Below are 72089 nucleotides of genomic sequence, written 5' to 3'. Positions count from 1 at the left end.
AGAAAGGTGAAACTCTGTGAGTTGAACGCACACATCACAAAGTAGTTTCTGAGAATGATTCTGTCTAGTTTTTAAACGAGGATATTTCCTTTACTACAATTGGCCTCAAATCGCTTGAAATCTCCACTTGTAAAATCCACAAAAAGAGTGTTTCAAATCTGCTCTGTCTAAAGAAAGTTTCAACTCTGTGAGTTGAATACACACAACACAAAGAAGTTACTGAGAATTCATGTGTCTAGCTGTAAACGAAGAAATCCCGTTTCCAACGAAGGCGTCAAAGAGGTCTAAATATCCCCTTGCAGACTTAACAAACAGAGTGTTTCCAAACTGCTCTATGAAAAGAAAGGTTGAACTCTTTGAGTGGAACGCACACAACACAAAGTAGTTTCTGAGAATGATTCTGTCTAATTTTTATACAAAGATATTTCCCTTTCTAAGATTGGCCTGAAATCGCTTGAAATCTCCACTTGCAAATTCCACAAAAAGAGTGTTTGCAAACTGCTCTGTCTAAAGGAAGGTTCAACTCTGTGAGTTGAATAGACACAACACAAAGAAGTTACTGGGAATTCATGTGTCTATCCTTATCCTTAGAAATCCCGTTTCCAACGAAGGCCTCAAAGTGGTCCAAATATCCTCTTGCAAACTTAAGAAACAGAGTGTTTCCAAACTGCTCTATGAAAAGAAAGGTGAAACTCTGTGAGTTGAACGCACACATCACAAAGTAGTTTCTTAGAATGATTCTGTCTAGTTTTTAAACGAGGATATTTCCTTTACTACAATTGGCCTCAAATCGCTTGAAATCTCCACTTGTAAAATCCACAAAAAGAGTGTTTCAAATCTGCTCTGTCTAAAGAAAGGTTCAATTCTGTGAGTTGAACACACACAACACAAAGAAGTTACTGAGAATTCATGTGTCTAGCTGTAGATGAAGAAATCCCGTTTCCAATGAAGGCGTCAAAGAGGTCTAAATATCCCCTTACAGACTTAACAAACAGAGTGTTTCCAAACTGCTCTATGAAAAGAAAGGTTAAACTCTGTGAGTGGAACGCACACAACACAAAGTAGTTTCTGAGAATGATTCTGTCTACTTTTTATACAAAGATATTTCCCTTTCTAAGATTGGCCTGAAATCGCTTGAAATCTCCACTTGCAAATTCCACAAAAAGAGTGTATGCAAACTGCTCTGTCTAAAGGAAGGTTCAACTCTTTGAGTTGAATAAACACAACACAAAAAGTTACTGGGAATTCATCTGTCTAGCATTGTCCTGAGGAATCCCTTTTCCAACGAAGGCCTCAAAGTGGTCCAAATATCCTCTTGCAAACTTAACAAACAGAGTGTTTCCAAACTGCTCTATGAAAAGAAAGGTGAAACTCTGTAAGTTCAACGCACACATCACAAAGTAGTTTCTGAGAATGATTCTGTCTAGTTTTTAAACGAGGATATTTCCTTTACTACGATTGGCCTCAAATCGCTTGAAATCTCCACTTGTAAAATCCACAAAAAGAGTGTTTCAACTCTGCTCTGTCTGAAGAAAGGTTCAAATCTGTGAGTTGAATACACACAACACAAAGAAGTTACTGAGAATTCATGTGTCTAGCTGTAGATGAAGAAATCCCGTTTCCAACGAAGGCGTCAAAGAAGTCTAAATATCCCCTTGCAGACTTAACAAACAGAGTGTTTCCAAACTGCTCTATGAAAAGAAAGGTTGAACTCTGTGAGTGGAACGCACACAACACAAGGTAGTTTCTGAGAGTGATTCTGTCTAATTTTTATACAAAGATATTTCCCTTTCTAAGATTGGCCTGAAATCGCTTGAAATCTCCACTTGCAAATTCCACAAAAAGAGTGATTGCAAACTGCTCTGTCTAAAGGAAGGTTCAACTCTGTCAGTTGAATAGACACAACACAAAGAAGTTACTGGGAATTCATCTGTCTAGCCTTATCCTGAGAAATCCCGTTTCCAACGAAGGCCTCAAAGTGGTCCAAATATCCTCTTGCAAACTTAACAAACAGAGTGTTTCCAAACTGCTCTATGAAAAGAAAGGTGAAACTCTGTGAGTTGAACGCACACATCACAAATTAGTTTCTGAGAATGATTTTGTCTACTTTTTAAACGAGGATATATCCTTTACTACAATTGGCCTCAAATCGCTTGAAATCTCTACTTGTAAAATCCACAAAAAGAGTGTTTCAAATCTGCTCTGTCTGAAGAAAGGTTCAACTCTGTGAGTTGAATACACACAACACAAAGAAGTTACTGAGAATTCATGTGTCTAGCTGTAGATGAAGAAATCCCGTTTCCAACGAAGGCGTCAAAGAGGTCTAAATATCCCCTTGCAGACTTAACAAACAGAGTGTTTCCAAACTGCTCTATGAAAAGAAAGGTTGAACTCTGTGAGTGGAACGCACACAACACAAGGTAGTTTCTGAGAGTGATTCTGTCTAATTTTTATACAAAGATATTTCCCTTTCTAAGATTGGCCTGAAATCGCTTGAAATCTCCACTTGCAAATTCCACAAAAAGAGTGTTTGCAAACTGCTCTGTCTAAAGGAAGGTTCAACTCTGTCAGTTGAATAGACACAACACAAAGAAGTTACTGGGAATTCATCTGTCTAGCCTTATCCTGAGAAATCCCGTTTCCAACGAAGGCCTCAAAGTGGTCCAAATATCCTCTTGCAAACTTAACAAACAGAGTGTTTCCAAACTGCTCTATGAAAAGAAAGGTGAAACTCTGTGAGTTGAACGCACACATCACAAATTAGTTTCTGAGAATGATTTTGTCTACTTTTTAAACGAGGATATATCCTTTACTACAATTGGCCTCAAATCGCTTGAAATCTCTACTTGTAAAATCCACAAAAAGAGTGTTTCAAATCTGCTCTGTCTGAAGAAAGATTCAACTCTGTGAGTTGAATACACACAACACAAAGAAGTTACTGAGAATTCATGTGTCTAGCTGTAGATGAAGAAATCCCGTTTCCAACGAAGGCGTCAAAGAGGTCTAAATATCCCCTTGCAGACTTAACAAACAGAGTGTTTCCAAACTGCTCTATGAAAAGAAAGGTTAAACTCTGTGAGTGGAACGCACACAACACAAAGTAGTTTCTGAGAATGATTCTGTCTAGTTTTTATACAAAGATATTTCCCTTTCTAAGATTGGCCTGAAATCGCTTGAAATCTCCACTTGCAAATTCCACAAAAAGAGTGTTTCCAAACTGCTCTGTCTAAAGTAAGGCTCAACTCTGTGAGTTGAATAGACACAACACAAAGAAGTTACTGGGAATTCATCTGTCTAGAATTATACTGAGAAATCCCGTTTCCAACGAAGGCCTCAAAGTGGTCCAAATATCCTCTTGCAAACTTAACAAACAGAGAGTTTCCAAACTGCTCTATGAAAAGAAAGGTGAAACTCTGTGAGTTGAACGCACACATCACAAAGTAGTTTCTGAGAATGATTCTGTCTAGTTTTTAAACGAGGATATTTCCTTTACTACAATTGGCCTCAAATCGCTTGAAATCTCCACTTGTAAAATCCACAAAAAGAGTGTTTCAAATCTGCTCTGTCTAAAGAAAGTTTCAACTCTGTGAGTTGAATACACACAACACAAAGAAGTTACTGAGAATTCATGTGTCTAGCTGTAAACGAAGAAATCCCGTTTCCAACGAAGGCGTCAAAGAGGTCTAAATATCCCCTTGCAGACTTAACAAACAGAGTGTTTCCAAACTGCTCTATGAAAAGAAAGGTTGAACTCTTTGAGTGGAACGCACACAACACAAAGTAGTTTCTGAGAATGATTCTGTCTAATTTTTATACAAAGATATTTCCCTTTCTAAGATTGGCCTGAAATCGCTTGAAATCTCCACTTGCAAATTCCACAAAAAGAGTGTTTGCAAACTGCTCTGTCTAAAGGAAGGTTCAACTCTGTGAGTTGAATAGACACAACACAAAGAAGTTACTGGGAATTCATGTGTCTAGCCTTATCCTTAGAAATCCCGTTTCCAACGAAGGCCTCAAAGTGGTCCAAATATCCTCTTGCAAACTTAAGAAACAGAGTGTTTCCAAACTGCTCTATGAAAAGAAAGGTGAAACTCTGTGAGTTGAACGCACACATCACAAAGTAGTTTCTTAGAATGATTCTGTCTAGTTTTTAAACGAGGATATTTCCTTTACTACAATTGGCCTCAAATCGCTTGAAGTCTCCACTTGTAAAATCCACAAAAAGAGTGTTTCAAATCTGCTCTGTCTAAAGAAAGGTTCAATTCTGTGAGTTGAACACACACAACACAAAGAAGTTACTGAGAATTCATGTGTCTAGCTGTAGATGAAGAAATCCCGTTTCCAATGAAGGCGTCAAAGAGGTCTAAATATCCCCTTACAGACTTAACAAACAGAGTGTTTCCAAACTGCTCTATGAAAAGAAAGGTTAAACTCTGTGAGTGGAACGCACACAACACAAAGTAGTTTCTGAGAATGATTCTGTCTACTTTTTATACAAAGATATTTCCCTTTCTAAGATTGGCCTGAAATCGCTTGAAATCTCCACTTGCAAATTCCACAAAAAGAGTGTATGCAAACTGCTCTGTCTAAAGGAAGGTTCAACTCTTTGAGTTGAATAAACACAACACAAAAAGTTACTGGGAATTCATCTGTCTAGCATTGTCCTGAGGAATCCCTTTTCCAACGAAGGCCTCAAAGTTGTCCAAATATCCTCTTGCAAACTTAACAAACAGAGTGTTTCCAAACTGCTCTATGAAAAGAAAGGTGAAACTCTGTAAGTTCAACGCACACATCACAAAGTAGTTTCTGAGAATGATTCTGTCTAGTTTTTAAACGAGGATATTTCCTTTACTACGATTGGCCTCAAATCGCTTGAAATCTCCACTTGTAAAATCCACAAAAAGAGTGTTTCAACTCTGCTCTGTCTGAAGAAAGGTTCAAATCTGTGAGTTGAATACACACAACACAAAGAAGTTACTGAGAATTCATGTGTCTAGCTGTAGATGAAGAAATCCCGTTTCCAACGAAGGCGTCAAAGAAGTCTAAATATCCCCTTGCAGACTTAACAAACAGAGTGTTTCCAAACTGCTCTATGAAAAGAAAGGTTGAACTCTTTGAGTGGAACGCACACAACACAAGGTAGTTTCTGAGAGTGATTCTGTCTAATTTTTATACAAAGATATTTCCCTTTCTAAGATTGGCCTGAAATCGCTTGAAATCTCCACTTGCAAATTCCACAAAAAGAGTGTTTGCAAACTGCTCTGTCTAAAGAAAGGTTCAACTCTGTCAGTTGAATAGACACAACACAAAGAAGTTACTGGGAATTCATCTGTCTAGCCTTATCCTGAGAAATCCCGTTTCCAACGAAGGCCTCAAAGTGGTCCAAATATCCTCTTGCAAACTTAACAAACAGAGTGTTTCCAAACTGCTCTATGAAAAGAAAGGTGAAACTCTGTGAGTTGAACGCACACATCACAAATTAGTTTCTGAGAATGATTTTGTCTACTTTTTAAACGAGGATATATCCTTTACTACAATTGGCCTCAAATCGCTTGAAATCTCTACTTGTAAAATCCACAAAAAGAGTGTTTCAAATCTGCTCTGTCTGAAGAAAGGTTCAACTCTGTGAGTTGAATACACACAACACAAAGAAGTTACTGAGAATTCATGTGTCTAGCTGTAGATGAAGAAATCCCGTTTCCAACGAAGGCGTCAAAGAGGTCTAAATATCCCCTTGCAGACTTAACAAACAGAGTGTTTCCAAACTGCTCTATGAAAAGAAAGGTTGAACTCTGTGAGTGGAACGCACACAACACAAGGTAGTTTCTGAGAGTGATTCTGTCTAATTTTTATACAAAGATATTTCCCTTTCTAAGATTGGCCTGAAATCGCTTGAAATCTCCACTTGCAAATTCCACAAAAAGAGTGTTTGCAAACTGCTCTGTCTAAAGGAAGGTTCAACTCTGTCAGTTGAATAGACACAACACAAAGAAGTTACTGGGAATTCATCTGTCTAGCCTTATCCTGAGAAATCCCGTTTCCAACGAAGGCCTCAAAGTGGTCCAAATATCCTCTTGCAAACTTAACAAACAGAGTGTTTCCAAACTGCTCTATGAAAAGAAAGGTGAAACTCTGTGAGTTGAACGCACACATCACAAATTAGTTTCTGAGAATGATTTTGTCTACTTTTTAAACGAGGATATATCCTTTACTACAATTGGCCTCAAATCGCTTGAAATCTCTACTTGTAAAATCCACAAAAAGAGTGTTTCAAATCTGCTCTGTCTGAAGAAAGGTTCAACTCTGTGAGTTGAATACACACAACACAAAGAAGTTACTGAGAATTCATGTGTCTAGCTGTAGATGAAGAAATCCCGTTTCCAACGAAGGCGTCAAAGAGGTCTAAATATCCCCTTGCAGACTTAACAAACAGAGTGTTTCCAAACTGCTCTATGAAAAGAAAGGTTAAACTCTGTGAGTGGAACGCACACAACACAAAGTAGTTTCTGAGAATGATTCTGTCTAGTTTTTATACAAAGATATTTCCCTTTCTAAGATTGGCCTGAAATCGCTTGAAATCTCCACTTGCAAATTCCACAAAAAGAGTGTTTCCAAACTGCTCTGTCTAAAGTAAGGCTCAACTCTGTGAGTTGAATAGACACAACACAAAGAAGTTACTGGGAATTCATCTGTCTAGAATTATACTGAGAAATCCCGTTTCCAACGAAGGCCTCAAAGTGGTCCAAATATCCTCTTGCAAACTTAACAAACAGAGAGTTTCCAAACTGCTCTATGAAAAGAAAGGTGAAACTCTGTGAGTTGAACGCACACATCACAAAGTAGTTTCTGAGAATGATTCTGTCTAGTTTTTAAACGAGGATATTTCCTTTACTACAATTGGCCTCAAATCGCTTGAAATCTCCACTTGTAAAATCCACAAAAAGAGTGTTTCAAATCTGCTCTGTCTAAAGAAAGTTTCAACTCTGTGAGTTGAATACACACAATACAAAGAAGTTACTGAGAATTCATGTGTCTAGCTGTAAACGAAGAAATCCCGTTTCCAACGAAGGCGTCAAAGAGGTCTAAATATCCCCTTGCAGACTTAACAAACAGAGTGTTTCCAAACTGCTCTATGAAAAGAAAGGTTGAACTCTTTGAGTGGAACGCACACAACACAAAGTAGTTTCTGAGAATGATTCTGTCTAATTTTTATACAAAGATATTTCCCTTTCTAAGATTGGCCTGAAATCGCTTGAAATCTCCACTTGCAAATTCCACAAAAAGAGTGTTTGCAAACTGCTCTGTCTAAAGGAAGGTTCAACTCTGTGAGTTGAATAGACACAACACAAAGAAGTTACTGGGAATTCATGTGTCTAGCCTTATCCTTAGAAATCCCGTTTCCAACGAAGGCCTCAAAGTGGTCCAAATATCCTCTTGCAAACTTAAGAAACAGAGTGTTTCCAAACTGCTCTATGAAAAGAAAGGTGAAACTCTGTGAGTTGAACGCACACATCACAAAGTAGTTTCTTAGAATGATTCTGTCTAGTTTTTAAACGAGGATATTTCCTTTACTACAATTGGCCTCAAATCGCTTGAAATCTCCACTTGTAAAATCCACAAAAAGAGTGTTTCAAATCTGCTCTGTCTAAAGAAAGGTTCAATTCTGTGAGTTGAACACACACAACACAAAGAAGTTACTGAGAATTCATGTGTCTAGCTGTAGATGAAGAAATCCCATTTCCAATGAAGGCGTCAAAGAGGTCTAAATATCCCCTTACAGACTTAACAAACAGAGTGTTTCCAAACTGCTCTATGAAAAGAAAGGTTAAACTCTGTGAGTGGAACGCACACAACACAAAGTAGTTTCTGAGAATGATTCTGTCTACTTTTTATACAAAGATATTTCCCTTTCTAAGATTGGCCTGAAATCGCTTGAAATCTCCACTTGCAAATTCCACAAAAAGAGTGTATGCAAACTGCTCTGTCTAAAGGAAGGTTCAACTCTTTGAGTTGAATAAACACAACACAAAAAGTTACTGGGAATTCATCTGTCTAGCATTGTCCTGAGGAATCCCTTTTCCAACGAAGGCCCCAAAGTGGTCCAAATATCCTCTTGCAAACTTAACAAACAGAGTGTTTCCAAACTGCTCTATGAAAAGAAAGGTGAAACTCTGTAAGTTCAACGCACACATCACAAAGTAGTTTCTGAGAATGATTCTGTCTAGTTTTTAAACGAGGATATTTCCTTTACTACGATTGGCCTCAAATCGCTTGAAATCTCCACTTGTAAAATCCACAAAAAGAGTGTTTCAAATCTGCTCTGTCTAAAGAAAGGTTCAACTCTGTGAGTTGAATACACACAACACAAAGAAGTTACTGAGAATTCATGTGTCTAGCTGTATATGAAGAAATCCCGTTTCCAACGAAGGCGTAAAAAAGTCCAAATATCCTCTTGCAAACTTAAGAAACAGAGTGTTCCCAAACTGCTCTATGAAAAGAAAGGTGAAACTCTGTGAGTTGAACGCACACATCACAAAGTAGTTTCTGAGAATGATTCTGTCTAGTTTTGAAACGAGGATATTTCCTTTACTACAATTGGCCTCAAATCGCTTGAAATCTCCACTTGTAAAATCCTCAAAAAGAGTGTTTCAAATCTGCTCTGTCTAAAGAAAGGTTCAACTCTGTGAGTTGAATACACACAACACAATGAAGTTACTGAGAATTCATGTGTCTAGCTGTAGATGAAGAAATCCCGTTTCCAACGAAGCCGTCAAAGAGGTCTAAATATCCCATTGCAGACTTAACAAACAGAGTGTTTCCAAACTGCTCTATGAAAAGAAAGGTTAAACTCTGTGAGTGGAACGCACACAACACAAAGTAGTTTCTGAGAATGATTCTGTCTAGTTTTCATACAAAGATATTTCCCTTTCTAAGATTGGCCTGAAATCGCTTGAAATCTCCACTTGCAAATTCCACAAAAAGAGTGTTTGTAAACTGCTCTGTCTAAAGGAAGGTTCAACTCTGTGAGTTGAATAGACACAACACAAAGAAGGTACTGGGAATTCATCTGTCTAGCATTATACTGAGAAATCCCGTTTCCGACGAAGGCCTCAAAGTGGTCCAAATATCCTCTTGCAAACTTAAGAAACAGAGTGTTCCCAAACTGCTCTATGAAAAGAAAGGTGAAACTCTGTGAGTTGAACGCACACATCACAAAGTAGTTTCTGAGAATGATTCTGTCTAGTTTTTAAACGAGGATATTTCCTTTACTACAATTGGCCTCAAATCGCTTGAAATCTCCACTTGTAAAATCCTCAAAAAGAGTGTTTCAAATCTGCTCTGACTAAAGAAAGTTTCAACTCTGTGAGTTGAATACACACAACACAATGAAGTTACTGAGAATTCATGTGTCTAGCTGTAGATGAAGAAATCCCGTTTCCAACGAAGGCGTCAAAGAGGTCTAAATATCCCCTTGCAGACTTAACAAACAGAGTGTTTCCAAACTGCTCTATGAAAAGAAAGGTTAAAATCTGTAAGTGGAACGCACACAACACAAAGTAGTTTCTGAGAATGATTCTGTCTAGTTGTTATAAAAAGATATTTCCCTTTCTAAGATTGGCCTGAAATCGCTTGAAATCTCCACTTGCAAATTGCACAAAAAGAGTGTTTGCAAACTGCTCTGTCTAAAGGAAGGTTCAACTCTGTGAGTTGAATAGACACAACACAAAGAAGGTACTGGGAATTCATCTGTCTAGCATTATAGTGAGAAATCCCGTTTCCAACGAATGCCTCAAAGTGGTCCAAATATCCTCTTGCAAACTTAACAAACACAGTGTTTCCCAACTGCTCTATGAAAAGAAAGGTGAAACTCTGTGAGTTGAACGCACACATCACAAAGTAGTTTCTGAGAATGATTCTGTCTAGTTTTGAAAGGAGGATATTTCCTTTACTACAATTGGCCTCAAATCGCTTGAAATCTCCACTTGTAAAATCCTCAAAAAGAGTGTTTCAAATCTGCTCTGTCTAAAGAAAGGTTCAACTCTGTGAGTGGAATACACACAACACAATGAAGTTACTGAGAATTCATGTGTCTAGCTGTATATGAAGAAATCCCGTTTCCAACGAAGGCGTCAAAAAGGTCCAAATATCCTCTTGCAAACTTAAGAAACAGAGTGTTCCCAAACTGCTCTATGAAAAGAAAGGTGAAACTCTGTGAGTTGAACGCACACATCACAAAGTAGTTTCTGAGAATGATTCTGTCTAGTTTTGAAACGAGGATATTTCCGTTACTACAATTGGCCTCAAATCGCTTGAAATCTCCACTTGTAAAATCCTCAAAAAGAGTGTTTCAAATCTGCTCTGTCTAAAGAAAGGTTCAACTCTGTGAGTGGAATACACACAACACAATGAAGTTACTGAGAATTCATGTGTCTAGTTGTAGATGAAGAAATCCCGTTTCCAACGAAGGCGTCAAAGAGGTCTAAATATCCCCTTGCAGACTTAACAAACAGAGTGTTTCCAAACTGCTCTATGAAAAGAACGGTTAAACTCTGTGAGTGGAACGCACACAACACAAAGTAGTTTCTGAGAATGATTCTGTCTAGTTTTTATACAAAGATATTTCCCTTTCTAAGATTGGCTTGTAATCGCTTGAAATCTCCACTTGCAAATTCCACAAAAAGTGTGTTTGCAAACTGCTCTGTCTTAAGGAAGGTTCAACTCTGTGAGTTGAATAGACACAACACAAAGAAGTTACTGGGAATTCATCTGTCTATCCTTATACTGAGAAATCCCGTTTCCAACGAAGGCCTCAAAGTGGTCCAAATATCCTCTTGCAAACTTAACAAACACAGTGTTTCCCAACTGCTCTATGAAAAGAAAGGTGAAACTCTGTGAGTTGAACGCACACATCACAAAGTAGTTTCTGAGAATGATTCTGTCTAGTTTTTAAACGAGGATATTTCCTTTACTACAATTGGCCTCAAATCGCTTGAAATCTCCACTTGTAAAATCCACAAAAAGAGTGTTTCAAATCTGCTCTGTCTAAAGAAAGGTTCAATTCTGTGAGTTGAACACACACAACACAAAGAAGTTACTGAGAATTCATGTGTCTAGCTGTAGATGAAGAAATCCCGTTTCCAATGAAGGCGTCAAAAAGGTCCAAATATCCTCTTGCAAACTTAAGAAACAGAGTGTTCCCAAACTGCTCTATGAAAAGAAAGGTGAAACTCTGTGAGTTGAACGCACACATCACAAAGTAGTTTCTGAGAATGATTCTGTCTAGTTTTGAAACGAGGATATTTCCTTTACTACAATTGGCCTCAAATCGCTTGAAATCTCCACTTGTAAAATCCTCAAAAAGAGTGTTTCAAATCTGCTCTGTCTAAAGAAAGGTTCAACTCTGTGATTGGAATACACACAACACAATGAAGTTACTGAGAATTCATGTGTCTAGCTGTATATGAAGAAATCCCGCTTCCAACGAAGGCGTCAAAAAGGTCCAAATATCCTCTTGCAAACTTAAGAAACAGAGTGTTCCCAAACTGCTCTATGAAAAGAAAGGTGAAACTCTGTGAGTTGAACGCACACATCACAAAGTAGTTTCTGAGAATGATTCTGTCTAGTTTTGAAACGAGGATATTTCCGTTACTACAATTGGCCTCAAATCGCTTGAAATCTCCACTTGTAAAATCCTCAAAAAGAGTGTTTCAAATCTGCTCTGTCTAAAGAAAGGTTCAACTCTGTGAGTGGAATACACACAACACAATGAAGTTACTGAGAATTCATGTGTCTAGTTGTAGATGAAGAAATCCCGTTTCCAACGAAAGCGTCAAAGAGGTCTAAATATCCCCTTGCAGACTTAACAAACAGAGTGTTTCCAAACTGCTCTATGAAAAGAACGGTTAAACTCTGTGAGTGGAACGCACACAACACAAAGTAGTTTCTGAGAATGATTCTGTCTAGTTTTTATACAAAGATATTTCCCTTTCTAAGATTGGCTTGTAATCGCTTGAAATCTCCACTTGCAAATTCCACAAAAAGTGTGTTTGCAAACTGCTCTGTCTTAAGGAAGGTTCAACTCTGTGAGTTGAATAGACACAACACAAAGAAGTTACTGGGAATTCATCTGTCTATCCTTATACTGAGAAATCCCGTTTCCAAAGAAGGCCTCAAAGTGGTCCAAATATCCTCTTGCAAACTTAACAAACAGAGTGTTTCCAAACTGCTGTATGAAAAGAAAGCTGAAACTCTGTGAGTTGAACGCACTCATCACAAAGTAGTTTCTGAGAATGATTCTGTCTAGTTTTTAAACGAGGATATTTCCTTTACTACAATTGGCCTCAAATCGCTTGAAATCTCCACTTGTAAAATCCACAAAAAGAGTGTTTCAAATCTGCTCTGTCTAAAGAAATGTTCAACTATGTGAGTTGAATACACACAATACAAAGAAGTTACTGAGAATTCATGTGTCTAGCTGTAGATGAAGAAATCCCGTTTCCAACGAAGGTGCCAAAGAGGTCTAAATATCCCCTTGCAGACTTAACAAACAGAGGGTTTCCAAACTGCTCTATGAAAAGAAAGGTTAAACTCTGTGAGTGGAACGCACACAACACAAAGTAGTTTCTGAGAATGATTCTGTCTAGTTTTCATACAAAGATATTTCCCTTTCTAAGATTGGCCTGAAATCGCTTGAAATCTCCACTTGCAAATTCCACAAAAAGAGTGTTTGCAAACTGCTCTGTCTAAAGGAAGGTTCAACTCTGTGAGTTGAATAGACACAACACAAAGAAGTTACTGGGAATTCATCTGTCTATCCTTATACTGAGAAAACCCGTTTCCAACGAAGGCCTCAAAGTGGTCCAAATATCCTCTTGCAAACTTAACAAACAGAGTGTTTCCAAACTGCTGTATGAAAAGAAAGCTGAAACTCTGTGAGTTGAACGCACTCATCACAAAGTAGTTTCTGAGAATGATTCTGTCTAGTTTTTAAACGAGGATATTTCCTTTACTACAATTGGCCTCAAATCGCTTGAAATCTCCACTTGTAAAATCCACAAAAAGAGTGTTTCAAATCTGCTCTGTCTAAAGAAACGTTCAACTATGTGAGTTGAATACACACAACACAAAGAAATTACTGAGAATTCATGTGTCTAGCTGTAGATGAAGAAATCCCGTTTCCAACGAAGGCGCCAAAGAGGTCTAAATATCCCCTTGCAGACTTAACAAACAGAGTGTTTCCAAACTGCTCTATGAAAAGAAAGGTTAAACTCTGTGAGTGGAACGCACACAACACAAAGTAGTTTCTGAGAATGATTCTGTCTAGTTTTCATACAAAGATATTTCCCTTTCTGAGATTGGCCTGAAATCGCTTGAAATCTCCACTTGCAAATTCCACAAAAAGAGTGTTTGCAAACTGCACTGTCTAAAGGAAGGTTCAACTCTGTGAGTTGAATAGACACAACACAAAGAAGTTACTGGGAACTCATCTGTCTAGCATTATACTGAGAAATCCCGTTTGCAACGAAGGCCCCAAAGTGGTCCAAATATCCTCTTGCAAATTTAACAAACACAGTGTTTCCCAACTGCTCTATGAAAAGAAAGGTGAAACTCTGTGAGTTGAACGCACACATCACGAAGTAGTTTCTTAGAATGATTCTGTCTAGTTTTGAAACGAGGATATTTCCTTTACTACAATTGGCCTCAAATCGCTTGAAATCTCCACTTGTAAAATCCACAAAAAGAGTGTTTCAAATCTGCTCTGTCTAAAGAAAGGTTCAACTCTGTGAGTTGAATACACACAACACAAAGAAGTTACTGAGAATTCATGTGTCTAGCTGTAGATGAAGAAATCCCGTTTCCAATGAAGGCGTCAAAGAGGTCTAAATATCCCCTTACAGACTTAACAAACAGAGTGTTTCCAAACTGCTCTATGAAAAGAAAGGTTAAACTCTGTGAGTGGAACGCACACAACACAAAGTAGTTTCTGAGAATGATTCTGTCTAGTTTTTATACAAAGATATTTCCCTTTCTAAGATTGGCCTGAAATCCCTTGAAATCTCCACTTGCAAATTCCACAAAAAGAGTGTATGCAAACTGCTCTGTCTAAAGGAAGGTTCAACTCTGTGAGTTGAATAGACACAACACAAAAAGTTACTGGGAATTCATCTGTCTAGCATTGTCCTGAGGAATCCCGTTTCCAACGAAGGCCTCAAAGTGGTCCAAATATCCTCTTGCAAACTTAACAAACAGAGTGTTTCCAAACTGCTCTATGAAAAGAAAGGTGAAACTCTGTAAGTTCAACGCACACATCACAATGTAGTTTCTGAGAATAATTCTGTCTAGTTTTTAAACGAGGATATTACCTTTAATACGATTGGCCTCAAATCGCTTGAAATCTCCACTTGTAAAATCCACAAAAAGAGTGTTTCAAATCTGCTCTGTCTAAAGAAGTGTTCAAATCTGTGAGTTGAATACACACAACACAAAGAAGTTACTGAGAATTCATGTGTCTAGCTGTATATGAAGAAATCCCGTTTCCAACGAAGGCGTCAAAAAGGTCCAAATATCCTCTTGCAAACTTAAGAAACAGAGTGTTCCCAAACTGCTCTATGAAAAGAAAGGTGAAACTCTGTGAGTTGAACGCACACATCACAAAGTAGTTTCTGAGAATGATTCTGTCTAGTTTTGAAACGAGGATATTTCCTTTACTACAATTGGCCTCAAATCGCTTGAAATCTCCACTTGTAAAATCCTCAAAAAGAGTGTTTCAAATCTGCTCTGTCTAAAGAAAGGTTCAACTCTGTGAGTTGAATACACACAACACAATGAAGTTACTGAGAATTCATGTATCTAGCTGTAGATGAAGAAATCCCGTTTCCAACGAAGCCGTCAAAGAGGTCTAAATATCCCATTGCAGACTTAACAAACAGAGTGTTTCCAAACTGCTCTATGAAAAGAAAGGTTAAACTCCGTGAGTGGAACGCACACAACACAAAGTAGTTTCTGAGAATGATTCTGTCTAGTTTTCATACAAGGATATTTCCCTTTCTAAGATTGGCCTGAAATCGCTTGAAATCTCCACTTGCAAATTCCACAAAAAGAGTGTTTGTAAACTGCTCTGTCGAAAGGAAGGTTCAACTCTGTGAGTTGAATAGACACAACACAAAGAAGTTACTGGGAATTCATCTGTCTAGCATTATACTGAGAAATCCCGTTTCCAACGAAGGCCTCAAATTGGTCCAAATATCCTCTTGCAAACTTAACAAACACAGTGTTTCCCAACTGCTCTATGAAAGGAAAGGTGAAACTCTGTGAGTTGAACGCACACATCACAAAGTAGTTTCTGAGAATGATTCTGTCTAGTTTTGAAACGAGGATATTTCCTTTACTACAATTGGCCTCAAATCGCTTGAAATCTCCACTTGTAAAATCCACAAAAAGAGTGTTTCAAATCTGCTCTGTCTAAAGAAAGGTTCAAATCTGTGAGTTGAATACACACAACACAAAGAAGTTACTGAGAATTCATGTGTCTAGCTGTATATGAAGAAATCCCGTTTCCAACGAAGGCGTCAAAAAGGTCCAAATATCCTCTTGCAAACTTAAGAAACAGAGTGTTCACAAACTGCTCTATGAAAAGAAAGGTGAAACTCTGTGAGTTGAACGCACACATCAGAAAGTAGTTTCTGAGAGTGATTCTGTCTAGTTTTGAAACGAGGATATTTCCTTTACTACAATTGGCCTCAAATCGCTTGAAATCTCCACTTGTAAAATCGTCAAAAAGAGTGTTTCAAATCTGCTCTGTCTAAAGAAAGGTTCAACTCTGTGAGTTGAATACACACAACACAATGAAGTTACTGAGAATTCATGTGTCTAGCTGTAGATGAAGAAATCCCGTTTCCAACGAAGGCGTCAAAGAGGTCTAAATATCCCCTTGCAGACTTAACAAACAGAGTGTTTCCAAACTGCTCTATGAAAGGAAAGGTTAAACTCTGTGAGTGGAACGCACACAACACAAAGTAGTTTCTGAGAATGATTCTGTCTAGTTTTTATACAAAGATATTTCCGTTTCTAAGATTGGCCTGAAATCGCTTGAAATCTCCACTTGCAAATTCCACAAAAAGAGTGTTTGCAAACTGCTCTGTCTAAAGGAAGGTTCAACTCTGTGAGTTGAATAGACACAACACAAAGAAGTTACTGGGAATTCTTCTGTCTAGCATAATACTCAGAAATCCCGTTTCCAACGAAGGCCTCAAAGTGGGTCAAATATCCTCTTGCAAACTTCAGAAAGAGAGTGTTTCCAAACTGCTCTATGAAAAGAAAGGTGAAACTCTGTGAGTTAAACGCACACATCACAAAGTAGTTTCTGAGAATGATTCTGTCTAGTTTTTAAACGACGATATTTCCTTTACTACAGTTGGCCTCAAATCGCTTGAAATCTCCACTTGTAAAATCCACAAAAAGAGTGTATCAAATCTGCTCCGTCTAAAGAAAGGTTCAACTCTGTGAGTTGAATACACACAACACAAAGAAGTTACTGAGAATTCATGTGTCTAGCTGTATATGAAGAAATCCCGTTTCCAACGAAGGCGTCAAAGAGGTCTAAATATCCCCTTGCAGACTTAACAAACAGAGTGTTTCCAAACTGCTCTATGAAAAGAAAGGTTAAACTCTGTCAGGGGAACGCACACAACACAAAGTAGTTTCTGAGAATGATTCTGTCTATTTTTTATACAAAGATATTTCCCTTTCTGAGATTGGCCTGAAATCGCTTGAAATCTCCACTTGCAAATTCCACAAAAAGTGTGTTTGCAAACTGCTCTGTCTTAAGGAAGGTTCAACTCTGTGAGTTGAATAGACACAACACAAAGAAGTTACTGGGAATTCATTTGTCTATCCTTATACTGAGAAATCCCGTTTCCAACGAAGGCGTCAAAGTGGTCCAAATATCCTCTTGCAAACTTAACAAACAGAGTGTTTCCAAACTGCTCTATGAAAAGAAAGGTGAAACTCTGTAAGTTCAACGCACACATCACAAAGTAGTTTCTGAGAATGATTCTGTCTAGTTTTTAAACGAGGATATTTCCATTACTACGATTGGCCTCAAATCGCTTGAAATCTCCACTTGTAAAATCCACAAAAAGAGTATTTCAAATCTGCTCTGTCTAAAGAAAGGTTCAAATCTGTGAGTTGAATACACACAACACAAAGAAGTTACTGAGAATTCATGTGTCTAGCTGTATATGAAGAAATCCCGTTTCCAACGAAGGCGTCAAAAAGGTCCAAATATCCTCTAGCAAACTTAAGAAACAGAGTGTTCCCAAACTGCTCTATGAAAAGAAAGGTGCAACTCTGTGAGTTGAACGCACACATCACAAAGTAGTTTCTGAGAATGATTCTGTCTAGTTTTGAAACGAGGATATTTCCTTTACTACAATTGGCCTCAAATCGCTTGAAATCTCCACTTGTAAAATCCTCAAAAAGAGTGTTTCAAATCTGCTCTGTCTAAAGAAAGGTTCAACTCTGTGAGTTGAATACACACAACACAATGAAGTTACTGAGAATTCATGTGTCTAGCTGTAGATGAAGAAATCCCGTTTCCAACGAAGCCGTCAAACAGGTCTAAATATCCCATTGCAGATTAACAAACAGAGTGTTTCCAAACTGCTCTATGAAAAGAAAGGTTAAACTCTGTGAGTGGAACGCACACAACACAAAGTAGTTTCTGAGAATGATTCTGTCTAGTTTTCATACAAAGATATTTCCCTTTCTAAGATTGGCCTGAAATCGCTTGAAATCTCCACTTGCAAATTCCACAAAAAGAGTGTTTGTAAACTGCTCTGTCTAAAGGAAGGTTCAACACTGTGAGTTGAATAGACACAACACAAAGAAGGTACTGGGAACTCATCTGTCTAGCATTATACTGAGAAATCCCGTTTCCAACGAAGGCCTCAAAGTGGTCCAAATATCCTCTTGCAAACTTAACAAACACAGTGTTTCCCAACTGCTCTATGAAAAGAAAGGTGAAACTCTGTGAGTTGAACGCACACATCACAAAGTAGTTTCTGAGAATGATTCTGTCTAGTTTTTAAACGAGGATATTTCCTTTACTACAATTGGCCTCAAATCGCTTGAAATCTGCACTTGTAAAATCCACAAAAAGAGTGTTTCAAATCTGCTCTGTCTAAAGAAAGGTTCAATTCTGTGAGTTGAACACACACAACACAAAGACGTTACTGAGAATTCATGTGTCTAGCTGTAGATGAAGAAATCCCGTTTCCAATGAAGGCGTCAAAGAGGTCTAAATATCCCCTTACAGACTTAACAAACAGAGTGTTTCCAAACTGCTCTATGAAAAGAAAGGTTAAACTCTGTGAGTGGAACGCACACAACACAAAGTAGTTTCTGAGAATGATTCTGTCTACTTTTTATACAAAGATATTTCCCTTTCTAAGATTGGCCTGAAATCGCTTGAAATCTCCACTTGGAAATTCCACAAAAAGAGTGTATGCAAACTGCTCTGTCTAAAGGAAGGTTCAACTCTTTGAGTTGAATAAACACAACACAAAAAGTTACTGGGAATTCATCTGTCTAGCATTGTCCTGAGGAATCCCGTTTCCAACGAAGGCCTCAAAGTGGTCCAAATATCCTCTTGCAAACTTAACAAACAGAGTGTTTCCAAACTGCTCTATGAAAAGAAAGGTGAAACTCTGTAAGTTCAACGCACACATCACAAAGTAGTTTCTGAGAATGATTCTGTCTAGTTTTTAAACGAGGATATTTCCTTTACTACGATTGGCCTCAAATCGCTTGAAATCTCCACTTGTAAAATCCACAAAAAGAGTGTTTCAAATCTGCTCTGTCTAAAGAAAGGTTCAACTCTGTGAGTTGAATACACACAACACAAAGAAGTTACTGAGAATTCATGTGTCTAGCTGTATATGAAGAAATCCCGTTTCCAACGAAGGCGTCAAAAAGTCCAAATATCCACTTGCAAACTTAAGAAACAGAGTGTTCCCAAACTGCTCTATGAAAAGAAAGGTGAAACTCTGTGAGTTGAACGCACACATCACAAAGTAGTTTCTGAGAATGATTCTGTCTAGTTTTGAAACGAGGATATTTCCTTTACTACAATTGGCCTCAAATCGCTTGAAATCTCCACTTGTAAAATCCTCAAAAAGAGTGTTTCAAATCTACTCTGTCTAAAGAAAGGTTCAATTCTGTGAGTTGAACACACACAACACAAAGAAGTTACTGAGAATTCATGTGTCTAGCTGTAGATGAAGAAATCCCGTTTCCAATGAAGGCGTCAAAGAGGTCTAAATATCCCCTTACAGACTTAACAAACAGAGTGTTTCCAAACTGCTCTATGAAAAGAAAGGTTAAACTCTGTGAGTGGAACGCACACAACACAAAGTAGTTTCTGAGAATGATTCTGTCTACTTTTTATACAAAGATATTTCCCTTTCTAAGATTGGCCTGAAATCGCTTGAAATCTCCACTTGGAAATTCTACAAAAAGAGTGTATGCAAACTGCTCTGTCTAAAGGAAGGTTCAACTCTTTGAGTTGAATAAACACAACACAAAAAGTTACTGGGAATTCATCTGTCTAGCATTGTCCTGAGGAATCCCGTTTCCAACGAAGGCCTCAAAGTGGTCCAAATATCCTCTTGCAAACTTAACAAACAGAGTGTTTCCAAACTGCTCTATGAAAAGAAAGGTGAAACTCTGTAAGTTCAACGCACACATCACAAAGTAGTTTCTGAGAATGATTCTGTCTAGTTTTTAAACGAGGATATTTCCTTTACTACGATTGGCCTCAAATCGCTTGAAATCTCCACTTGTAAAATCCACAAAAAGAGTGTTTCAAATCTGCTCTGTCTAAAGAAAGGTTCAACTCTGTGAGTTGAATACACACAACACAAAGAAGTTACTGAGAATTCAAGTGTCTAGCTGTATATGAAGAAATCCGGTTTCCAACGAAGGCGTCAAAAAGTCCAAATATCCTCTTGCAAACTTAAGAAACAGAGTGTTCCCAAACTGCTCTATGAAAAGAAAGGTGAAACTCTGTGAGTTGAACGCACACATCACAAAGTAGTTTCTGAGAACGATTCTGTCTAGTTTTGAAACGAGGATATTTCCTTTACTACAATTGGCCTCAAATCGCTTGAAATCTCCACTTGTAAAATCCTCAAAAAGAGTGTATCAAATCTGCTCTGTCTAAAGAAAGGTTCAACTCTGTGAGTGGAATACACACAACACAATGAAGTTACTGAGAATTCATGTGTCTAGCTGTAGATGAAGAAATCCCGTTTCCAACGAAGCCGTCAAAGAGGTCTAAATATCCCATTGCAGACTTAACAAACAGAGTGTTTCCAAACTGCTCTATGAAAAGAAAGGTTAAACTCTGTGAGTGGAACGCACACAACACAAAGTAGTTTCTGAGAATGATTCTGTCTACTTTTTATACAAAGATATTTCCCTTTCTAAGATTGGCCTGAAATCGCTTGAAATCTCCACTTGCAAATTCCACAAAAAGAGTGTCTGCAAACTGCTCTGTCTAAAGGAAGGTTCAACTCTGTGAGTTGAATAAACACAACACAAAAAGTTACTGGGAATTCATCTGTCTAGCATTGTCCTGAGGAATCCCGTTTCCAACGAAGGCCTCAAACTGATCCAAACATCCTCTTGCAAACTTAACAAACAGAGTGTTTCCAAACTGCTCTATGAAAAGAAAGGTGAAACTCTGTAAGTTCAACGCACACATCACAAAGTAGTTTCTGAGAATGATTCTGTCTAGTTTTTAAACGAGGATATTTCCTTTACTACGATTGGCCTCAAATCGCTTGAAATCTCCACTTGTAAAATCCACAAAAAGAGTGTTTCAAATCTGCTCTGTCTAAAGAAAGGTTCAACTCTGTGAGTTGAATACACACAACACAAAGAAGTTACTGAGAATTCAAGTGTCTAGCTGTATATGAAGAAATCCCGTTTCCAACGAAGGCGTCAAAAAGTCCAAATATCCTCTTGCAAACTTAAGAAACAGAGTGTTCCCAAAATGCTCTATGAAAAGAAAGGTGAAACTCTGTGAGTTGAACGCACACATCACAAAGTAGTTTCTGAGAATGATTCTGTCTAGTTTTGAAACGAGGATATTTCCTTTACTACAATTGGCCTCAAATCGCTTGAAATCTCCACTTGTAAAATCCTCAAAAAGAGTGTATCAAATCTGCTCTGTCTAAAGAAAGGTTCAACTCTGTGAGTGGAATACACACAACACAATGAAGTTACTGAGAATTCATGTGTCTAGCTGTAGATGAAGAAATCCCGTTTCCAACGAAGCCGTCAAAGAGGTCTAAATATCCCATTGCAGACTTAACAAACAGAGTGTTTCCAAACTGCTCTATGAAAAGAAAGGTTAAACTCTGTGAGTGGAACGCACACAACACAAAGTAGTTTCTGAGAATGATTCTGTCTACTTTTTATACAAAGATATTTCCCTTTCTAAGATTGGCCTGAAATCGCTTGAAATCTCCACTTGCAAATTCCACAAAAAGAGTGTATGCAAACTGCTCTGTCTAAAGGAAGGTTCAACTCTGTGAGTTGAATAAACACAACACAAAAAGTTACTGGGAATTCATCTGTCTAGCATTGTCCTGAGGAATCCCGTTTCCAACGAAGGCCTCAAACTGATCCAAATATCCTCTTGCAAACTTAACAAACAGAGTGTTTCCAAACTGCTCTATGAAAAGAAAGGTGAAACTCTGTAAGTTCAACGCACACATCACAAAGTAGTTTCTGAGAATGATTCTGTCTAGTTTTTAAACGAGGATATTTCCTTTACTACGATTGGCCTCAAATCGCTTGAAATCTCCACTTGTAAAATCCACAAAAAGAGTGTTTCAAATCTGCTCTGTCTAAAGAAAGCATCAACTCTGTGAGTTGAATACACACAACACAAAGAAGTTACTGAGAATTCATGTGTCTAGCTGTATATGAAGAAATCCCGTTTCCAACGAAGGCGTCAAAAAGGTCCAAATATCCTCTTGCAAACTTAAGAAACAGAGTGTTCCCAAACGGCTCTATGAAAAGAAAGTTGAAACTCTGTGAGTTGAACGCACACATCACAAAGTAGTTTCTGAGAATGATTCTGTCTAGTTTTGAAACGAGGATATTTCCTTTACTACAATTGGCCTCAAATCGCTTGAAATCTGCACTTGTAAAATCCTCAAAAAGAGTGTTTCAAATCTGCTCTGTCTAAAGAAAGGTTCAACTCTGTGAGTTGAATACACACAACACAATGAAGTTACTGAGAATTCATCTGTCTAGCTGTAGATGAAGAAATCCCGTTTCCAACGAAGGCGTCAAAGAGGTCTAAATATCCCCTTGCAGACTTAACAAACAGTGTGTTTCCAAACTGCTCTATGAAAAGAAAGGTTAAACTCTGTGAGTGGAACGCTCACAACACAAAGTAGTTTCTGAGAATGATTCTGTTTAGTTTTTATACAAAGATATTTCCCTTTCTAAGATTGGCCTGTAATCGCTTGAAATCTCCACTTGCAAATTCCACAAAAAGTGTGTTTGCAAACTGCTCTGTCTTAAGGAAGGTTCAACGCTGTGAGTTGAATAGACACAACACAAAGAAGTTACTGGGAATTCATCTGTCTATCCTTATACTGAGAAATCCCGTTTCCAAAGAAGGCCTCAAAGTGGTCCAAATATCCTCTTGCAAACTTAACAAACAGAATGTTTCCAAACTGCTGTATGAAAAGAAAGGTGAAACTCTGTGAGTTGAACGCACACATCACAAAGTAGCTTCTGAGAATGATTCTGTCTAGTTTCTAAACGAGGATATTTCCTTTACTACAATTGGCCTCAAATCGCTTGAAATCTCCACTTGTAAAATCCACAAAAAGAGTGTTTCAAATCTGCTCTGTCTAAAGAAAGGTTCAACTATGTGACTGGAATACACACAACACAAAGAAGTTACTGATAATTCATGTGTCTAGCTGTATATGAAGAAATCCGTTTCCAACGAAGGCGTCACAGAGGTCTCAATATCCCATTGCAGACTTAACTAACAGAGTGTTTCCAAACTGCTCTATGAAAAGAAAGGTTAAACTCTGTGAGTGGAACGCACACAACACAAAGTACTTTCTGAGAATGATTCTGTCTAGTTTTTATACAAAGATATTTCCCTTTCTAAGATTGGCCTGTAATCGCTTGAAATCTCCACTTGCAAATTCCACAAAAAGTGTGTTTGCAAACTGCTCTGTCTTAAGGAAGGTTCAACTCTGTGAGTTCAATAGACACAACACAAAGAAGTTACTGGGAATTCATCTGTCCATCCTTATACTGAGAAATCCTGTTTCAAAAGAAGGCCTCAAACTGGTCCAAATATCCTCATGCAAAGTTAACAAACAGAGTGTTTCCAAACTGCTCTATGAAAAGAAAGGTGAAACTCTGTAAGTTCAACGCACACATCACAAAGTAGTTTCTGAGAATGATTCTGTCTAGTTTTAAAACGAGGATATTTCCTTTACTACAATTGGCCTCAAATCCCTTGAAATCTCCACTTGTAAAATCCACAAAAAGAGTGTTTCAAATCTGCTCTGTCTAAAGAAAGGTTCAACTCTGTGAGTTGAATACACACAACACAAAGAAGTTACTGAGAATTCATGTGTCTAGCTGTAGATGAAGAAATCCCGTTTCCAACGAAGGCATCAAAGAGGTCTAAATATCCCCTTGCAGACTTAACAAACAGAGTGTTTCCAAACTGCTCTATGAAAAGAAAGGTTAAACTCTGTGAGTTGAACGCACACAACACAAAGTAGTTACTGAGAATGATTCTGTCTAGTTTTTATACAAAGATATTTCCCTTTCTAAGATTGGCCTGAAATCGCTTGAAATCTCCACTTGCAGATTCCACAAAAAGAGTGTATGCAAACTGCTCTGTCTACAGGAAGGTTCAACTCTGTGAGTTGAATAGACACAACACAAAAAGTTACTGGGAATTCATCTGTCTAGCATTGTCCTGAGGAATCCCGTTTCCAACGAAGGCCTCAAAGTGGTCCAAATATCCTCTTGCAAACTTAACAAACAGAGAGTTTCCAAACTGCTCTATGAAAAGAAAGGTGAAACTCTATAAGTTCAACGCACACATCACAAAGTAGTTTCTGAGAATGATTCTGTCTAGTTTTTAAACGAGGATATTTCCTTTACTACGATTAGCCTCAAATCGCTTGAAATCTCCACTTGAAAAATCCACAAAAAGAGTGTTTCAAATCTCCTCTGTCTAAAGAAAGGTTCAACTCTGTGAGTTGAATACACACAACACAAAGAAGTTACTGAGAATTCATGTGTCTAGCTGTATATGAAGAAATCCCGTTTCCAACGAAGGCGTCAAGAAGGTCCAAATATCCTCCTGCAAACTTAAGAAACAGAGTGTTCCCAAACTGCTCTATGAAAAGAAAGGTGAAACTCTGTGAGTTGAACGCACACATCACAAAGTAGTTTCTGAGAATGATTCTGTCTAGTTTTGAAACGAGGATATTTCCTTTACTACAATTGGCCTCAAATCGCTTGAAATCTCCACTTGTAAAATCCTCAAAAAGAGTGTTTCAAATCTGCTCTGTCTATAGAAAGGTTCAACTCTGTGAGTGGAATACACACAACACAATGAAGTTACTGAGAATTCATGTGTCTAGCTGTATATGAAGAAATCCCGTTTCCAACGAAGGCGTCAAAAAGGTCCAAATATCCTCTTGCAAACTTAAGAAACAGAGTGTTCCCAAACTGCTCTATGAAAAGAAAGGTGAAACTCTGTGAGTTGAACGCACACATCACAAAGTAGTTTCTGAGAATGATTCTGTCTAGTTTTGAAACGAGGATATTTCCTTTACTACAATTGGCCTCAAATCGCTTGAAATCTCCACTTGTAAAATCCTCAAAAGAGTGTTTCAAATCTGCTCTGTCTAAAGAAAGGTTCAACTCTGTGAGAGGAATACACACAACACAATGAAGTTACTGAGAATTCATGTGTCTAGTTGTAGATGAAGAAATCCCGTTTCCAACGAAGGCGTCAAAGGGGTCTAAATATCCCCTTGCAGACTTAACAAACAGAGTGTTTCCAAACTGCTCTATGAAAAGAACGGTTAAACTCTGTGAGTGGAACGCACACAACACAAAGTAGTTTCTGAGAATGATTCTGTCTAGCTTTTATACAAAGATATTTCCCTTTCTAAGATTGGCCTGTAATCGCTTGAAATCTCCACTTGCAAATTCCACAAAAAGTGTGTTTGCAAACTGCTCTGTCTTAAGGAAGGTTCAACTCTGTGAGTTGAATAGACACAACACAAAGAAGTTACTGGGAATTCATCTGTCTATCCTTATACAGAGAAAACCCGTTTAAAACGAAGGCCTCAAAGTGGTCCAAATATCCTCTTGCAAACTTAACAAACAGAGTGTTTCCAAACTGCTGTATGAAAAGAAAGCTGAAACTCTGTGAGTTGAACGCACTCATCACAAAGTAGTTTCTGAGAATGATTCTGTCTAGTTTTTAAACGAGGATATTTCCTTTACTACAATTGGCCTCAAATCGCTTGAAATCTCCACTTGTAAAATCCACAAAAAGAGTGTTTCAAATCTGCTCTGTCTAAAGAAACGTTCAACTATGTGAGTTGAATACACACAACACAAAGAAGTTACTGAGAATTCATGTGTCTAGCTGTAGATGAAGAAATCCCGTTTCCAACGAAGGCGCCAAAGAGGTCTAAATATCCCCTTGCAGACTTAACAAACAGAGTGTTTCCAAACTGCTCTATGAAAAGAAAGGTTAAACTCTGTGAGTGGAACGCACACAACACAAAGTAGTTTCTGAGAATGATTCTGTCTAGTTTTCATACAAAGATATTTCCCTTTCTAAGATTGGCCTGAAATCGCTTGAAATCTCCACTTGCACATTCCACAAAAAGAGTGTTTGCAAACTGATCTGTCTAAAGGAAGGTTCAACTCTGTGAGTTGAATAGACACAACACAAAGAAGTTACTGGGAATTCATCTGTCTAGCCTTATCCTGAGAAATCCCGTTTCCAACGAAGGCCTCAAAGTGGTCCAAATATCCTCTTGCAAACTTAACAAACACAGTGTTTCCCAACTGCTCTATGAAAAGAAAGGTGAAACTCTGTGAGTTGAACGCACACATCACGAATTAGTTTCTTAGAATGATTCTGTCTAGTTTTGAAACGAGGATATTTCCTTTACTACAATTGGCCTCAAATCGCTTGAAATCTCCACTTGTAAAATCCACAAAAAGAGTGTTTCAAATCTGCTCTGTCTAAAGAAAGGTTCAACTCTGTGAGTTGAATACACACAACACAAAGAAGTTACTGAGAATTCATGTGTCTAGCTGTATATGAAGAAATCCCGTTTCCAACGAAGGTGTCAAAAAGGTCCAAATATCCTCTTGCAAACTTAAGAAACAGAGTGTTCCCAAACTGCTCTATGAAAAGAAAGGTGAAACTCTGTGAGTTGAACGCACACATCACAAAGTAGTTTCTGAGAATGATTCTGTCTAGTTTTGAAACGAGGATATTTCCTTTACTACAATTGGCCTCAAATCGCTTGAAATCTCCACTTGTAAAATCATCAAAAAGAGTGTTTCAAATCTGCTCTGTCTAAAGAAAGGTTCAACTCTGTGAGTTGAATACACACAACACAATGAAGTTACTGAGAATTCATGTATCTACCTGTAGATGAAGAAATCCCGTTTCCAACGAAGCCGTCAAAGAGGTCTAAATATCCCATTGCAGACTTAACAAACAGAGTGTTTCCAAACTGCTCTATGAAAAGAAAGGTTAAACTCCGTGAGTGGAACGCACACAACACAAAGTAGTTTCTGAGAATGATTCTGTCTAGTTTTCATACAAAGATATTTCCCTTTCTAAGATTGGCCTGAAATCGCTTGAAATCTCCACTTGCAAATTCCACAAAAAGAGTGTTTGTAAACTGCTCTGTCTAAAGGAAGGTTCAACTCTGTGAGTTGAATAGACACAACACAAAGAAGGTACTGGGAATTCATCTGTCTAGCATTATACTGAGAAATCCCGTTTCCAACGAAGGCCTCAAAGTGGTCCAAATATCCTCTTGCAAACTTAACAAACACAGTGTTTCCCAACTGCTCTATGAAAAGAAAGGTGAAACTCTGTGAGTTGAACGCACACATCACAAAGTAGTTTCTGAGAATGATTCTGTCTAGTTTTTAAACGAGGATATTTCCTTTACTACAATTGGCCTCAAATCGCTTGAAATCTCCACTTGTAAAATCCACAAAAAGAGTGTTTCAAATCTGCTCTGTCTAAAGAAAAGTTCAACTCTGTGAGTTGAACACACACAACACAAAGAAGTTACTGAGAATTCATGTGTCTAGCTGTAGATGAAGAAATCCCGTTTCCAATGAAGGCGTCAAAAAGGTCCAAATATCTTCTTGCAAACTTAAGAAACAGAGTGTTCCCAAACTGCTCTATGAAAAGAAAGGTGAAACTCTGTGAGTTGAACGCACACATCACAAAGTAGTTTCTGAGAATGATTCTGTCTAGTTTTTAAACGAGGATATTTCCTTTACTACAATTGGCCTCAAATCGCTTGAAATCTCCACTTGTAAAATCCTCAAAAAGAGTGTTTCAAATCTGCTCTGTCTAAAGAAAGGTTCAACTCTGTGAGTGGAATACACACAACACAATGAAGTTACTGAGAATTCATGTGTCTAGCTGTATATGAAGAAATCCCGTTTTCAACGAAGGCGTCAAAAAGGTCCAAATATCCTCTTGCAAACTTAAGAAACAGAGTGTTCCCAAACTGCTCTATGAAAAGAAAGGTGAAACTCTGTGAGTTGAACGCACACATCACAAAGTAGTTTCTGAGAATGATTCTGTCTAGTTTTGAAACGAGGATATTTCCTTTACTACAATTGGCCTCAAATCGCTTGAAATCTCCACTTGTAAAATCCTCAAAAAGAGTGTTTCAAATCTGCTCTGTCTAAAGAAAGGTTCAACTCTGTGAGTGGAATACACACAACACAATGAAGTTACTGAGAATTCATGTGTCTAGTTGTAGATGAAGAAATCCCGTTTCCAACGAAGGCGTCAAAGAGGTCTAAATATCCCCTTGCAGACTTAACAAACAGAGTGTTTCCAAACTGCTCTATGAAAAGAACGGTTAAACTCTGTGAGTGGAACGCACACAACACAAAGTAGTTTCTGAGAATGATTCTGTCTAGTTTTTATACAAAGATATTTCCCTTTCTAAGATTGGCTTGTAATCGCTTGAAATCTCCACTTGCAAATTCCACAAAAAGTGTGTTTGCAAACTGCTCTGTCTTAAGGAAGGTTCAACTCTGTGAGTTGAATAGACACAACACAAAGAAGTTACTGGGAATTCATCTGTCTATCCTTATACTGAGAAAACCCGTTTCCAACGAAGGCCTCAAAGTGGTCCAAATATCCTCTTGCAAACTTAACAAACAGAGTGTTTCCAAACTGCTGTATGAAAAGAAAGCTGAAACTCTGTGAGTTGAACGCACTCATCACAAAGTAGTTTCTGAGAATGATTCTGTCTAGTTTTTAAACGAGGATATTTCCTTTACTACAATTGGCCTCAAATCGCTTGAAATCTCCACTTGTAAAATCCACAAAAAGAGTGTTTCAAATCTGCTCTGTCTAAAGAAATGTTAAACTATGTGAGTTGAATACACACAATACAAAGAAGTTACTGAGAATTCATGTGTCTAGCTGTAGATGAAGAAATCCCGTTTCCAACGAAGGTGCCAAAGAGGTCTAAATATCCCCTTGCAGACTTAACAAACAGAGGGTTTCCAAACTGCTCTATGAAAAGAAAGGTTAAACTCTGTGAGTGGAACGCACACAACACAAAGTAGTTTCTGAGAATGATTCTGTCTAGTTTTCATACAAAGAAATTTCCCTTTCTAAGATTGGCCTGAAATCGCTTGAAATCTCCACTTGCAAATTCCACAAAAAGAGTGTTTGCAAACTGCTCTGTCTAAAGGAAGGTTCAACTCTGTGAGTTGAATAGACACAACACAAAGAAGTTACTGGGAATTCATCTGTCTATCCTTATACTGAGAAAACCCGTTTCCAACGAAGGCCTCAAAGTGGTCCAAATATCCTCTTGCAAACTTAACAAACAGAGTGTTTCCAAACTGCTGTATGAAAAGAAAGCTGAAACTCTGTGAGTTGAACGCACTCATCACAAAGTAGTTTCTGAGAATGATTCTGTCTAGTTTTTAAACGAGGATATTTCCTTTACTACAAATGGCCTCAAATCGCTTGAAATCTCCACTTGTAAAATCCACAAAAAGAGTGTTTCAAATCTGCTCTGTCTAAAGAAACGTTCAACTATGTGAGTTGAATACACACAACACAAAGAAGTTACTGAGAATTCATGTGTCTAGCTGTAGATGAAGAAATCCCGTTTCCAACGAAGGCGTCAAAGAGGTCTAAATATCCCCTTGCAGACTTAACAAACAGAGTGTTTCCAAACTGCTCTATGAAAAGAAAGGTTAAACTCTGTGAGTGGAACGCACACAACACAAAGTAGTTTCTGAGAATGATTCTGTCTAGTTTTCATACAAAGATATTTCCCTTTCTAAGATTGGCCTGAAATCGCTTGAAATCTCCACTTGCAAATTCCACAAAAAGAGTGTTTGCAAACTGCTCTGTCTAAAGGAAGGTTCAACTCTGTGAGTTGAATAGACACAACACAAAGAAGTTACTGGGAATTCATCTGTCTAGCATTATACTGAGAAATCCCGTTTGCAACGAAGGCCCCAAAGTGGTCGAAATATCCTCTTGCAAACTTAACAAACACAGTGTTTCCCAACTGCTCTATGAAAAGAAAGGTGAAACTCTGTGAGTTGAACGCACACATCACGAAGTAGTTTCTTAGAATGATTCTGTCTAGTTTTGAAACGAGGATATTTCCTTTACTACAATTGGCCTCAAATTGCTTGAAATCTCCACTTGTAAAATCCACAAAAAGAGTGTTTCAAATCTGCTCTGTCTAAAGAAAGGTTCAACTCTGTGAGTTGAATGCACACAACACAAAGAAGTTACTGAGAATTCATGTGTCTAGCTGTAGATGAAGAAATCCCGTTTCCAATGAAGGCGTCAAAGAGGTCTAAATATCCCCTTACAGACTTGACAAACAGAGTGTTTCCAAACTGCTCTATGAAAAGAAAGGTTAAACTCTGTGAGTGGAACGCACACAACACAAAGTAGTTTCTGAGAATGATTCTGTCTAGTTTTTATACAAAGATATTTCCCTTTCTAAGATTGGCCTGAAATCGCTTGAAATCTCCACTTGCAAATTCCACAAAAAGAGTGTATGCAAACTGCTCTGTCTAAAGGAAGGTTCAACTCTGTGAGTTGAATAGACACAACACAAAAAGTTACTGGGAATTCATCTGTCTAGCATTGTCCTGAGGAATCCCGTTTCCAAAGAAGGCCTCAAAGTGGTCCAAATATCCTCTTGCAAACTTAACAAACAGAGTGTTTCCAAACTGCTCTATGAAAAGAAAGGTGAAACTCTGTAAGTTCAACGCACACATCACAAAGTAGTTTCTGAGAATAATTCTGTCTAGTTTTTAAATGAGGATATTACCTTTAATACGATTGGCCTCAAATCGCTTGAAATCTCCACTTGTAAAATCCACAAAAAGAGTGTTTCAAATCTGCTCTGTCTAAAGAAAGGTTCAAATCTGTGAGTTGAATACACACAACACAAAGAAGTTACTGAGAATTCATGTGTCTAGCTGTATATGAAGAAATCCCGTTTCCAACGAAGGCGTCAAAAAGGTCCAAATATCCTCTTGCAAACTTAAGAAACAGAGTGTTCCCAAACTGCTCTATGAAAAGAAAGGTGAAACTCTGTGAGTTGAACGCACACATCACAAAGTAGTTTCTGAGAATGATTCTGTCTAGTTTTGAAACGAGGATATTTCCTTTACTACAATTGGCCTCAAATCGCTTGAAATCTCCACTTGTAAAATCCTCAAAAAGAGTGTTTCAAATCTGCTCTGTCTAAAGAAAGGTTCAACTCTGTGAGTTGAATACACACAACACAATGAAGTTACTGAGAATTCATGTATCTAGCTGTAGATGAAGAAATCCCGTTTCCAACGAAGCCGTCAAAGAGGTCTAAATATCCCATTGCATACTTAACAAACAGAGTGTTTCCAAACTGCTCTATGAAAAGAAAGGTTAAACTCCGTGAGTGGAACGCACACAACACAAAGTAGTTTCTGAGAATGATTCTGTCTAGTTTTCATACAAAGATATTTCCCTTTCTAAGATTGGCCTGAAATCGCTTGAAATCTCCACTTGCAAATTCCACAAAAAGAGTGTTTGTAAACTGCTCTGTCTAAAGGAAGGTTCAACTCTGTGAGTTGAATAGACACAACACAAAGAAGGTACTGGGAATTCATCTGTCTAGCATTATACTGAGAAATCCCGTTTCCAACGAAGGCCTCAAAGTGGTCCAAATATCCTCTTGCAAACTTAACAAACACAGTGTTTCCCAACTGCTCTATGAAAAGAAAGGTGAAACTCTGTGAGTTGAACGCACACATCACAAAGTAGTTTCTGAGAATGATTCTGTCTAGTTTTTAAACGAGGATATTTCCTTTACTACAATTGGCCTCAAATCGCTTGAAATCTCCACTTGTAAAATCCACAAAAAGAGTGTTTCAAAACTGCTCTGTCTAAAGAAAGGTTCAACTCTGTGAGTTGAACACACACAACACAAAGAAGTTACTGAGAATTCATGTGTCTAGCTGTAGATGAAGAAATCCCGTTTCCAATGAAGGCGTCAAAAAGGTCCAAATATCTTCTTGCAAACTTAAGAAACAGAGTGTTCCCAAACTGCTCTATGAAAAGAAAGGTGAAACTCTGTGAGTTGAACGCACACATCACAAAGTAGTTTCTGAGAATGATTCTGTCTAGTTTTTAAACGAGGATATTTCCTTTACTACAATTGGCCTCAAATCGCTTGAAATCTCCACTTGTAAAATCCTCAAAAAGAGTGTTTCAAATCTGCTCTGTCTAAAGAAAGGTTCAACTCTGTGAGTGGAATACACACAACACAATGAAGTTACTGAGAATTCATGTGTCTAGCTGTATATGAAGAAATCCCGTTTCCAACGAAGGCGTCAAAAAGGTCCAAATATCCTCTTGCAAACTTAAGAAACAGAGTGTTCCCAAACTGCTCTATGAAAAGAAAGGTGAAACTCTGTGAGTTGAACGCACACATCACAAAGTAGTTTCTGAGAATGATTCTGTCTAGTTTTGAAACGAGGATATTTCCTTTACTACAATTGGCCTCAAATCGCTTGAAATCTCCACTTGTAAAATCCTCAAAAAGAGTGTTTCAAATCTGCTCTGTCTAAAGAAAGGTTCAACTCTGTGAGTGGAATACACACAACACAATGAAGTTACTGAGAATTCATGTGTCTAGTTGTAGATGAAGAAATCCCGTTTCCAACGAAGGCGTCAAAGAGGTCTAAATATCCCCTTGCAGACTTAACAAACAGAGTGTTTCCAAACTGCTCTATGAAAAGAACGGTTAAACTCTGTGAGTGGAACGCACACAACACAAAGTAGTTTCTGAGAATGATTCTGTCTAGTTTTTATACAAAGATATTTCCCTTTCTAAGATTGGCTTGTAATCGCTTGAAATCTCCACTTGCAAATTCCACAAAAAGTGTGTTTGCAAACTGCTCTGTCTTAAGGAAGGTTCAACTCTGTGAGTTGAATAGACACAACACAAAGAAGTTACTGGGAATTCATCTGTCTAACCTTATACTGAGAAAACCCGTTTCCAACGAAGGCCTCAAAGTGGTCCAAATATCCTCTTGCAAACTTAACAAACAGAGTGTTTCCAAACTGCTGTATGAAAAGAAAGCTGAAACTCTGTGAGTTGAAGGCACTCATCACAAAGTAGTTTCTGAGAATGATTCTGTCTAGTTTTTAAACGAGGATATTTCCTTTACTACAATTGGCCTCAAATCGCTTGAAATCTCCACTTGTAAAATCCACAAAAAGAGTGTTTCAAATCTGCTCTGTCTAAAGAAACGTTCAACTATGTGAGTTGAATACACACAACACAAAGAAGTTACTGAGAATTCATGTGTCTAGCTGTAGATGAAGAAATCCCGTTTCCAACGAAGGCGCCAAAGAGGTCTAAATATCCCCTTGCAGACTTAACAAACAGAGTGTTTCCAAACTGCTCTATGAAAAGAAAGGTTAAACTCTGTGAGTGGAACGCACACAACACAAAGTAGTTTCTGAGAATGATTCTGTCTAGTTTTCATACAAAGATATTTCCCTTTCTAAGATTGGCCTGAAATCGCTTGAAATCTCCACTTGCACATTCCACAAAAAGAGTGTTTGCAAACTGATCTGTCTAAAGGAAGGTTCAACTCTGTGAGTTGAATAGACACAACACAAAGAAGTTACTGGGAATTCATCTGTCTAGCCTTATCCTGAGAAATCCCGTTTCCAACGAAGGCCTCAAAGTGGTCCAAATATCCTCTTGCAAACTTAACAAACACAGTGTTTCCCAACTGCTCTATGAAAAGAAAGGTGAAACTCTGTGAGTTGAACGCACACATCACGAAGTAGTTTCTTAGAATGATTCTGTCTAGTTTTGAAACGAGGATATTTCCTTTACTACAATTGGCCTCAAATCGCTTGAAATCTCCACTTGTAAAATCCACAAAAAGAGTGTTTCAAATCTGCTCTGTCTAAAGAAAGGTTCAACTCTGTGAGTTGAATACACACAACACAAAGAAGTTACTGAGAATTCATGTGTCTAGCTGCAGATGAAGAAATCCCGTTTCCAATGAAGGCGTCAAAGAGGTCTAAATATAGCCTTACAGACTTAACAAACAGAGTGTTTCCAAACTGCTCTATGAAAAGAAAGGTTAAACTCTGTGAGTGGAACGCACACAACACAAAGTAGTTTCTGAGAATGATTCTGTCTAGTTTTTATACAAAGATATTTCCCTTTCTAAGATTGGCCTGAAATCGCTTGAAATCTCCACTTGCAAATTCCACAAAAAGAGGGTATGCAAACTGCTCTGTCTAAAGGAAGGTTCAACTCTGTGAGTTGAATAGACACAACACAAAAAGTTACTGGGAATTCATCTGTCTAGCATTGTCCTGAGGAATCCCGTTTCCAAAGAAGGCCTCAAAGTGGTCCAAATATCCTCTTGCAAACTTAACAAACAGAGTGTTTCCAAACTGCTCTATGAAAAGAAAGGTGAAACTCTGTAAGTTCAACGCACACATCACAAAGTAGTTTCTGAGAATAATTCTGTCTAGTTTTTAAACGAGGATATTACCTTTAATACGATTGGCCTCAAATCGCTTGAAATCTCCACTTGTAAAATCCACAAAAAGAGTGTTTCAAATCTGCTCTCTCTAAAGAAAGGTTCAAATCTGTGAGTTGAATACACACAACACAAAGAAGTTACTGAGAATTCATGTGTCTAGCTGTATATGAAGAAATCCCGTTTCCAACGAAGGCGTCAAAAAGGTCCAAATATCCTCTTGCAAACTTAAGAAACAGAGTGTTCCCAAACTGCTCTATGAAAAGAAAGGTGAAACTCTGTGAGTTAAACGCACACATCACAAAGTAGTTTCTGAGAATGATTCTGTCTAGTTTTGAAACGAGGATATTTCCTTTACTACAATTGGCCTCAAATCGCTTGAAATCTCCACTTGTAAAATCATCAAAAAGAGTGTTTCAAATCTGCTCTGTCTAAAGAAAGGTTCAACTCTGTGAGTTGAATACACACAACACAATGAAGTTACTGAGAATTCATGTATCTAGCTGTAGATGAAGAAATCCCGTTTCCAACGAAGCCGTCAAAGAGGTCTAAATATCCCATTGCATACTTAACAAACAGAGTGTTTCCAAACTGCTCTATGAAAAGAAAGGTTAAACTCCGTGAGTGGAACGCACACAACACAAAGTAGTTTCTGAGAATGATTCTGTCTAGTTTTCATACAAAGATATTTCCCTTTCTAAGATTGGCCTGAAATCGCTTGAAATCTCCACTTGCAAATTCCACAAAAAGAGTGTTTGTAAACTGCTCTGTCTAAAGGAAGGTTCAACTCTGTGAGTTGAATAGACACAACACAAAGAAGGTACTGGGAATTCATCTGTCTAGCATTATACTGAGAAATCCCGTTTCCAACGAAGGCCTCAAAGTGGTCCAAATATCCTCTTGCAAACTTAACAAACACAGTGTTTCCCAACTGCTCTATGAAAAGAAAGGTGAAACTCTGTGAGTTGAACGCACACATCACAAAGTAGTTTCTGAGAATGATTCTGTCTAGTTTTTAAACGAGGATATTTCCTTTACTACAATTGGCCTCAAATCGCTTGAAATCTCCACTTGTAAAATCCACAAAAAGAGTGTTTCAAAACTGCTCTGTCTAAAGAAAGGTTCAACTCTGTGAGTTGAACACACACAACACAAAGAAGTTACTGAGAATTCATGTGTCTAGCTGTAGATGAAGAAATCCCGTTTCCAATGAAGGCGTCAAAAAGGTCCAAATATCTTCTTGCAAACTTAAGAAACAGAGTGTTCCCAAACTGCTCTATGAAAAGAAAGGTGAAACTCTGTGAGTTGAACGCACACATCACAAAGTAGTTTCTGAGAATGATTCTGTCTAGTTTTTAAACGAGGATATTTCCTTTACTACAATTGGCCTCAAATCGCTTGAAATCTCCACTTGTAAAATCCTCAAAAAGAGTGTTTCAAATCTGCTCTGTCTAAAGAAAGGTTCAACTCTGTGAGTGGAATACACACAACACAATGAAGTTACTGAGAATTCATGTGTCTAGCTGTATATGAAGAAATCCCGTTTCCAACGAAGGCGTCAAAAAGGTCCAAATATCCTCTTGCAAACTTAAGAAACAGAGTGTTCCCAAACTGCTCTATGAAAAGAAAGGTGAAACTCTGTGAGTTGAACGCACACATCACAAACTAGTTTCTGAGAATGATTCTGTCTAGTTTTGAAACGAGGATATTTCCTTTACTACAATTGGCCTCAAATCGCTTGAAATCTCCACTTGTAAAATCCTCAAAAAGAGTGTTTCAAATCTGCTCTGTCTAAAGAAAGGTTCAACTCTGTGAGTGGAATACACACAACACAATGAAGTTACTGAGAATTCATGTGTCTAGTTGTAGATGAAGAAATCCCGTTTCCAACGAAGGCGTCAAAGAGGTCTAAATATCCCCTTGCAGACTTAACAAACAGAGTGTTTCCAAACTGCTCTATGAAAAGAACGGTTAAACTCTGTGAGTGGAACGCACACAACACAAAGTAGTTTCTGAGAATGATTCTGTCTAGTTTTTATACAAAGATATTTCCCTTTCTAAGATTGGCTTGTAATCGCTTGAAATCTCCACTTGCAAATTCCACAAAAAGTGTGTTTGCAAACTGCTCTGTCTTAAGGAAGGTTCAACTCTGTGAGTTGAATAGACACAACACAAAGAAGTTACTGGGAATTCATCTGTCTAACCTTATACTGAGAAAACCCGTTTCCAACGAAGGCCTCAAAGTGGTCCAAATATCCTCTTGCAAACTTAACAAACAGAGTGTTTCCAAACTGCTGTATGAAAAGAAAGCTGAAACTCTGTGAGTTGAAGGCACTCATCACAAAGTAGTTTCTGAGAATGATTCTGTCTAGTTTTTAAACGAGGATATTTCCTTTACTACAATTGGCCTCAAATCGCTTGAAATCTCCACTTGTAAAATCCACAAAAAGAGTGTTTCAAATCTGCTCTGTCTAAAGAAACGTTCAACTATGTGAGTTGAATACACACAACACAAAGAAGTTACTGAGAATTCATGTGTCTAGCTGTAGATGAAGAAATCCCGTTTCCAACGAAGGCGCCAAAGAGGTCTAAATATCCCCTTGCAGACTTAACAAACAGAGTGTTTCCAAACTGCTCTATGAAAAGAAAGGTTAAACTCTGTGAGTGGAACGCACACAACACAAAGTAGTTTCTGAGAATGATTCTGTCTAGTTTTCATACAAAGATATTTCCCTTTCTAAGATTGGCCTGAAATCGCTTGAAATCTCCACTTGCACATTCCACAAAAAGAGTGTTTGCAAACTGATCTGTCTAAAGGAAGGTTCAACTCTGTGAGTTGAATAGACACAACACAAAGAAGTTACTGGGAATTCATCTGTCTAGCCTTATCCTGAGAAATCCCGTTTCCAACGAAGGCCTCAAAGTGGTCCAAATATCCTCTTGCAAACTTAACAAACACAGTGTTTCCCAACTGCTCTATGAAAAGAAAGGTGAAACTCTGTGAGTTGAACGCACACATCACGAAGTAGTTTCTTAGAATGATTCTGTCTAGTTTTGAAACGAGGATATTTCCTTTACTACAATTGGCCTCAAATCGCTTGAAATCTCCACTTGTAAAATCCACAAAAAGAGTGTTTCAAATCTGCTCTGTCTAAAGAAAGGTTCAACTCTGTGAGTTGAATACACACAACACAAAGAAGTTACTGAGAATTCATGTGTCTAGCTGCAGATGAAGAAATCCCGTTTCCAATGAAGGCGTCAAAGAGGTCTAAATATAGCCTTACAGACTTAACAAACAGAGTGTTTCCAAACTGCTCTATGAAAAGAAAGGTTAAACTCTGTGAGTGGAACGCACACAACACAAAGTAGTTTCTGAGAATGATTCTGTCTAGTTTTTATACAAAGATATTTCCCTTTCTAAGATTGGCCTGAAATCGCTTGAAATCTCCACTTGCAAATTCCACAAAAAGAGGGTATGCAAACTGCTCTGTCTAAAGGAAGGTTCAACTCTGTGAGTTGAATAGACACAACACAAAAAGTTACTGGGAATTCATCTGTCTAGCATTGTCCTGAGGAATCCCGTTTCCAAAGAAGGCCTCAAAGTGGTCCAAATATCCTCTTGCAAACTTAACAAACAGAGTGTTTCCAAACTGCTCTATGAAAAGAAAGGTGAAACTCTGTAAGTTCAACGCACACATCACAAAGTAGTTTCTGAGAATAATTCTGTCTAGTTTTTAAACGAGGATATTACCTTTAATACGATTGGCCTCAAATCGCTTGAAATCTCCACTTGTAAAATCCACAAAAAGAGTGTTTCAAATCTGCTCTCTCTAAAGAAAGGTTCAAATCTGTGAGTTGAATACACACAACACAAAGAAGTTACTGAGAATTCATGTGTCTAGCTGTATATGAAGAAATCCCGTTTCCAACGAAGGCGTCAAAAAGGTCCAAATATCCTCTTGCAAACTTAAGAAACAGAGTGTTCCCAAACTGCTCTATGAAAAGAAAGGTGAAACTCTGTGAGTTAAACGCACACATCACAAAGTAGTTTCTGAGAATGATTCTGTCTAGTTTTGAAACGAGGATATTTCCTTTACTACAATTGGCCTCAAATCGCTTGAAATCTCCACTTGTAAAATCATCAAAAAGAGTGTTTCAAATCTGCTCTGTCTAAAGAAAGGTTCAACTCTGTGAGTTGAATACACACAACACAATGAAGTTACTGAGAATTCATGTATCTAGCTGTAGATGAAGAAATCCCGTTTCCAACGAAGGCGTCAAAGAGGTCTAAATATCCCATTGCAGACTTAACAAACAGAGTGTTTCCAAACTGCTCTATGAAAAGAAAGGTTAAACTCCGTGAGTGGAACGCACACAACACAAAGTAGTTTCTGAGAATGATTCTGTCTAGTTTTCATACAAAGATATTTCCCTTTCTAAGATTGGCCTGAAATCGCTTGAAATCTCCACTTGCAAATTCCACAAAAAGAGTGTTTGTAAACTGCTCTGTCTAAAGGAAGGTTCAACTCTGTGAGTTGAATAGACACAACACAAAGAAGGTACTGGGAATTCATCTGTCTAGCATTATACTGAGAAATCCCGTTTCCAACGAAGGCCTCAAAGTGGTCCAAATATCCTCTTGCAAACTTAACAACCACAGTGTTTCCCAACTGCTCTATGAAAAGAAAGGTGAAACTCTGTGAGTTGAACGCACACATCACAAAGTAGTTTCTGAGAATGATTCTGTCTAGTTTTTAAACGAGGATATTTCCTTTACTACAATTGGCCTCAAATCGCTTGAAATCTCCACTTGTAAAATCCACAAAAAGAGTGTTTCAAATCTGCTCTGTCTAAAGAAAGGTTCAACTCTGTGAGTTGAACACACACAACACAAAGAAGTTACTGAGAATTCATGTGTCTAGCTGTAGATGAAGAAATCCCGTTTCCAATGAAGGCGTCAAAAAGGTCCAAATATCTTCTTGCAAACTTAAGAAACAGAGTGTTCCCAAACTGCTCTATGAAAAGAAAGGTGAAACTCTGTGAGTTGAACGCACACATCACAAAGTAGTTTCTGAGAATGATTCTGTCTAGTTTTTAAACGAGGATATTTCCTTTACTACAATTGGCCTCAAATCGCTTGAAATCTCCACTTGTAAAATCCTCAAAAAGAGTGTTTCAAATCTGCTCTGTCTAAAGAAAGGTTCAACTCTGTGAGTGGAATACACACAACACAATGAAGTTACTGAGAATTCATGTGTCTAGCTGTATATGAAGAAATCCCGTTTCCAACGAAGGCGTCAAAAAGGTCCAAATATCCTCTTGCAAACTTAAGAAACAGAGTGTTCCCAAACTGCTCTATGAAAAGAAAGGTGAAACTCTGTGAGTTGAACGCACACATCACAAAGTAGTTTCTGAGAATGATTCTGTCTAGTTTTGAAACGAGGATATTTCCTTTACTACAATTGGCCTCAAATCGCTTGAAATCTCCACTTGTAAAATCCTCAAAAAGAGTGTTTCAAATCTGCTCTGTCTAAAGAAAGGTTCAACTCTGTGAGTGGAATACACACAACACAATGAAGTTACTGAGAATTCATGTGTCTAGTTGTAGATGAAGAAATCCCGTTTCCAACGAAGGCGTCAAAGAGGTCTAAATATCCCCTTGCAGACTTAACAAACAGAGTGTTTCCAAACTGCTCTATGAAAAGAACGGTTAAACTCTGTGAGTGGAACGCACACAACACAAAGTAGTTTCTGAGAATGATTCTGTCTAGTTTTTATACAAAGATATTTCCCTTTCTAAGATTGGCTTGTAATCGCTTGAAATCTCCACTTGCAAATTCCACAAAAAGTGTGTTTGCAAACTGCTCTGTCTTAAGGAAGGTTCAACTCTGTGAGTTGAATAGACACAACACAAAGAAGTTACTGGGAATTCATCTGTCTAACCTTATACTGAGAAAACCCGTTTCCAACGAAGGCCTCAAAGTGGTCCAAATATCCTCTTGCAAACTTAACAAACAGAGTGTTTCCAAACTGCTGTATGAAAAGAAAGCTGAAACTCTGTGAGTTGAAGGCACTCATCACAAAGTAGTTTCTGAGAATGATTCTGTCTAGTTTTTAAACGAGGATATTTCCTTTACTACAATTGGCCTCAAATCGCTTGAAATCTCCACTTGTAAAATCCACAAAAAGAGTGTTTCAAATCTGCTCTGTCTAAAGAAACGTTCAACTATGTGAGTTGAATACACACAACACAAAGAAGTTACTGAGAATTCATGTGTCTAGCTGTAGATGAAGAAATCCCGTTTCCAACGAAGGCGCCAAAGAGGTCTAAATATCCCCTTGCAGACTTAACAAACAGAGTGTTTCCAAACTGCTCTATGAAAAGAAAGGTTAAACTCTGTGAGTGGAACGCACACAACACAAAGTAGTTTCTGAGAATGATTCTGTCTACTTTTTATACAAAGATATTTCCCTTTCTAAGATTGGCCTGAAATCGCTTGAAATCTCCACTTGGAAATTCTACAAAAAGAGTGTATGCAAACTGCTCTGTCTAAAGGAAGGTTCAACTCTTTGAGTTGAATAAACACAACACAAAAAGTTACTGGGAATTCATCTGTCTAGCATTGTCCTGAGGAATCCCGTTTCCAACGAAGGCCTCAAAGTGGTCCAAATATCCTCTTGCAAACTTAACAAACAGAGTGTTTCCAAACTGCTCTATGAAAAGAAAGGTGAAACTCTGTAAGTTCAACGCACACATCACAAAGTAGTTTCTGACAATGATTCTGTCTAGTTTTTAAACGAGGATATTTCCTTTACTACGATTGGCCTCAAATCGCTTGAAATCTCCACTTGTAAATTCCACAAAAAGAGTGTTTCAAATCTGCTCTGTCTAAAGAAAGGTTCAACTCTGTGAGTTGAATACACACAACACAAAGAAGTTACTGAGAATTCAAGTGTCTAGCTGTATATGAAGAAATCCCGTTTCCAACGAAGGCGTCAAAAAGTCCAAATATCCTCTTGCAAACTTAAGAAACAGAGTGTTCCCAAACTGCTCTATGAAAAGAAAGGTGAAACTCTGTGATTTGAACGCACACATCACAAAGTAGTTTCTGAGAATGATTCTGTCTAGTTTTTAAACGAGGATATTTCCTTTACTACAATTGGCCTCAAATCGCTTGAAATCTCCACTTGTAAAATCCTCAAAAAGAGTGTTTCAAATCTGCTCTGTCTAAAGAAAGGTTCAACTCTGTGAGTGGAATACACACAACACAATGAAGTTACTGAGAATTCATGTGTCTAGCTGTAGATGAAGAAATCCCGTTTCCAACGAAGCCGTCAAAGAGGTCTAAATATCCCATTGCAGAGTTAACAAACAGAGTGTTTCCAAACTGCTCTATGAAAAGAAAGGTTAAACTCTGTGAGTGGAACGCACACAACACAAAGTAGTTTCTGAGAATGATTCTGTCTACTTTTTATACAAAGATATTTCCCTTTCTAAGATTGGCCTGAAATCGCTTGAAATCTCCACTTGCAAATTCCACAAAAAGAGTGTATGCAAACTGCTCTGTCTAAAGGAAGGTTCAACTCTGTGAGTTGAATAAACACAACACAAAACGTTACTGGGAATTCATCTGTCTAGCATTGTCCTGAGGAATCCCGTTTCCAACGAAGGCCTCAAACTGATCCAAATATCCTCTTGCAAACTTAACGAACAGAGTGTTTCCAAACTGCTCTATGAAAAGAAAGGTGAAACTCTGTAAGTTCAACGCACACATCACAAAGTAGTTTCTGAGAATGATTCTGTCTAGTTTTTAAACGAGGATATTTCCTTTACTACGATTGGCCTCAAATCGCTTGAAATCTCCACTTGTAAAATCCACAAAAAGAGTGTTTCAAATCTGCTCTGTCAAAAGAAAGGTTCAACTATGTGAGTTGAACACACACAACACAAAGAAGTTACTGAGAATTCATGTGTCTAGCTGTATATGAAGAAATCCCGTTTCCAACGAAGGCGTCAAAGAGGTCTAAATATCCCCTTGCAGACTTAACAAACAGAGTGTTTCCAAACTGCTCTATGAAAAGAAAGGTTAAACTCTGTTAGTGGAACGCACACAACACAAAGTAGTTTCTTAGAATGATTCTGTCTAGTTGTTATAAAAAGATATTTCCCTTTCTAAGATTGGCCTGAAATCACTTGAAATCTCCACTTGCAAATTCCACAAAAAGAGTGTTTGCAAGCTGCTCTGTCTAAAGGAAGGTTCAACTCTGTGAGTTGAATAGACACAACACACAGAAGTTACTGGGAATTCATCTGTCTTGCATTATACTGAGAAATACCGTTTCCACAGAGGGCCTCAAAGTGCTCCAAATATCCTCTTGCAAACTTAACAAACACAGTGTTTCCCAACTGCTCTGTGAAAAGAAAGGTGAAACTCTGTGAGTTGAACGCACACATCACAAAGTAGTTTCTGAGAATGATTCTGTCTAGTTTTTAAACGAGGATATTTCCTTTACTACAATTGGCCTCAAATCGCTTGAAATCTCCACTTGTAAAATCCACAAAAAGAGTGTTTCAAATCTGCTCTGTCTAAGAAAGGTTCAACTCTGTGAGTTGAATACACACAACACAAAGAAGTTACTGAGAATTCATGTGTCTAGCCGTAGATGAAGAAATCCCGTTTCCAATGAAGGCGTCAAAGAGGTCTAAATATCCCATTACAGACTTAACAAACAGAGTGTTTCCAAACTGCTCTATGAAAAGAAAGGTTAAACTCTGTGAGTGGAACCCCCACAACACAAAGTAGTTTCTGAGAATGATTCTGTCTACTTTTTATACAAAGATATTTCCCTTTCTAAGATTGGCCTGAAATCGCTTGAAATCTCCACTTGCAAATTCCACAAAAAGAGTGTATGCAAACTGCTCTGTCTAAAGGAAGGTTCAACACTTTGAGTTGAATAAACACAACACAAAAAGTTACTGGGAATTCATCTGTCTAGCATTGTCCTGAGGAATCCCGTTTCCAACGAAGGCCTCAAAGTGGTCCAAATATCCTCTTGCAAACTTAACAAACAGAGTGTTTCCAAACTGCTCTATGAAAAGAAAGGTGAAACTCTGTAAGTTCAACGCACACATCACAAAGTAGTTTCTGAGAATGATTCTGTCTAGTTTTTAAACGAGGATATTTCCTTTACTACGATTGGCCTCAAATCGCTTGAAATCTCCACTTGTAAAATCCACAAAAAGAGTGTTTCAAATCTGCTCTGTCTAAAGAAAGGTTCAACTCTGTGAGTTGAATACACACAACACAAAGAAGTTACTGAGAATTCATGTGTCTAGCTATATATGAAGAAATCCCGTTTCCAACGAAGGCGTCAAAAAGTCAAAATATCCACTTGCAAACTTAAGAAACAGAGTGTTCCCAAACTGCTCTATGAAAAGAAAGGTGAAACTCTGTGAGTTGAACGCACACATCACAAAGTAGTTTCTGAGAATGATTCTGTCTAGTTTTGAAACGAGGATATTTCCTTTACTACAATTGGCCTCAAATCGCTTGAAATCTCCACTTGTAAAATCCTCAAAAAGAGTGTTTCAAATCTACTCTGTCTAAAGAAAGGTTCAATTCTGTGAGTTGAACACACACAACACAAAGAAGTTACTGAGAATTCATGTGTCTAGCTGTAGATGAAGAAATCCCGTTTCCAATGAAGGCGTCAAAGAGGTCTAAATATCCCCTTACAGACTTAACAAACAGAGTGTTTCCAAACTGCTCTATGAAAAGAAAGGTTAAACTCTGTGAGTGGAACGCACACAACACAAAGTAGTTTCTGAGAATGATTCTGTCTACTTTTTATACAAAGATATTTCCCTTTCTAAGATTGGCCTGAAATCGCTTGAAATCTCCACTTGGAAATTCTACAAAAAGAGTGTATGCAAACTGCTCTGTCTAAAGGAAGGTTCAACTCTTTGAGTTGAATAAACACAACACAAAAAGTTACTGGGAATTCATCTGTCTAGCATTGTCCTGAGGAATCCCGTTTCCAACGAAGGCCTCAAAGTGGTCCAAATATCCTCTTGCAAACTTAACAAACAGAGTGTTTCCAAACTGCTCTATGAAAAGAAAGGTGAAACTCTGTAAGTTCAACGCACACATCACAAAGTAGTTTCTGACAATGATTCTGTCTAGTTTTTAAACGAGGATATTTCCTTTACTACGATTGGCCTCAAATCGCTTGAAATCTCCACTTGTAAATTCCACAAAAAGAGTGTTTCAAATCTGCTCTGTCTAAAGAAAGGTTCAACTCTGTGAGTTGAATACACACAACACAAAGAAGTTACTGAGAATTCAAGTGTCTAGCTGTATATGAAGAAATCCCGTTTCCAACGAAGGCGTCAAAAAGTCCAAATATCCTCTTGCAAACTTAAGAAACAGAGTGTTCCCAAACTGCTCTATGAAAAGAAAGGTGAAACTCTGTGATTTGAACGCACACATCACAAAGTAGTTTCTGAGAATGATTCTGTCTAGTTTTTAAACGAGGATATTTCCTTTACTACAATTGGCCTCAAATCGCTTGAAATCTCCACTTGTAAAATCCTCAAAAAGAGTGTTTCAAATCTGCTCTGTCTAAAGAAAGGTTCAACTCTGTGAGTGGAATACACACAACACAATGAAGTTACTGAGAATTCATGTGTCTAGCTGTAGATGAAGAAATCCCGTTTCCAACGAAGCCGTCAAAGAGGTCTAAATATCCCATTGCAGAGTTAACAAACAGAGTGTTTCCAAACTGCTCTATGAAAAGAAAGGTTAAACTCTGTGAGTGGAACGCACACAACACAAAGTAGTTTCTGAGAATGATTCTGTCTACTTTTTATACAAAGATATTTCCCTTTCTAAGATTGGCCTGAAATCGCTTGAAATCTCCACTTGCAAATTCCACAAAAAGAGTGTATGCAAACTGCTCTGTCTAAAGGAAGGTTCAACTCTGTGAGTTGAATAAACACAACACAAAACGTTACTGGGAATTCATCTGTCTAGCATTGTCCTGAGGAATCCCGTTTCCAACGAAGGCCTCAAACTGATCCAAATATCCTCTTGCAAACTTAACGAACAGAGTGTTTCCAAACTGCTCTATGAAAAGAAAGGTGAAACTCTGTAAGTTCAACGCACACATCACAAAGTAGTTTCTGAGAATGATTCTGTCTAGTTTTTAAACGAGGATATTTCCTTTACTACGATTGGCCTCAAATCGCTTGAAATCTCCACTTGTAAAATCCACAAAAAGAGTGTTTCAAATCTGCTCTGTCAAAAGAAAGGTTCAACTATGTGAGTTGAACACACACAACACAAAGAAGTTACTGAGAATTCATGTGTCTAGCTGTATATGAAGAAATCCCGTTTCCAACGAAGGCGTCAAAGAGGTCTAAATATCCCCTTGCAGACTTAACAAACAGAGTGTTTCCAAACTGCTCTATGAAAAGAAAGGTTAAACTCTGTTAGTGGAACGCACACAACACAAAGTAGTTTCTTAGAATGATTCTGTCTAGTTGTTATAAAAAGATATTTCCCTTTCTAAGATTGGCCTGAAATCACTTGAAATCTCCACTTGCAAATTCCACAAAAAGAGTGTTTGCAAGCTGCTCTGTCTAAAGGAAGGTTCAACTCTGTGAGTTGAATAGACACAACACACAGAAGTTACTGGGAATTCATCTGTCTTGCATTATACTGAGAAATACCGTTTCCACAGAGGGCCTCAAAGTGCTCCAAATATCCTCTTGCAAACTTAACAAACACAGTGTTTCCCAACTGCTCTGTGAAAAGAAAGGTGAAACTCTGTGAGTTGAACGCACACATCACTAAGTAGTTTCTGAGAATGATTCTGTCTAGTTTTTAAACGAGGATATTTCCTTTACTACAATTGGCCTCAAATCGCTTGAAATCTCCACTTGTAAAATCCACAAAAAGAGTGTTTCAAATCTGCTCTGTCTAAGAAAGGTTCAACTCTGTGAGTTGAATACACACAACACAAAGAAGTTACTGAGAATTCATGTGTCTAGCCGTAGATGAAGAAATCCCGTTTCCAATGAAGGCGTCAAAGAGGTCTAAATATCCCATTACAGACTTAACAAACAGAGTGTTTCCAAACTGCTCTATGAAAAGAAAGGTTAAACTCTGTGAGTGGAACGCACACAACACAAAGTAGTTTCTGAGAATGATTCTGTCTACTTTTTATACAAAGATATTTCCCTTTCTAAGATTGGCCTGAAATCGCTTGAAATCTCCACTTGCAAATTCCACAAAAAGAGTGTATGCAAACTGCTCTGTCTAAAGGAAGGTTCAACACTTTGAGTTGAATAAACACAACACAAAAAGTTACTGGGAATTCATCTGTCTAGCATTGTCCTGAGGAATCCCGTTTCCAACGAAGGCCTCAAAGTGGTCCAAATATCCTCTTGCAAACTTAACAAACAGAGTGTTTCCAAACTGCTCTATGAAAAGAAAGGTGAAACTCTGTAAGTTCAACGCACACATCACAAAGTAGTTTCTGAGAATGATTCTGTCTAGTTTTTAAACGAGGATATTTCCTTTACTACGATTGGCCTCAAATCGCTTGAAATCTCCACTTGTAAAATCCACAAAAAGAGTGTTTCAAATCTGCTCTGTCTAAAGAAAGGTTCAACTCTGTGAGTTGAATACACAAAACACAAAGAAGTTACTGAGAATTCATGTGTCTAGCTGTATATGAAGAAATCCCGTTTCCAACGAAGGCATCAAAAAGTCCAAATATCCACTTGCAAACTTAAGAAACAGAGTGTTCCCAAACTGCTCTATGAAAAGAAAGGTGAAACTCTGTGAGTTGAATGCACACATCACAAAGTAGTTTCTGAGAATGATTCTGTCTAGTTTTGAAACGAGGATATTTCCTTTACTACAATTGGCCTCAAATCGCTTGAAATCTCCACTTGTAAAATCCTCAAAAAGAGTGTTTCAAATCTACTCTGTCTAAAGAAAGGTTCAATTCTGTGAGTTGAACACACACAACACAAAGAAGTTACTGAGAATTCATGTGTCTAGCTGTAGATGAAGAAATCCCGTTTCCAATGAAGGCGTCAAAGAGGTCTAAATATCCCCTTACAGACTTAACAAACAGAGTGTTTCCAAACTGCTCTATGAAAAGAAAGGTTAAACTCTGTGAGTGGAACGCACACAACACAAAGTAGTTTCTGAGAATGATTCTGTCTACTTTTTATACAAAGATATTTCCCTTTTTAGATTGGCCTGAAATCGCTTGAAATCTCCACTTGGAAATTCTACAAAAAGAGTGTATGCAAACTGCTCTGTCTAAAGGAAGGTTCAACTCTTTGAGTTGAATAAACACAACACAAAAAGTTACTGGGAATTCATCTGTCTAGCATTGTCCTGAGGAATCCCGTTTCCAACGAAGGCCTCAAAGTGGTCCAAATATCCTCTTGCAAACTTAACAAACAGAGTGTTTCCAAACTGCTCTATGAAAAGAAAGGTGAAACTCTGTAAGTTCAACGCACACATCACAAAGTAGTTTCTGAGAATGATTCTGTCTAGTTTTTAAACGAGGATATTTCCTTTACTACGATTGGCCTCAAATCGCTTGAAATCTCCACTTGTAAAATCCACAAAAAGAGTGTTTCAAATCTGCTCTGTCTAAAGAAAGGTTCAACTCTGTGAGTTGAATACACACAACACAAAGAAGTTACTGAGAATTCAAGTGTCTAGCTGTATATGAAGAAATCCCGTTTCCAACGAAGGCGTCAAAAAGTCCAAATATCCTCTTGCAAACTTAAGAAACAGAGTGTTCCCAAACTGCTCTATGAAAAGAAAGGTGAAACTCTGTGAGTTGAACGCACACATCACAAAGTAGTTTCTGAGAATGATTCTGTCTAGTTTTGAAACGAGGATATTTCCTTTACTACAATTGGCCCCAAATCGCTTGAAATCTCCACTTGTAAAATCCTCAAAAAGAGTGTTTCAAATCTGCTCTGTCTAAAGAAAGGTTCAACTCTGTGAGTGGAATACACACAACACAATGAAGTTACTGAGAATTCATGTGTCTAGCTGTAGATGAAGAAATCCCGTTTCCAACGAAGCCGTCAAAGAGGTCTAAATATCCCATTGCAGAGTTAACAAACAGAGTGTTTCCAAACTGCTCTATGAAAAGAAAGGTTAAACTCTGTGAGTGGAACGCACACAACACAAAGTAGTTTCTGAGAATGATTCTGTCTACTTTTTATACAAAGATATTTCCCTTTCTAAGATTGGCCTGAAATCGCTTGAAATCTCCACTTGCAAATTCCACAAAAAGAGTGTATGCAAACTGCTCTGTCTAAAGGAAGGTTCAACTCTGTGAGTTGAATAAACACAACACAAAAAGTTACTGGGAATTCATCTGTCTAGCATTGTCCGGAGGAATCCCGTTTCCAACGAAGGCCTCAAACTGATCCAAATATCCTCTTGCAAACTTAACGAACAGAGTGTTTCCAAACTGCTCTATGAAAAGAAAGGTGAAACTCTGTAAGTTCAACGCACACATCACAAAGTAGTTTCTGAGAATGATTCTGTCTAGTTTTTAAACGAGGATATTTCCTTTACTACGATTGGCCTCAAATCGCTTGAAATCTCCACTTGTAAAATCCACAAAAAGAGTGTTTCAAATCTGCTCTGTCTAAAGAAAGCATCAACTCTGTGAGTTGAATACACACAACACAAAGAAGTTACTGAGAATTCATGTGTCTAGCTGTATATGAAGAAATCCCGTTTCCAACGAAGGCGTCAAAAAGGTCCAAATATCCTCTTGCAAACTTAAGAAACAGAGTGTTCCCAAACTGCTCTATGAAAAGAAAGTTGAAACTCTGTGAGTTGAACGCACACATCACAAAGTAGTTTCTGAGAATGATTCTGTCTAGTTTTGAAACGAGGATATTTCCTTTACTACAATTGGCCTCAAATCGCTTGAAATCTGCACTTGTAAAATCCTCAAAAAGAGTGTTTCAAATCTGCTCTGTCTAAAGAAAGGTTCAACTCTGTGAGTTGAATACACACAACACAATGAAGTTACTGAGAATTCATCTGTCTAGCTGTAGATGAAGAAATCCCGTTTCCAACGAAGGCGTCAAAGAGGTCTAAATATCCCCTTGCAGACTTAACAAACAGAGTGTTTCCAAACTGCTCTATGAAAAGAAAGGTTAAACTCTGTGAGTGGAACGCTCACAACGCAAAGTAGTTTCTGAGAATGATTCTGTTTAGTTTTTATACAAAGATATTTCCCTTTCTAAGATTGGCCTGTAATCGCTTGAAATCTCCACTTGCAAATTCCACAAAAAGTGTGTTTGCAAACTGCTCTGTCTTAAGGAAGGTTCAACTCTGTGAGTTGAATAGACACAACACAAAGAAGTTACTGGGAATTCATCTGTCTATCCTTATACTGAGAAATCCCGTTTCCAAAGAAGGCCTCAAAGTGGTCCAAATATCCTCTTGCAAACTTAACAAACAGAATGTTTCCAAACTGCTGTATGAAAAGAAAGGTGAAACTCTGTGAGTTGAACGCACACATCACAAAGTAGCTTCTGAGAATGATTCTGTCTAGTTTTTAAACGAGGATATTACCTTTAATACGATTGGCCTCAAATCGCTTGAAATCTCCACTTGTAAAATCCACAAAAAGAGTGTTTCAAATCTGCTCTGTCTAAAGAAAGGTTCAAATCTGTGAGTTGAATACACACAACACAAAGAAGTTACTGAGAATTCATGTGTCTAGCTGTATATGAAGAAATCCCGTTTCCAACGAAGGCGTCAAAAAGGTCCAAATATCCTCTTGCAAACTTAAGAAACAGAGTGTTCCCAAACTGCTCTATGAAAAGAAAGGTGAAACTCTGTGAGTTGAACGCACACATCACAAAGTAGTTTCTGAGAATGATTCTGTCTAGTTTTGAAACGAGGATATTTCCTTTACTACAATTGGCCTCAAATCGCTTGAAATCTCCACTTGTAAAATCCTCAAAAAGAGTGTTTCAAATCTGCTCTGTCTAAAGAAAGGTTCAACTCTGTGAGTGGAATACACACAACACAATGAAGTTACTGAGAATTCATGTGTCTAGCTGTAGATGAAGAAATCCCGTTTCCAACGAAGCCGTCAAAGAGGTCTAAATATCCCATTGCAGACTTAACAAACAGAGTGTTTCCAAACTGCTCTATGAAAAGAAAGGTTAAACTCTGTGAGTGGAACGCACACAACACAAAGTAGTTTCTGAGAATGATTCTGTCTACTTTTTATACAAAGATATTTCCCTTTCTAAGATTGGCCTGGAATCGCTTGAAATCTCCACTTGCAAATTCCACAAAAAGAGTGTATGCAAACTGCTCTGTCTAAAGGAAGGTTCAACTCTGTGAGTTGAATAAACACAACACAAAAAGTTACTGGGAATTCATCTGTCTAGCATTGTCCTGAGGAATCCCGTTTCCAACGAAGGCCTCAAACTGATCCAAATAACCTCTTGCAAACTTAACGAACAGAGTGTTTCCAAACTGCTCTATGAAAAGAAAGGTGAAACTCTGTAAGTTCAACGCACACATCACAAAGTAGTTTCTGAGAATGATTCTGTCTAGTTTTTAAACGAGGATATTTCCTTTACTACGATTGGCCTCAAATCGCTTGAAATATCCACTTGTAAAATCCACAAAAAGAGTGTTTCAAATCTGCTCTGTCTAAAGAAAGCATCAACTCTGTGAGTTGAATACACACAACACAAAGAAGTTACTGAGAATTCATGTGTCTAGCTGTATATGAAGAAATCCCGTTTCCAACGAAGGCGTCAAAAAGGTCCAAATATCCTCTTGCAAAATTAAGAAACAGAGTGTTCCCAAACTGCTCTATGAAAAGAAAGGTGAAACTCTGTAAGTTCAACGCACACATCACAAAGTAGTTTCTGAGAATAATTCTGTCTAGTTTTTAAACGAGGATATTACCTTTAATACGATTGGCCTCAAATCGCTTGAAATCTCCACTTGTAAAATCCACAAAAAGAGTGTTTCAAATCTGCTCTGTCTAAAGAAAGGTTCAAATCTGTGAGTTGAATACACACAACACAAAGAAGTTACTGAGAATTCATGTGTCTAACTGTATATGAAGAAATCCCGTTTCCAACGAAGGCGTCAAAAAGGTCCAAATATCCTCTTGCAAACTTAAGAAACAGAGTGTTCCCAAACTGCTCTATGAAAAGAAAGGTGAAACTCTGTGAGTTGAACGCACACATCACAAAGTAGTTTCTGAGAATGATTCTGTCTAGTTTTGAAACGAGGATATTTCCTTTACTACAATTGGCCTCAAATCGCTTGAAATCTCCACTTGTAAAATCCTCAAAAAGAGTGTTTCCAATCTGCTCTGTCTAAAGAAAGGTTCAACTCTGTGAGTTGAATACACACAACACAATGAAGTTACTGAGAATTCATGTGTCTAGCTGTAGATGAAGAAATCCCGTTTCCAACGAAGGCGTCAAAGAGGTCTAAATATCCTCTTGCAGACTTAACAAACAGAGTGTTTCCAAACTGCTCTATGAAAGGAAAGGTTAAACTCTGTGAGTGGAACGCACACAACACAAAGTAGTTTCTGAGAATGATTCTGTCTAGTTTTTATACAAAGATATTTCCGTTTCTAAGATTGGCCTGAAATCGCTTGAAATCTCCACTTGCAAATTCCACAAAAAGAGTGTTTGCAAACTGCTCTGTCTAAAGGAAGGTTCAACTCTGTGAGTTGAATAGACACAACACAAAGAAGTTACTGGGAATTCATCTGTCTAGCATAATACTCAGAAATCCCGTTTCCAACGAAGGCCTCAAAGTGGGTCAAATATCCTCTTGCAAACTTCAGAAAGAGAGTGTTTCCAAACTGCTCTATGAAAAGAAAGGTGAAACTCTGTGAGTTGAACGCACACATCACAAAGTAGTTTCTGAGAATGATTCTGTCTAGTTTTTAAACGACGATATTTCCTTTACTACAGTTGGCCTCAAATCGCTTTAAATCTCCACTTGCAAAATCCACAAAAAGAGTGTTTCAAATCTGCTCTGTCTAAAGGTTCAACTCGGTGAGTTGAATACACACAACACAAAGAAGTTACTCAGAATTCATGTGTCAAGCTGTATATGAAGAAATCCCGTTTCCAACGAAGGCGTCAAAGAGGTCTAAATATCCCCTTGCAGACTTAACAAACAGAGTGTTTCCAAACTGCTCTATGAAAAGAAAGGTTAAACTCTGTGAGTGGAACGCACACAACACAAAGTAGTTTCTGAGAATGATTCTGTCTAGTTTTTATACAAAGATGTTTCCCTTTCTAACATTGGCCTGAAATCGCTTGAAATCTCCACTTGCAAATTCCACAAAAAGAGTGTTTGCAAACTGCTCTGTCTAAAGGAAGGTTCAACTTTGTGAGTTGAATAGACACAACACAAAGAAGTTACTGGGAATTCATCTGTCTAGCCTTATACTGAGAAATCCCGTTTCCAACGAAGGCCTCAAAGTGGTCCAAATATCCTCTTGCAAACATAACAAACAGAGTATTTCCAAACTGCTCTATGAAAAGAAAGGTGAAACTCTGTGAGTTGAACGCACACATCACAATGTAGTTTCTGAGATTGATTCTGTCTAGTTTTTAAACAAGGTTATTTCCTTTTCTACAATTGGCCTCAAATCGCTTGAAATCTCCACTTGTAAAATCCACAAAAAGAGTGTATCAAATCTGCTCCGTCTAAAGAAAGGTTCAACTCTGTGAGTTGAATACACACAACACAAAGAAGTTACTGAGAATTCATGTGTCTAGCTGTATATGAAGAAATCCCGTTTCCAACAAGGCCTCAAAGAGGTCTAAATATCCCCTTGCAGACTTAACAAACAGAGTGTTTCCAAACTGCTCTATGAAAAGAAAGGTTAAACTCTGTCAGGGGAACGCACACAACACAAAGTAGTTTCTGAGAATTATTCTATTTTTTATACAAAGATATTTCCCTTTCTGAGATTGGCCTGAAATCGCTTGAAATCTCCACTTGCAAATTCCACAAAAAGTGTGTTTGCAAACTGCTCTGTCTTAAGGAAGGTTCAACTCTGTGAGTTGAATAGACACAACACAAAGAAGTTACTGGGAATTCATCTGTCTATCCTTATACTGAGAAATCCCGTTTCCAACGAAGGCCTCAAAGTGGTCCAAATATCCTCTTGCAAACTTAACAAACAGAGTGTTTCCAAACTGCTGTATGAAAAGAAAGGTGAAACTCTGTGAGTTGAACGCACACATCACAAAGTAGTTTCTGAGAATGATTCTGTCTAGTTTTTAAACGAGGATATTTCCTTTACTACAATTGGCCTCAAATCGCTTGAAATCTCCACTTGTAAAATCCACAAAAAGAGTGTTTCAAATCTGCTCTGTCAAAAGAAAGGTTCAACTATGTGAGTTGAATACACACAACACAAAGAAGTTACTGAGAATTCTTGTGTCTAGCTGTATATGAAGAAATCCCGTTTCCAACGAAGGCGTCAAAGAGGTCTAAATATCCCCTTGCAGACTTAACAAACAGAGTGTTTCCAAACTGCTCTATGAAAAGAAAGGTTAAACTGTGAGTGGAACGCACACAACACAAAGTAGTTTCTTAGAATGATTCTGTCTAGTTGTTATAAAAAGATATTTCCCTTTCTAAGATTGGCCTGAAATCACTTGAAATCTCCACTTGCAAATTCCACAAAAAGAGTGTTTGCAAACTGCTCTGTCTAAAGGAAGGTTCAACTCTGTGAGTTGAATAGACACAACACACAGAAGTTACTGGGAATTCATCTGTCTTGCATTATACTGAGAAATACCGTTTCCACCGAGGGCCTCAAAGTGCTCCAAATATCCTCTTGCAAACTTAACAAACACAGTGTTTCCCAACTGCTCTGTGAAAAGAAAGGTGAAACTCTGTGAGTTGAACGCACACATCACAAAGTAGTTTCTGAGAATGATTCTGTCTAGTTTTTAAACGAGGATATTTCCTTTACTACAATTGGCCTCAAATCGCTTGAAATCTCCACTTGTAAAATCCACAAAAAGAGTGTTTCAAATCTGCTCTGTCTAAAGAAAGGTTCAACTCTGTGAGTTGAATACACACAACACAAAGAAGTTACTGAGAATTCATGTGTCTAGCCGTAGATGAAGAAATCCCGTTTCCAATGAAGGCGTCAAAGAGGTCTAAATATCCCATTACAGACTTAACAAACAGAGTGTTTCCAAACTGCTCTATGAAAAGAAAGGTTAAACTCTGTGAGTGGAACGCACACAACACAAAGTAGTTTCTGAGAATGATTCTGTCTACTTTTTATACAAAGATATTTCCCTTTCTAAGATTGGCCTGAAATCGCTTGAAATCTCCACTTGCAAATTCCACAAAAAGAGTGTATGCAAACTGCTCTGTCTAAAGGAAGGTTCAACACTTTGAGTTGAATAAACACAACACAAAAAGTTACTGGGAATTCATCTGTCTAGCATTGTCCTGAGGAATCCCGTTTCCAACGAAGGCCTCAAAGTGGTCCAAATATCCTCTTGCAAACTTAACAAACAGAGTGTTTCCAAACTGCTCTATGAAAAGAAAGGTGAAACTCTGTAAGTTCAACGCACACATCACAAAGTAGTTTCTGAGAATGATTCTGTCTAGTTTTTAAACGAGGATATTTCCTTTACTACGATTGGCCTCAAATCGCTTGAAATCTCCACTTGTAAAATCCACAAAAAGAGTGTTTCAAATCTGCTCTGTCTAAAGAAAGGTTCAACTCTGTGAGTTGAATACACACAACACAAAGAAGTTACTGAGAATTCATGTGTCTAGCTATATATGAAGAAATCCCGTTTCCAACGAAGGCGTCAAAAAGTCCAAATATCCACTTGCAAACTTAAGAAACAGAGTGTTCCCAAACTGCTCTATGAAAAGAAAGGTGAAACTCTGTGAGTTGAACGCACACATCACAAAGTAGTTTCTGAGAATGATTCTGTCTAGTTTTGAAACGAGGATATTTCCTTTACTACAATTGGCCTCAAATCGCTTGAAATCTCCACTTGTAAAATCCTCAAAAAGAGTGTTTCAAATCTACTCTGTCTAAAGAAAGGTTCAATTCTGTGAGTTGAACACACACAACACAAAGAAGTTACTGAGAATTCATGTGTCTAGCTGTAGATGAAGAAATCCCGTTTCCAATGAAGGCGTCAAAGAGGTCTAAATATCCCCTTACAGACTTAACAAACAGAGTGTTTCCAAACTGCTCTATGAAAAGAAAGGTTAAACTCTGTGAGTGGAACGCACACAACACAAAGTAGTTTCTGAGAATGATTCTGTCTACTTTTTATACAAAGATATTTCCCTTTCTAAGATTGGCCTGAAATCGCTTGAAATCTCCACTTGGAAATTCTACAAAAAGAGTGTATGCAAACTGCTCTGTCTAAAGGAAGGTTCAACTCTTTGAGTTGAATAAACACAACACAAAAAGTTACTGGGAATTCATCTGTCTAGCATTGTCCTGAGGAATCCCGTTTCCAACGAAGGCCTCAAAGTGGTCCAAATATCCTCTTGCAAACTTAACAAACAGAGTGTTTCCAAACTGCTCTATGAAAAGAAAGGTGAAACTCTGTAAGTTCAACGCACACATCACAAAGTAGTTTCTGAGAATGATTCTGTCTAGTTTTTAAACGAGGATATTTCCTTTACTACGATTGGCCTCAAATCGCTTGAAATCTCCACTTGTAAATTCCACAAAAAGAGTGTTTCAAATCTGCTCTGTCTAAAGAAAGGTTCAACTCTGTGAGTTGAATACACACAACACAAAGAAGTTACTGAGAATTCAAGTGTCTAGCTGTATATGAAGAAATCCCGTTTCCAACGAAGGCGTCAAAAAGTCCAAATATCCTCTTGCAAACTTAAGAAACAGAGTGTTCCCAAACTGCTCTATGAAAAGAAAGGTGAAACTCTGTGATTTGAACGCACACATCACAAAGTAGTTTCTGAGAATGATTCTGTCTAGTTTTGAAACGAGGATATTTCCTTTACTACAATTGGCCTCAAATCGCTTGAAATCTCCACTTGTAAAATCCTCAAAAAGAGTGTTTCAAATCTGCTCTGTCTAAAGAAAGGTTCAACTCTGTGAGTGGAATACACACAACACAATGAAGTTACTGAGAATTCATGTGTCTAGCTGTAGATGAAGAAATCCCGTTTCCAACGAAGCCGTCAAAGAGGTCTAAATATCCCATTGCAGAGTTAACAAACAGAGTGTTTCCAAACTGCTCTATGAAAAGAAAGGTTAAACTCTGTGAGTGGAACGCACACAACACAAAGTAGTTTCTGAGAATGATTCTGTCTACTTTTTATACAAAGATATTTCCCTTTCTAAGATTGGCCTGAAATCGCTTGAAATCTCCACTTGCAAATTCCACAAAAAGAGTGTATGCAAACTGCTCTGTCTAAAGGAAGGTTCAACTCTGTGAGTTGAATAAACACAACACAAAAAGTTACTGGGAATTCATCTGTCTAGCATTGTCCTGAGGAATCCCGTTTCCAACGAAGGCCTCAAACTGATCCAAATATCCTCTTGCAAACTTAACGAACAGAGTGTTTCCAAACTGCTCTATGAAAAGAAAGGTGAAACTCTGTAAGTTCAACGCACACATCACAAAGTAGTTTCTGAGAATGATTCTGTCTAGTTTTTAAACGAGGATATTTCCTTTACTACGATTGGCCTCAAATCGCTTGAAATCTCCACTTGTAAAATCCACAAAAAGAGTGTTTCAAATCTGCTCTGTCAAAAGAAAGGTTCAACTATGTGAGTTGAATACACACAACACAAAGAAGTTACTGAGAATTCATGTGTCTAGCTGTATATGAAGAAATCCCGTTTCCAACGAAGGCGTCAAAGAGGTCTAAATATCCCCTTGCAGACTTAACAAACAGAGTGTTTCCAAACTGCTCTATGAAAAGAAAGGTTAAACTCTGTGAGTGGAACGCACACAACACAAAGTAGTTTCTTAGAATGATTCTGTCTAGTTGTTATAAAAAGATATTTCCCTTTCTAAGATTGGCCTGAAATCACTTGAAATCTCCACTTGCAAATTCCACAAAAAGAGTGTTTGCAAGCTGCTCTGTCTAAAGGAAGGTTCAACTCTGTGAGTTGAATAGACACAACACACAGAAGTTACTGGGAATTCATCTGTCTTGCATTATACTGAGAAATCCCGTTTCCACAGAGGGCCTCAAAGTGCTCCAAATATCCTCTTGCAAACTTAACAAACACAGTGTTTCCCAACTGCTCTGTGAAAAGAAAGGTGAAACTCTGTGAGTTGAACGCACACATCACAAAGTAGTTTCTGAGAATGATTCTGTCTAGTTTTTAAACGAGGATATTTCCTTTACTACAATTGGCCTCAAATCGCTTGAAATCTCCACTTGTAAAATCCACAAAAAGAGTGTTTCAAATCTGCTCTGTCTAAAGAAAGGTTCAACTCTGTGAGTTGAATACACACAACACAAAGAAGTTACTGAGAATTCATGTGTCTAGCCGTAGATGAAGAAATCCCGTTTCCAATGAAGGCGTCAAAGAGGTCTAAATATCCCATTACAGACTTAACAAACAGAGTGTTTCCAAACTGCTCTATGAAAAGAAAGGTTAAACTCTGTGAGTGGAACGCACACAACACAAAGTAGTTTCTGAGAATGATTCTGTCTACTTTTTATACAAAGATATTTCCCTTTCTAAGATTGGCCTGAAATCGCTTGAAATCTCCACTTGCAAATTCCACAAAAAGAGTGTATGCAAACTGCTCTGTCTAAAGGAAGGTTCAACACTTTGAGTTGAATAAACACAACACAAAAAGTTACTGGGAATTCATCTGTCTAGCATTGTCCTGAGGAATCCCGTTTCCAACGAAGGCCTCAAAGTGGTCCAAATATCCTCTTGCAAACTTAACAAACAGAGTGTTTCCAAACTGCTCTATGAAAAGAAAGGTGAAACTCTGTAAGTTCAACGCACACATCACAAAGTAGTTTCTGAGAATGATTCTGTCTAGTTTTTAAACGAGGATATTTCCTTTACTACGATTGGCCTCAAATCGCTTGAAATCTCCACTTGTAAAATCCACAAAAAGAGTGTTTCAAATCTGCTCTGTCTAAAGAAAGGTTCAACTCTGTGAGTTGAATACACACAACACAAAGAAGTTACTGAGAATTCATGTGTCTAGCTGTATATGAAGAAATCCCGTTTCCAACGAAGGCATCAAAAAGTCCAAATATCCACTTGCAAACTTAAGAAACAGAGTGTTCCCAAACTGCTCTATGAAAAGAAAGGTGAAACTCTGTGAGTTGAACGCACACATCACAAAGTAGTTTCTGAGAATGATTCTGTCTAGTTTTGAAACGAGGATATTTCCTTTACTACAATTGGCCTCAAATCGCTTGAAATCTCCACTTGTAAAATCCTCAAAAAGAGTGTTTCAAATCTACTCTGTCTAAAGAAAGGTTCAATTCTGTGAGTTGAACACACACAACACAAAGAAGTTACTGAGAATTCATGTGTCTAGCTGTAGATGAAGAAATCCCGTTTCCAATGAAGGCGTCAAAGAGGTCTAAATATCCCCTTACAGACTTAACAAACAGAGTGTTTCCAAACTGCTCTATGAAAAGAAAGGTTAAACTCTGTGAGTGGAACGCACACAACACAAAGTAGTTTCTGAGAATGATTCTGTCTACTTTTTATACAAAGATATTTCCCTTTTTAGATTGGCCTGAAATCGCTTGAAATCTCCACTTGGAAATTCTACAAAAAGAGTGTATGCAAACTGCTCTGTCTAAAGGAAGGTTCAACTCTTTGAGTTGAATAAACACAACACAAAAAGTTACTGGGAATTCATCTGTCTAGCATTGTCCTGAGGAATCCCGTTTCCAACGAAGGCCTCAAAGTGGTCCAAATATCCTCTTGCAAACTTAACAAACAGAGTGTTTCCAAACTGCTCTATGAAAAGAAAGGTGAAACTCTGTAAGTTCAACGCACACATCACAAAGTAGTTTCTGAGAATGATTCTGTCTAGTTTTTAAACGAGGATATTTCCTTTACTACGATTGGCCTCAAATCGCTTGAAATCTCCACTTGTAAAATCCACAAAAAGAGTGTTTCAAATCTGCTCTGTCTAAAGAAAGGTTCAACTCTGTGAGTTGAATACACACAACACAAAGAAGTTACTGAGAATTCAAGTGTCTAGCTGTATATGAAGAAATCCCGTTTCCAACGAAGGCGTCAAAAAGTCCAAATATCCTCTTGCAAACTTAAGAAACAGAGTGTTCCCAAACTGCTCTATGAAAAGAAAGGTGAAACTCTGTGAGTTGAACGCACACATCACAAAGTAGTTTCTGAGAATGATTCTGTCTAGTTTTGAAACGAGGATATTTCCTTTACTACAATTGGCCCCAAATCGCTTGAAATCTCCACTTGTAAAATCCTCAAAAAGAGTGTTTCAAATCTGCTCTGTCTAAAGAAAGGTTCAACTCTGTGAGTGGAATACACACAACACAATGAAGTTACTGAGAATTCATGTGTCTAGCTGTAGATGAAGAAATCCCGTTTCCAACGAAGCCGTCAAAGAGGTCTAAATATCCCATTGCAGAGTTAACAAACAGAGTGTTTCCAAACTGCTCTATGAAAAGAAAGGTTAAACTCTGTGAGTGGAACGCACACAACACAAAGTAGTTTCTGAGAATGATTCTGTCTACTTTTTATACAAAGATATTTCCCTTTCTAAGATTGGCCTGAAATCGCTTGAAATCTCCACTTGCAAATTCCACAAAAAGAGTGTATGCAAACTGCTCTGTCTAAAGGAAGGTTCAACTCTGTGAGTTGAATAAACACAACACAAAAAGTTACTGGGAATTCATCTGTCTAGCATTGTCCGGAGGAATCCCGTTTCCAACGAAGGCCTCAAACTGATCCAAATATCCTCTTGCAAACTTAACGAACAGAGTGTTTCCAAACTGCTCTATGAAAAGAAAGGTGAAACTCTGTAAGTTCAACGCACACATCACAAAGTAGTTTCTGAGAATGATTCTGTCTAGTTTTTAAACGAGGATATTTCCTTTACTACGATTGGCCTCAAATCGCTTGAAATCTCCACTTGTAAAATCCACAAAAAGAGTGTTTCAAATCTGCTCTGTCTAAAGAAAGCATCAACTCTGTGAGTTGAATACACACAACACAAAGAAGTTACTGAGAATTCATGTGTCTAGCTGTATATGAAGAAATCCCGTTTCCAACGAAGGCGTCAAAAAGGTCCAAATATCCTCTTGCAAACTTAAGAAACAGAGTGTTCCCAAACTGCTCTATGAAAAGAAAGTTGAAACTCTGTGAGTTGAACGCACACATCACAAAGTAGTTTCTGAGAATGATTCTGTCTAGTTTTGAAACGAGGATATTTCCTTTACTACAATTGGCCTCAAATCGCTTGAAATCTGCACTTGTAAAATCCTCAAAAAGAGTGTTTCAAATCTGCTCTGTCTAAAGAAAGGTTCAACTCTGTGAGTTGAATACACACAACACAATGAAGTTACTGAGAATTCATCTGTCTAGCTGTAGATGAAGAAATCCCGTTTCCAACGAAGGCGTCAAAGAGGTCTAAATATCCCCTTGCAGACTTAACAAACAGAGTGTTTCCAAACTGCTCTATGAAAAGAAAGGTTAAACTCTGTGAGTGGAACGCTCACAACGCAAAGTAGTTTCTGAGAATGATTCTGTTTAGTTTTTATACAAAGATATTTCCCTTTCTAAGATTGGCCTGTAATCGCTTGAAATCTCCACTTGCAAATTCCACAAAAAGTGTGTTTGCAAACTGCTCTGTCTTAAGGAAGGTTCAACTCTGTGAGTTGAATAGACACAACACAAAGAAGTTACTGGGAATTCATCTGTCTATCCTTATACTGAGAAATCCCGTTTCCAAAGAAGGCCTCAAAGTGGTCCAAATATCCTCTTGCAAACTTAACAAACAGAATGTTTCCAAACTGCTGTATGAAAAGAAAGGTGAAACTCTGTGAGTTGAACGCACACATCACAAAGTAGCTTCTGAGAATGATTCTGTCTAGTTTTTAAACGAGGATATTTCCTTTACTACAATTGGCCTCAAATCGCTTGAAATCTCCACTTGTAAAATCCACAAAAAGAGTGTTTCAAATCTGCTCTGTCTAAAGAAAGGTTCAACTATGTGACTGGAATACACACAACACAAAGAAGTTACTGATAATTCATGTGTCTAGCTGTATATGAAGAAATCCGTTTCCAACGAAGGCGTCAAAAAGGTCCAAATATCCTCTTTCAAACTTAAGAAACAGAGTGTTCCCAAACTGCTCTATGAAAAGAAAGGTGAAACTCTGTGAGTTGAACGCACACATCACAAAGTAGTTTCTGAGAATGATTCTTTCTAGTTTTGAAACGAGGATATTTCCTTTACTACAATTGGCCTCAAATCGCTTGAAATCTCCACTTGTAAAATCATCAAAAAGAGTGTTTCAAATCTGCTCTGTCTAAAGAAAGGTTCAATTCTGTGAGTCGAACACACACAACACAAAGAAGTTACTGAGAATTCATGTGTCTAGCTGTAGATGAAAAAATCCCGTTTCCAACGAAGCCGTCAAAGAGGTCTAAATGTCCCATTGCAGACTTAACAAACACAGTGTTTCCAAACTGCTCTATGAAAAGAAAGGTTAAACTCTGTGAGTGGAACGCACACAACACAAAGTAGTTTCTGAGAATGATTCTGTCTAGTTTTCATACAAAGATATTTCCCTTTCTAAGATTGGCCTGAAATCGCTTGAAATCTCCACTTGCAAATTCCACAAAAAGAGTGTTTGTAAACTGCTCTGTCTAAAGGAAGGTTCAACTCTGTGAGTTGAATAGACACAACACAAAGAAGTTACTGGGAATTCATCTGTCTAGCATTATACTGAGAAATCCCGTTTCCAACGAAGGCCTCAAATTGGTCCAAATATCCTCTTGCAAACTTAACAAACAGAGTGTTTCCCAACTGCTCTATGAAAGGAAAGGTGAAACTCTGTGAGTTGAACGCACACATCACAAAGTAGTTTCTGAGTATGATTCTGTCTAGTTTTTAAACGAGGATATTTCCTTTACTACTATTGGCCTCAAATCGCTTGAAATCTCCACTTGTAAAATCCACAAAAAGAGTGTTTCAAATCTGCTCTGTCTAAAGAAAGCTTCAACTCTGTGAGTTGAATACACACAACACAAAGAAGTTACTGAGAATCCATGTGTCTAGCTGTATATGAAGAAATCCCGTTTCCAACGAAGGCGTCAAAAAGGTCCAAATATCCTCTTGCAAACTTAAGAAACAGAGTGTTCCCAAACTGCTCTATGAAAAGAAAGGTGAAACTCTGTGAGTTGAACGCACACATCACAAAGTAGTTTCTGAGAATGATTCTGTCTAGTTTTGAAACGAGGATATTTCCTTTACTACAATTGGCCTCAAATCGCTTGAAATCTCCACTTGTAAAATCCTCAAAAAGAGTGTTTCAAATCTGCTCTGTCTAAAGAAAGGTTCAAGTCTGTGAGTGCAATACACACAACACAATGAAGTTACTGAGAATTCATGTGTCTAGCTGTAGATGAAGAAATCCCGTTTCCAACGAAGCCGTCAAAGAGGTCTAAATATCCCATTGCAGACTAAACAAACAGAGTGTTTCCAAACTGCTCGATGAAAAGAAAGGTTAAACTCTGTGAGTGGAACGCACACAACACAAAGTAGTTTCTGAGAATGATTCTGTCTAGTTTTCATACAAAGATATTTCCCTTTCTAAGATTGGCCTGAAATCGCTTGAAATCTCCACTTGCAAATTCCACAAAAAGAGTGTTTGTAAACTGCTCTCTCTAAAGGAAGGTTCAACACTGTGAGTTGAATAGACACAACACAAAGAAGGTACTGGGAATTCATCTGTCTAGCATTATACTGAGAAATACCGTTTCCAACGAAGGCCTCAAAGTGGTCCAAATATCCTCTTGCAAACATAACAAACTCAGTGTTTCCCAACTGCTCTATGAAAAGAAAGGTGAAACTCTGTGAGTTGAACGCACACATCACAAAGTAGTTTCTGAGAATGATTCTGTCTAGTTTTTAAACGAGGATATTTCCTTTACTACAATTGGCCTCAAATCGCTTGAAATCTCCACTTGTAAAATCCACAAAAAGAGTGTTTCAAATCTGCTCTGTCTAAAGAAAGGTTCAACTCTGTGAGTTGAATACACACAACACAAAGAAGTTACTGAGAATTCATGTGTCTAGCTGTAGATGAAGAAATCCCGTTTGCAACGAAGGCATCAAAGAGGTCTAAATATCCCCTTGCAGACTTAACAAACAGAGTGTTTCCAAACTGCTCTATGAAAAGAAAGGTTAAACTCTGTGAGTTGAACGCACACAACACAAAGTAGTTTCTGAGAATGATTCTGTCTAGTTTTTATACAAAGATATTTCCCTTTCTAAGATTGGCCTGAAATCGCTTGAAATCTCCACTTGCGGATTCCACAAAAAGAGTGTATGAAAACTGCTCTGTCTACAGGAAGGTTCAACTCTGTGAGTTGAATAGACACAACACAAAAAGTTACTGGGAATTCATCTGTCTAGCATTGTCCTGAGGAATCCCGTTTCCAACGAAGGCCTCAAAGTGGTCCATATATCCTCTTGCAAACTTAACAAACAGAGTGTTTCCAAACTGCTCTATGAAAAGAAAGGTGAAACTCTGTAAGTTCAACGCACACATCACAAAGTAGTTTCTGAGAATGATTCTGTCTAGTTTTTAAACGAGGATATTTCCTTTACTACGATTGGCCTCAAATCGCTTGAAATCTCCACTTGTAAAATCCACAAAAAGAGTGTTTCAAACCTGCTCTGTCTAAAGAAAGGTTCAACTCTGTGAGTTGAATACACACAACACAAAGAAGTTACTGAGAATTCATGTGTCTAGCTGTATATGAAGAAATCCCGTTTCCAACGAAGGCGTCAAAAAGGTCCAAATATCCTCTTGCAAACTTAAGCAACAGAGTGTTCCCAAACTGCTCTATGAAAAGAAAGGTGAAACTCTGTGAGTTGAACGCACACATCACAAAGTAGTTTCTGAGAATGATTCTGTCTAGTTTTGAAACGAGGATATTTCCTTTACTACAATTGGCCTCAAATCGCTTGAAATCTCCACTTGTAAAATCCTCAAAAAGAGTGTTTCAAATCTGCTCTGTCTAAAGAAAGGTTCAACTCTGTGAGTGGAATACACACAACACAATGAAGTTACTGAGATTTCATGTGTCTAGCTGTATATGTAGAAATCCCGTTTCCAACGAAGGCGTCAAAGAGGTCTAAATACCCCCTTGCAGACTTAACAAACAGAGTGTTTCCAAACTGCTCTATGAAAAGAAAGGTTGAACTCTGTGAGTGGAACGCACACAACACAAAGTAGTTTCTGAGAATGATTCTGTTTAGTTTTTATACAAAGATATTTCCCTTTCTAAGATTGGCCTGTAATCGCTTGAAATCTCCACTTGCAAATTCCACAAAAAGTGTGTTTGCAAACTGCTCTGTCTTAAGGAAGGTTCAACTCTGTGAGTTGAATAGACACAACACAAAGAAGTTACTGGGAATTCATCTGTCTATCCTTATACTGAGAAATCCCGTTTCCAAAGAAGGCCTCAAAGTGGTCCAAATATCCTCTTGCAAACTTAACAAACAGAATGTTTCCAAACTGCTGTATGAAAAGAAAGGTGAAACTCTGTGAGTTGAACGCACACATCACAAAGTAGTTTCTGAGAATGATTCTGTCTAGTTTTTAAACGAGGATATTTCCTTTACTACAATTGGCCTCAAATCGCTTGAAATCTCCACTTGTAAAATCCACAAAAAGAGTGTTTCAAATCTGCTCTGTCTAAAGAAAGGTTCAACTATGTGACTGGAATACACACAACACAAAGAAGTTACTGATAATTCATGTGTCTAGCTGTATATGAAGAAATCCGTTTCCAACGAAGGCGTCACAGAGGTCTAAATATCCCATTGCAGACTTAACAAACAGAGTGTTTCCAAACTGCTCTATGAAAAGAAAGGTTAAACTCTGTGAGTGGAACGCACACAACACATAGTACTTTCTGAGAATGATTCTGTCTACTTTTTATACAAAGATATTTCCCTTTCTAAGATTGGCCTGTAATCGCTTGAAATCTCCACTTGCAAATTCCACAAAAAGTGTGTTTGCAAACTGCTCTGTCTTAAGGAAGGTTCAACTCTGTGAGTTCAATAGACACAACACAAAGAAGTTACTGGGAATTCATCTGTCCATCCTTATACTGAGAAATCCCGTTTCAAAAGAAGGCCTCAAAGTGGTCCAAATATCCTCATGCAAACTTAACAAACAGAGTGTTTCCAACCTGCTCTATGAAAAGAAAGGTGAAACTCTGTAAGTTCAACGCACACATCACAAAGTAGTTTCTGAGAATAATTCTGTCTAGTTTTTAAACGAGGATATTTCCTTTAATACGATTGGCCTCAAATCGCTTGAAATCTCCACTTATAAAATCCACAAAAAGAGTGTTTCAAATCTGCTCTGTCTAAAGAAAGGTTCCAATCTGTGAGTTGAATACACACAACACAAAGAAGTTACTGAGAATTCATGTGTCTAGCTGTATATGAAGAAATCCCGTTTCCAACGAAGGCGTCAAAAAGGTCCAAATATCCTCTTTCAAACTTAAGAAACAGAGTGTTCCCAAACTGCTCTATGAAAAGAAAGGTGAAACTCTGTGAGTTGAACGCACACATCACAAAGTAGTTTCTGAGAATGATTCTTTCTAGTTTTGAAACGAGGATATTTCCTTTACTACAATTGGCCTCAAATCGCTTGAAATCTCCACTTGTAAAATCATCAAAAAGAGTGTTTCAAATCTGCTCTGTCTAAAGAAAGGTTCAATTCTGTGAGTCGAACACACACAACACAAAGAAGTTACTGAGAATTCATGTGTCTAGCTGTAGATGAAAAAATCCCGTTTCCAACGAAGCCGTCAAAGAGGTCTAAATGTCCCATTGCAGACTTAACAAACACAGTGTTTCCAAACTGCTCTATGAAAAGAAAGGTTAAACTCTGTGAGTGGAACGCACACAACACAAAGTAGTTTCTGAGAATGATTCTGTCTAGTTTTCATACAAAGATATTTCCCTTTCTAAGATTGGCCTGAAATCGCTTGAAATCTCCACTTGCAAATTCCACAAAAAGAGTGTTTGTAAACTGCTCTGTCTAAAGGAAGGTTCAACTCTGTGAGTTGAATAGACACAACACAAAGAAGTTACTGGGAATTCATCTGTCTAGCATTATACTGAGAAATCCCGTTTCCAACGAAGGCCTCAAATTGGTCCAAATATCCTCTTGCAAACTTAACAAACAGAGTGTTTCCCAACTGCTCTATGAAAGGAAAGGTGAAACTCTGTGAGTTGAACGCACACATCACAACGTAGTTTCTGAGAATGATTCTGTCTAGTTTTTAAACGAGGATATTTCCTTTACTACTATTGGCCTCAAATCGCTTGAAATCTCCACTTGTAAAATCCACAAAAAGAGTGTTTCAAATCTGCTCTGTCTAAAGAAAGCTTCAACTCTGTGAGTTGAATACACACAACACAAAGAAGTTACTGAGAATTCATGTGTCTAGCTGTATATGAAGAAATCCCGTTTCCAACGAAGGCGTCAAAAAGGTCCAAATATCCTCTTGCAAACTTTAGAAACAGAGTGTTCCCAAACTGCTCTATGAAAAGAAAGGTGAAACTCTGTGAGTTGAACGCACACATCACAAAGTAGTTTCTGAGAATGATTCTGTCTAGTTTTGAAACGAGGATATTTCCTTTACTACAATTGGCCTCAAATCGCTTGAAATCTCCACTTGTAAAATCCTCAAAAAGAGTGTTTCAAATCTGCTCTGTCTAAAGAAAGGTTCAAGTCTGTGAGTGCAATACACACAACACAATGAAGTTACTGAGAATTCATGTGTCTAGCTGTAGATGAAGAAATCCCGTTTCCAACGAAGCCGTCAAAGAGGTCTAAATATCCCATTGCAGACTAAACAAACAGAGTGTTTCCAAACTGCTCGATGAAAAGAAAGGTTAAACTCTGTGAGTGGAACGCACACAACACAAAGTAGTTTCTGAGAATGATTCTGTCTAGTTTTCATACAAAGATATTTCCCTTTCTAAGATTGGCCTGAAATCGCTTGAAATCTCCACTTGCAAATTCCACAAAAAGAGTGTTTGTAAACTGCTCTGTCTAAAGGAAGGTTCAACACTGTGAGTTGAATAGACACAACACAAAGAAGGTACTGGGAATTCATCTGTCTAGCATTATACTGAGAAATACCGTTTCCAACGAAGGCCTCAAAGTGGTCCAAATATCCTCTTGCAAACATAACAAACTCAGTGTTTCCCAACTGCTCTATGAAAAGAAAGGTGAAACTCTGTGAGTTGAACGCACACATCACAAAGTAGTTTCTGAGAATGATTCTGTCTAGTTTTGAAACGAGGATATTTCCTTTACTACAATTGGCCTCAAATCGCTTGAAATCTCCACTTGTAAAATCCACAAAAAGAGTGTTTCAAATCTGCTCTGTCTAAAGAAAGGTTCAACTCTGTGAGTTGAATACACACAACACAAAGAAGTTACTGAGAATTCATGTGTCTAGCTGTAGATGAAGAAATCCCGTTTGCAACGAAGGCATCAAAGAGGTCTAAATATCCCCTTGCAGACTCAACAAACAGAGTGTTTCCAAACTGCTCTATGAAAAGAAAGGTTAAACTCTGTGAGTTGAACGCACACAACACAAAGTAGTTTCTGAGAATGATTCTGTCTAGTTTTTATACAAAGATATTTCCCTTTCTAAGATTGGCCTGAAATCGCTTGAAATCTCCACTTGCAAATTCCACAAAAAGAGTGTTTTCAAACTGCTCTGTCTAAAGGAAGGTTCAACTCTGTCAGTTGAATAGACACAACACAAAGAAGTTACTGGGAATTCATCTGTCTAGCCTTATCCTGAGAAATCCCGTTTCCAACGAAGGCCTCAAAGTGGTCCAAATATACTCTTGCAAACTTAACAAACAGAGTGTTTCCAAACTGCTCTATGAAAAGAAAGGTGAAACTCTGTGAGTTGAACGCACACATCACAAATTAGTTTCTGAGAATGATTTTGTCTACTTTTTAAACGAGGATATTTCCTTTACTACAATTGGCCTCAAATCGCTTGAAATCTCTACTTGTAAAATCCACAAAAAGAGTGTTTCAAATCTGCTCTGTCTGAAGAAAGGTTCAACTCTGTGAGTTGAATACACACAACACAAAGAAGTTACTGAGAATTCATGTGTCTAGCTGTATATGAAGAAATCCCGTTTCCAACGAAGGCGTCAAAGAGGTCTAAATATCCCCTTGCAGACTTAACAAACAGAGTGTCTCCAAACTGCTCTCTGAAAAGAAAGGTTAAACTCTGTGAGTGGAACGCACACAACACAAAGTAGTTTCTTAGAATGATTCTGTCTAGTTTTTATACAAAGATATTTCCCTTTCTAAGATTGGCCTGAAATCGCTTGAAATCTCCACTTGCAAATTCCACGAAAAGAGTGTTTCCAAACTGCTCTGTCTAAAGTAAGGCTCAACTCTGTGAGTTGAATAGACACAACACAAAGAAGTTACTGGGAATTCATCTGTCTAGAATTATACTGAGAAATCCCGTTTCCAACGAAGGCCTCAAAGTGGTCCAAATATCCTCTTGCAAACTTAACAAACAGAGAGTTTCCAAACTGCTCTATGAAAAGAAAGGTGAAACTCTGTAAGTTCAACGCATACATCACAAAGTAGTTTCTGAGAATGATTCTGTCTAGTTTTTAAACGAGGATATTTCCTTTACTACGACTGGCCTCAAATCGCTTGAGATCTCCACTTGTAAAATCCACAAAAAGAGTGTTTCAAATCTGCTCTGTCTAAAGAAAGGTTCAACTCTGTGAGTTGAATACACACAACACAAAGAAGTTACTGAGAATTCATGTGTCTAGCTGTATATGAAGAAATCCAGTTTCCAACGAAGGCGTCAAAAAGTCCAAATATCCTCTTGCAAACTTACGAAACAGAGTGTTCCCAAACTGCTCTATGAAAAGAAAGGTGAAACTCTGTGAGTTGAACGCACACATCACAAAGTAGTTTCTGAGAATGATTCTGTCTAGTTTTGAAACGAGGATATTTCCTTTACTACAATTGGCCTCAAATCGCTTGAAATCTCCACTTGTAAAATCCTCAAAAAGAGTGTTTCAAATCTGCTCTGTCTAAAGAAAGGTTCAACTCTGTGAATTGAATACACACAACACAATGAAGTTACTGAGAATTCATGTGTCTAGCTGTAGATGAAGAAATCCCGTTTCCAACGAAGCCGTCAAAGAGGTCTAAATATCCCATTGCAGACTTAACAAACAGAGTGTTTCCAAACTGCTCTATGAAAAGAAAGGTGAAACTCTGTGAGTGGAACGCACACATCACAAAGTAGTTTCTGAGAATGATTCTGTCTAGTTTTTAAACGAGGATATTTCCTTTACTACAATTGGCCTCAAATCGCTTGAAATCTCCACTTGTAAAATCCACAAAAAGAGTGTTTCAAATCTGCTCTGTCTAAAGAAAGGTTCAATTCTGTGAGTTGAACACACACAACAAAAAGAAGTTACTGAGAATTCATGTGTCTAGCTGTAGATGAAGAAATCCCGTTTCCAATGAAGGCGTCAAAGAGGTCTAAATATCCCCTTACAGACTTAACAAACAGAGTGTTTCCAAACTGCTCTATGAAAAGAAAGGTTAAACTCTGTGAGTGGAACGCACACAACACAAAGTAGTTTCTGAGAATGATTCTGTCTACTTTTTATACAAAGATATTTCCCTTTCTAAGATTGGCCTGAAATCGCTTGAAATCTCCACTTGGAAATTCCACAAAAAGAGTGTATGCAAACTGCTCTGTCTAAAGGAAGGTTCAACTCTTTGAGTTGAATAAACACAACACAAAAAGTTACTGGGAATTCATCTGTCTAGCATTGTCCTGAGGAATCCCTTTTCCAACGAAGGCCTCAAAGTGGTCCAAATATCCTCTCGCAAACTTAACAAACAGAGTGTTTCCAAACTGCTCTATGAAAAGAAAGGTGAAACTCTGTAAGTTCAACGCACACATCACAAAGTAGTTTCTGAGAATGATTCTGTCTAGTTTTTAAACGAGGATATTTCCTTTACTACGATTGGCCTCAAATCGCTTGAAATCTCCACTTGTAAAATCCACAAAAAGAGTGTTTCAAATCTGCTCTGTCTAAATAAAGGTTCAACTCTGTGAGTTGAATACACACAACACAAAGAAGTTACTGAGAATTCATGTGTCTAGCTGTATATGAAGAAATCCCGTTTCCAACGAAGGCGTCAAAAAGTCCAAATATCCTCTTGCAAACTTAAGAAACAGAGTGTTCCCAAACTGCTCTATGAAAAGAAAGGTGAAACTCTGTGAGTTGAACGCACACATCAGAAAGTAGTTTCTGAGAATGATTCTGTCTAGTTTTGAAACGAGGATATTTCCTTTACTACAATTGGCCTCAAATCGCTTGAAATCTCCACTTGTAAAATCCTCAAAAAGAGTGTTTCAAATCTGCTCTGTCTAAAGAAAGGTTCAACTCTGTGAGTGGAATACACACAACACAATGAAGTTACTGAGAATTCATGTGTCTAGTTGTAGATGAAGAAATCCCGTTTCCAACGAAGGCGTCAAAGAGGTCTAAATATCCCCTTGCAGACTTAACAAACAGAGTGTTTCCAAACTGCTCTATGAAAAGAACGGTTAAACTCTGTGAGTGGAACGCACACAACACAAAGTAGTTTCTGAGAATGATTCTGTCTAGTTTTTATACAAAGATATTTCCCTTTCTAAGATTGGCCTGTAATCGCTTGAAATCTCCACTTGCAAATTCCACAAAAAGTGTGTTTGCAAACTGCTCTGTCTTAAGGAAGGTTCAACTCTGTGAGTTGAATAGACACAACACAAAGAAGTTACTGGGAATTCATCTGTCTATCCTTATACTGAGAAAACCCGTTTCCAACGAAGGCCTCAAAGTGGTCCAAATATCCTCTTGCAAACTTAACAAACAGAGTGTTTCCAAACTGCTGTATGAAAAGAAAGCTGAAACTCTGTGAGTTGAACGCACACATCACAAAGTAGTTTCTGAGAATGATTCTGTCTAGTTTTTAAACGAGGATATTTCCTTTACTACAATTGGCCTCAAATCGCTTGAAATCGCCACTTGTAAAATCCACAAAAAGAGTGTTTCAAATCTGCTCTGTCTAAAGAAATGTTCAACTATGTGAGTTGAATACACACAACACAAAGAAGTTACTGAGAATTCATGTGTCTAGCTGTAGATGAAGAAATCCCGTTTCCAACGAAGGTGCCAAAGAGGTCTAAATATCCCCTTGCAGACTTAACAAACAGAGGGTTTCCAAACTGCTCTATGAAAAGAAAGGTTAAACTCTGTGAGTGGAACGCACACAACACAAAGTAGTTTCTGAGAATGATTCTGTCTAGTTTTC

This window comes from Pan troglodytes, chromosome 20, assembly GCF_028858775.2.
Source record: "Pan troglodytes isolate AG18354 chromosome 20, NHGRI_mPanTro3-v2.0_pri, whole genome shotgun sequence".
Taxonomy (NCBI): Eukaryota; Metazoa; Chordata; class Mammalia; order Primates; family Hominidae; genus Pan; species Pan troglodytes.
This window is presented reverse-complemented; position numbering follows the sequence as displayed.